The sequence below is a fragment of the Pyrus communis genome, chromosome 1 (assembly GCF_963583255.1).
Source record: "Pyrus communis chromosome 1, drPyrComm1.1, whole genome shotgun sequence".
NCBI lineage: Eukaryota > Viridiplantae > Streptophyta > Magnoliopsida > Rosales > Rosaceae > Pyrus > Pyrus communis.
Window position 1 is genome coordinate 41,529,070 of NC_084803.1, and position 72,089 is coordinate 41,601,158.

Sequence of the window (72,089 nt, forward strand, 5' to 3'; positions counted from 1 at the left end):
TCGTCCTGGGTTCTAACTTGATCACATGGTGTTATAAGAAACAACGAACAGCCTCTTGGTTAAGTACTGAAGCAAAGTATCGTGCCCTTGTTTATGGATGTGCAGATTCGATTTGGATATTTGGTCTTTTAAGTGAGCTGTGGGTTCCTATTCCTCGTCCAATTTTTTTCTAATGTGATAACTGGCAGCGATATATATAGTTGTTTGAATTGTACTCCATTCATGATTTGAATTGTACTAGCGTGATATGTTCTTGTTGATGTTGGACTATCAGAAACTTCACATGATGCACTTTTTTGGAAGAGATTTTGTAACAACAATTGTGGTAGTTTTCACGTATTCTTCATCTTTTAATTATAAGGAATGTATGTCATCTATTCTCATGACAAAGTGGGCAAATTATATAACTAAAGGTTGCAAGAGGAAACCAAATTTCATTAAAGTTGGTAATTATAACAACAATTGTGTTACTTCATTATAGTTGGTAATTTATATTGCATAATAAAGGTTGCAAGAGGAAACCATATTTCATTAAAGCAGTTACAAGAGCAGTAACATATTACTATATTTATATAATATATAGTATTATATAGGTAATCGATCATATTAGAAGTTGTTGCCAACTAAGTTTCGACAACTCTTATTTCAAGGAATTATCTAGCTCATATTGACTCAATTTTGACGGATAATTGGTGCGGGTGGTCGCAAATTGTTCAAACTTGGTGGTGGTGGTGGAGGAGGATTGTTTCGACTTGGGGATGGTGGTGGGGGAGGATTGTTTCGACTTACTAAAGGTGGTGGTGGTGGAGGAGGATTGTTTCGACTTGGGGATGGTGGTGGGGGAGGATTGTTTCGACTTGGGGATGGTGGTGGGGGAGGATTGTTTCGACTTACTAAGGGTGGTGGTGGTGGAGGAGGATTGTTTCGACTTGGGGATGGTGGTGGGGGAGGATTGTTTCGACTTACTAAGGGTGGTGGTGGTGGGGGAGGATTGTTTCGACTTACTAAGGGTGGTGGTGGTGGAGGAGGATTGTTTCGACTTGGGGATGGTGGTGGGGGAGGATTGTTTCGACTTGGGGATGGTGGTGGGGGAGGATTGTTTCGACTTACTAAGGGTGGTGGTGGTGGAGGAGGATTGTTTCGACTTGGGGATGGTGGTGGGGGAGGATTGTTTCGACTTACTAAAGGTGGTGGTGGTGGAGGAGGATTGTTTCGACTTGGGGATGGTGGTGGGGGAGGATTGTTTCGACTTACTAAAGGTGGTGGTGGAGGATTATTCAGATTTGGTGGAGGTGGTGGTGGAGGACTATTTTGACTAGGTAAAGGCGGTGGTGGTGGATTGTTCCGACTTGGTGATGGTGGTGGCGGTGGATTATTCTGAGGTGGTGGTGCTCGTTGAGGATTGTTTCGACCTGGTGAAGGTGCTGGAGCAGGGTTGCTTTGACTTGCTGATGGTGATGGTGGTAGATTGTTCAAAGGTGGTGGTGCTCGTGAAGGACTATTTCGTCCTGGTGATGGGACTAATGATGGGGTTGGTGTTTGTGTTTGTGTTGGTGTTGGTGTTGGTGTTGGCGTTGAAATTGGTGTTAGAGTTGGTGTTGGCATTGGCATTGGTGTTGGTGTTGGCGTTGGCGTTGGTGTTGGCGTTGACGTTGACGTTGGCGTTGGCGCTCGTGTTGGCGTTGGCGCTCGTGTTGGTGTTGGTGTTGGCGTTAGGGTTGACGTTGGCGTTGGCGCTCGTGTTGGCGTTGGTGTTAGTGTTGATGTTGGTGTTGGTGTTCGCATTGATGTTGGTGTTGGCGTTGGCGTTGGTATTGGCGTTGGTGTTGGCGCTAGCACTGGTGTTTGAGTTGGTGTTAATGCTGGTGTTGGTGTAGGTGTTGGTGTTGGCGTTGATGTTGGCGTTGGTGTTGATGTTGGCGTTGGCATTGGCGTTGACGTTTGTGTTTGTGTTGGTGTTGGCGTTGGTGTTGGTGTTGGCGTTTGTGTTTGTGTTTGTGTTGGTGTTGGCGTTGGTGTTGGCATTGACATTGGTGTTGGAGTTGGTGTTGGTGTTGGTGTTGGCGCTGGTGTTGGCGTTGGCGTTGGCGTTGGCGCTAGCATTGGTGTTTTAGTTGGTGTTGATGTTGGAGTTAGCGTTGGCGTTGGCGTTGGTGTTGGTGTTAGCGTTGGTGTTGGCATTGACGTTGGAGTTAGCGTTGGCGTTGGTGTTGGTGCTAGTGTTGGCGCTAGCACTGGTGTTCCAGTTGGTGTTGGTGTTGGTGTTAGCGTTGGTGTTGGTGTTGGTATTAGCGTTGGTGTTGGCGTTGGTGTTGGTGCTAGTATTAGCGTTGGGGATGGCGTTGGCGTTGGTGTTGGTGTTGGTGTTGGTGCTGGTGTTGGTGTTGGTGCTAGTGTTGGTGTTGGTGTTGGTGCTGGTGTTGGCGTTGATGTTGGTATTGGCATTGGCACTGGCGTTCGAGTTGGTGTTAATGTTGGTGTTGGTGTTGGTGTTGGTGTTGGTGTTGGTGTTGGTGTTAGTGTTGGTGGTGGTGTTGATGTTGGCGTTGATGTTGGTGTTGGCATTGGCGTTGGCGTTGGTGTTGGTGCTGGCACTGACGTTGATGTTGGCGTTGGTGTTGATGTTGGCGTTGGCGTTGGTGTTGGCGCTGGCACTGGTGTTCGAGTTGGTGTTAATGTTGGTGTTGGGGTTGGTGTTGGTGTTGGTGTTGGATTTGGTGTTGGTGTTGGTGGTGGTGTTGATGTTGGCGTTGATGTTGGTGTTGGCGTTGGTGTTGGCACTAACACTGGTGTTGATGTTGGTGTTGGTGTTGGTGCTGGTGTTGGTGTTAGTGTTGGCGCTAGCACTGGTGTTCCAGTTGGTGTTGGTGTTGGTGTTAGTGTTGGTGTTGGTGTTGGTGTTAGCGTTGGTGTTGGCGTTGACGCTTGAGTTGGCGTTGGTGTTGGTGCTAGTATTGGCGTTGGGGATGGCGTTGGCGTTGGTGCTGGTGCTGGTGTTGGTGTTGGCGTTGATGTTGGCGTGGGAGTTGGTGCTGGTGTTGGCGTTGATGTTGGTGTTGGCGTTGGTGTTGGCGCTGGCACTGGTGTTCGAGTTGGTGTTAATGTTGGTGTTGGGGTTGGTGTTGGTGTTGGTATTGGTGTTGGTGTTGGTGTTGGTGGTGGTGTTGATGTTGGCGTTGATGTTAGTGTTGGCATTGGCGTTGGCGTTGGTGTTGGCGCTGGCACTGGTGTTGGTGATGGTGTTGGTGTTGGTGCTGGTGTTGGTGTTGATGTTGGTGTGGGAGTTGGTGTTGGTGTTGGTGCTGGCACTGGTGTTGGTGTTGGTGTTGGCGTTGGAGTTGGAGTTGGTGTTGGCGGTTGATTTTTTGGAGTTGGAGCTGGTGTTGGTGTTGGTGGTTGATTTTTTTGAGGTGGTGGTGGTGGCGGTGGATTCTTTTGAGGTGGTGATGGTGGCGGATTCTTTTGAGGTGGGGGTGGTGGCGGTGGATTTTTTTGAGGTGGGGGTGGTGGCGGTGGATTTTTTTGAGGTGGTGGTGGTGGAGGATTTTTTTGAGGTGGTGGTGGTGGCGGATTCTTTTGAGGTGGGGGTGGTGGCGGTGGATTTTTTTGAGGTGGCGGTGGTGGAGGATTTTTCTGAGGTGGCGGTGGTGGCGGATTCTTTTGAGGTAGGGGTGGTGGTGGAGAATTTTTCTGAGGTGGTGGTGGTGGCGGATTCTTGTGAGGTGGGGGTGGTGGTGGATTCTTCGGAGGTGGAGGTGGTGGTCCTCTCACTACAATAGGAGGAAGAAATGGTGGCTTGTAAAATGGTGGGGGTGGTGGCGGATTCTTCGGAGGTGGAGGTGGTGGTCCTCTCACTACAATAGGAGGAAGAAATGGTGGCTTGTAAAATGGTGTGGGTGGTGGCAGATTCTTCGGAGGTGAAGGTGGTGGTCCTCTTAGTACAATAGGAGGAAGAAATGGTGGCTTGTAAAATGGTGGGGGTGGTGGCGGATTCTTCGGAGGTGGAGGTGGAGGTGGTGGTCCTCTCACTACAATAGGAGGAAGAAATGGCGGCTTGTAAAATGGTGGTATAAACGTTGATGGCTTGTAAATTTCGTGTCTTATGGGAGTGACTTGTAGCTTGTCATCCTCATGGTATTGGGCATTGGATGAAGTTGTGATAAGAATAACCACTACAAGAAATAGCACAAACAACTTTAAGTAAGTCATCTATGCTCTTCTTGTGTTACAAAATGGGAAGAGGCATCATTTTATAGGGGAAGGAATGATGGGTTTTGTGTTAATAATTTTGGTCAATAGGCAATTGGTAATTCATAGGCTCCAATTGGGGTAGTATCTGCCCAACTGGTCTAATAACATTGCTTTTATGGTAGGGGAGGCTCAAAATTTTTGGCATGCTTTATAAATCGTATTCCTTATTCCTAAATTGTTCAAAATATATATATATATATATATATATATATATATATGTTTAAAAATTTAGTTAAAAATGGGTGAGTCTAGCAATCTTGCATTCATTTTAGTGGTAGCCTCAGGAATTTTATTCCAGGAATTTTTTATCCATTACCAATTACCATTTCGAGTTTCAAATCCCCAAACTAAAACGGTATAATCCAGCAATCATGTTCAAGTGTTTGGAAAAACCCTAGAAAAGATAATAAAATGAACGAGTTTTTAATTGTCTTTATTATTTAGGGAGATGATATACCCACCCATCAACATTATTTCTCCACTCCCTTTTTAATGATACTTTTAATGACAACTCTAACCTTTTCCAAAATGACTTATAAGGCCATCTTTAACTATTTTATTCTTTTGTTTTTGTATTAAATTATGAAAATAGAAGGAACGAAAACATGAGCCTAGCAAGTTGAAACCACCGCACACAACACCAAGCAAGTTGAATCCCCCATTTTCCTCATCTATTATGTCAATTCCTTCCCATCCATTTGAAATCTTCATCAAACACCATAGACCCATTACAATTACCTTAAGAAATCTTGATAATTGGATTCTCTCATACCCATTTGACGTGGTTTTGATACCCCTCTTCTATGATTAGTCCTCTACTTGAGTTGTAATTGCAGAGAGCAACTACGAGGTCGACCGAGGATGTTGCTCATCTTCATAGTCTCGATTCAATTAGAGACAGAGTTGGATGACGGTGAGAAGGGGGTTGCTTGCCGTCGAGTGGGTGGATATGTGGCGGTGACTAATTTTCTTTGTAAGGGATAGTTTAGTAATATCAGTGGGTAGGAAAAAAGTGTTTTTCATTTTTACCTTTTGAGTGGGGTGGGAAAATAAGGTAGGGTGGAGAAATAGGATTGTGGGGTGGGTCTACTAGCTCTCATTATTTAATACCAAGGTTATCTAACTTATATTGACATTCGATACTCCATCATTCCATCCTTAGGCGGATCCGACTTACAAAAACGGCATTCCATCATGATCCATACCGCGTGTGAGTGAAAGCACATAAGCTCTGTTTGTTTGGAAAGTCTATGAATGTTAATTTAAAAAAAAAAAAAAAAAAAAAAGAACTTCTGTTATAATTCGAGCAGCATTTTGTTTGAATCGGATTTCCAACATTTGCCTTTTGTATTTAAATCCAATCAATTTTCTTTTCTTCTTAAATGTTAAATGTTTGGCCTTAAACTGTCATTAAATGGCAAGAGTTTGGCCAGTGGGTAATTGGGGTATAGCCATTGACGCTTGGACATTTAAACTCTGAGCTTAGCATATATGGATGGGGTTAAGCATCCTATTCTCCATCCCCTTGCTAAATATGTAGGCAGGATATGTAAAGACTAAGAAGCGTTTGGTGCTAAGGAATGGATCGAGATGCATAAAACATTTCAAGGTATGTTGAAAGAAAAATTGAAAATATTGTGGCCAACTTGGAAGTAGGAATCAATAAGAAAACTTAAGGCTAGTTTGGGATTGTGGTGCTTTTAAAAAAAAAAAAAAATCAACATGTTAAAAAATTTGGAACATTAAATGTGTTTGGTAAAACAAAAAATAAAATAAAATAAAAATAAAAAACTGATGTCAATAATAGTAGAAAAGCAGAAGTAGAGCCTACCATGCTTATAAATTTTTTATTTTTTTTATTTTAACATAGTGATCAGTGCCAATTTAATGAAATTTTCAAATGACAAATACCCCCCAAATTTTACAAAATTACAATCTTTACCTTTATATTATTCTCTTTGGTAATTATTATATCACATTAAATGCCATATCTTTTTTTATTCATTTAGCATATTCACAATAATTTTATATAAAAGTTTATCAAACACTGAAGATATTTTTTTAAATTTTATTTTTTATAAGCAATTTTACAAAAAAAATAAAAAAATTTACCAAACACTCAACAATTTTACTTTACAGCTGTTTACTCTCACATCACAGTAGAAGTAGTTTTTTTTTTTTTTTTTTTTTTTTAAAGCACAACAATACCAAACTAGCCATTATTCATTACAATCATTCCTAAAATGGTAGGATGAAAGGAGAAATTTCATCCATGTTTAGTCCCCTTTAATCCAATCCTCTATATGAAACGAGACCTAAATTCAAGAATGTCATAAATAAAATAGGTTCCGAAAAACTATACAAATATAATCACTCGGATATATATATATATATATATATATATATATATATATATAAACCATACAAATATAACCACTATATATATATATATATCCGTGGAGCACTTCAATTCAAATATTTCCAAGGATGATATTTCCATGATAGGGCTTTAGGATCGTCAACCCATGGATGATATTTCGCTCAAACTCGCAGATCCATGTTCGATCCTCCAGTTCCAGAGCAAAACATTGATCCAGTTCCCAGATACACAAGAAGCAAAGGTAAAGACTCGGTTTGTGCCTCAAAAAATATACTCTCTTCTCTGTTGTGTGCTTGAATGCCTTGGATCTGTGACCCTGGATTGCTGAAAATTAATTTCTTTGCACCCCAACTATGAATTTTAGCATTTTTTTTTTTTTCGGATTAAATCAATCACAATATTATTTTATTGATTTATTTACCATTTGTTGTTGAATTTATTTCTGTAGGAAGGGTACTAATTACCGAAGTGTAAAGGATAAGATTTTATTGTACTACGTGCGCTCAGCAGCTCAGTCTTTCCCCTCCTACTCCAGTTATCTTACGTTTTCTGTTATGCATTTCACATTTCTTGGAATGGATAATAGATAACTACATATTCGAAGTTGGGGATAATTAGGTTTTTATTTATTTGCTTTTTGTCATGGTTACTCATAATTTTGCTTTACTTTGGTTTTTGATTGGATAATATTTTGATTTGCTTTAAGAGTTCTGATCTTCCACTATAATTGTAATTTGACATTGCTACTATTTTTAATATAGATTTATGAACTGATATTCACACATTTGAAACTGGTGTGCAGACCATCATGAGGATCACCACACCCATGATCATGTTCATGATCCTGGTGTTTCTTCTGTCAGCATAGTTTGTGAAGGGAACTTAGAACTTGAAAAAGTAGGATCTCTGTTTTGTCTTATTTTGCAATATATTTGATAATTTCTTCTGTGTCTTCCGTGTGGACCTGTTGCCTTTGAATGAGACAAGTACACATTTGAGGGCCAGTTGCATCCAGAGTCTTTGTCCAGGCATGTATGAAAGAAAACCTGACAAAGACTACTGATTTCGTTTTTATTTTTTCAGGCTAACATATGGCTTGGTACACTGTTGTTGAAATGAAGTGAGGACATATATCGTATGAAAGGTCTTCTATCAGTTCAAGGAAGGAAAAAGAGATTTGTCTTCCAGGTGAGAAACTTGCTGCTAATGGACATTGACATCTTTTTTATGTTAATGGATTTTTGGATCGTGTCTTTACTTTCTGATAGAGAAGTTCGATTTTAGCTTATTTGTTTCTACGGATTAATGCAATCAAAATATTATTTTGTTGATTTTTTACATATGTTTGTGGATGAAGGGTTTAGGTGCTCTGAAAATGCCCACCCTTATTTTTTATTTACACCAAGTGTATATGGCAACCCAGGCATTCCAACTTGCTCAGGTACTTCAATCTTTTCAGTTTTTGGTAATTTTTGCCCCTGTTTGGTTGCTGGGAAGGAGAGGGAAAATAAGGGAAATCATCAAAGTTGATACATATCATTTGTTTTTAGTCACATTGATTTTTATTGTGAGAAATTATGTGATTATTTTTTTATAATTACCTGTGGAATTGAATAGTATTAGCTAAAACTCTCTCACTGCTCAGTTGTATCTATATTAAGAAATTGCTGAGTAGATGGACTACAAAACTCAAATTCCCTCCGTCTGTATATTTGCAGTTGCTTTTCCGTATAAATCTTCTCTTGCAAAGAAATTCAAAGGCCTCTAATTGTATTCATGGACTATAACTGTAATTATACAATGTACATTATTATTCAAATATAAAAAGGTATAATTTATATATAGTCAATTTAAACTCATTAAAATATACAATCCTTAAATACAAAAGTAAATTTAAAAGAAGTTGAAGTAATATATGAATGCTATATGTTTTATTATGTTCAAAATTGAAATTGGAATCATGCTGTTCTTTGATATGAATGAAGTGTGGTGTTCTCCTTCAAAAAGTTGAAATTAGGTCCCTCCATCCCCTTAATTTCATTTTCTATTAGCAAAGAACTGGGATACCAATGTACTTATGTGTATTGTTTCAATTTCTATGTTTGCTAATCTTTTCCCAGGGAAATACTTCATTTAAGGAAAAGCCTGAAATAATGTTGTCAAGTGCTATACTGAAGCTATCAGATTGAACATGATGTATGCAACTTAGATTGCAACCATGCAATTGCTTACTTGGAAGTAATAGTTATTCTATTGCATGCATATCTTTGGAATCTTGCATATCTGTAGAATCTTTGTTTTTTATAACTATTGGTGAAAGCACTGCAGACCAAATCATGTTATATATGCTTATTGTAAACAGTTATGTTTGTAAATTTGAAACCCAAATTAACATAATTTTCTCCCCTGTTTGACCACGCATTTATGAATGTTGGATTAAAATGTGTTTATTTTTGGGAAGAAATGAGACGGTTGGTTTGAGTGTTAGAAGCCTTTGTTTTTCTGCCTTTTATGGCAATGAAAAAAAAGGGGGAAAACATTGGTCTTAATTGTAATTTCCAATTCTTTACGCTGTTAGTAGTTAAAATTAGGGGAATGGCTATTAATATAATATTTGGTATATTTCAAGCTTCTAATTCACAAACTGAGTGAAGGTCACAATAAGTATTAGTGACTACGAGAGTGTTGGACTATCCTCATTCTGGAACCAGGTTTAAGAGGCCCCTGACAATGACATTGAAACGGGTATATAACCCTCTTCTTTTCGTCTTTTAGTCTTTCCCTTACTCGAGCATATGCTGTCATTTAAAATTAGTGGTCTGGTTAATGTACCTGCAGTATCAGTAGTTCCTCTCTTTTTAATGTAGTGATTCCCTTTCTTGGGCATGTAAAACCTTGGTGTTTGTAAATGCACACATCACATGACTTTTAACACAAGTCTTGCTTCTATCATTTGATGTTGCAGTGGGTAAGCTCTGAATTTAATGAATTGTGCAACTTTGAATTTAATGAATTGTGGTGTTTTATCTTCTGAATTTCTAACCTATTAATATTGGAAGACCTAAAAGATTATTCCAATGTATTGTTTCTGGATTTATTCAAATTAGTAGTGAAATGATGGTATTTATAAATTTTAATTTTTTTTTCTTCTATGATTTACATGTTGATGCAGATTTATTCTCTACGATTCTCTGGTTAGGGTAAGCATTCTGGTGAGCTTTGATTTTGTGAGGGTAAGCTCTTAATCTTTCCTCTATCGTTTTGTAGTTCATCCTATTGTTTTAATTTAGAGCTATTTTACTGCTTTTATGTTTGTCGTTCCGTGCTGGGAAATTGGAAAGCTCTGGAAACAGTATAGTTCTTGAGCTAATGTGAAGATTTTGGGTTGAACATTGTGCTGTGAAGATTTTGGGTTTAATATTTGATTCCGTTTTTCTTTTTGCACTTACAAAAACAAAGGATTGTGGTTAATTATTGTGCTGTGAAGCTTCTATTTGATGTCGACTTAATAGAGTAGCAATGTAAATTAAACTACGTATTTTATGGATCAATTCACATATCTCTTGCTTTTTCTTTCATTTGGAGACAATTGTGTAAATGTGTGGTTTTGTGAGCGTTACTCATGTAAAACATGCGTTCTCTAAATTGTTACATTTAAGAATGCGATTATAACGTTTTAGCATTTTCAGTGAATTTTTCTATGAATATTATTCATGGTTTGAAAACCCGCAGCAAAGCGCGGGCAGTGTGCTAAGCCTCACTATAGACTAGCAATAATGTAGTTCGAATTCGCCTTTGGCGAGAGTCGCATGCATATCTAGAGAAGACCTATTCGACCTTCAATGCCACTAATATTGTCCTACAACAACAATATAGGGTACCAAATTTTCAAATTTGATCTCTATTTTACTTCTCGCTGAATAGCAAAATCAACTTTTGATGAAAAATCATCAAGCTCAACCCATTGGCTCGAATGCTGCGCTTGAAGCGCATGCGACTAATTCTAGCAACCACAAACGACAGAAGAACCATCGTAGCCGTGGAAATGGGCGGCAACTTCAGCCATAGGCCCAAGGTCAACAAAGCAAAGGCCTTGCCAAGGGAGGCCCCTAGCTTCAAGAACAAGAGAAAAGCTACCATTTAATCGAATTCCATTACATTGGACATGTGGTACCGTTGTGGATCAATGGACCATTGGTCACGCATATATCGAGCTACCCCTGAGGCTATTGCCAAGTATCATTCCTGTCATGAGTCTAACCTTGCACATGTGGAACATCCCGACGATACTACCACACCTATAGAGGTTTCAAATTTTCAGGTGGCATCCACTCCTATGGAAGAATGAAGTTTATTTTTCTAGACATGTTCGGGTGGTTTTTACCCCAAATTGTTGAACCCAATATGGAATAACTTGTTTGGTTTGGTTTGTTTTGAATTATGGATAATTATGTCATGGGTACTATTTCTCAATTGATTAATTGAATGAATAAAATTATATATATGCATGTGATCGATTCAATTAATTTATTTCTAGGTCTGACTAGTGGGGAAGTTAGTTGTCTGGCTGATGGTGCTACCACACACACCATCTTGCGTGAGCAACACTATCTTACTAACTTCGTACCTAAAAATGCACTTTTGACAACCCTTTCAAGTTCATCTAACTTGATGGAACAATATAGAAAGGCCTGTATAATGTTGTCTAATGGTATTGAATTAACCATTAAAAAGACCCTCTATTTTCCTCGTTCCGGAAGAACATTGCTGAGTTTTAAAGATATCCGAGATAATAAATATCATATTGAAACCACTGAAGAAAATGATTCTGATCATTTCTTACGAATATGGCCAGAAGTGTATTTACAAGAAGTTGGAATGTCTCTCGAGTGGGTTGTACATCACAACCATTCGAGCCATAGAGACCTATCATGTGGACGACCTTGAGCCCGAGTTCCAAACCACTTTCCTGTCTTGGCATGACCGGATGAGACAACCTAAACGGGATATGATGCGCCATATAACCTCTTATACCGGATACTCGACTTGCAAAGCATGCGACTTGGGGAAGTTGAACACTCAACCTTTATCTACAAAGATTAATCAGAATCCTCCAAAGTTTCTTTAGAGGATTCAAGGGGATATTTCTAGACCTATCCAACCAACATGTGGACCATTTAGATACTTCATGGTGTTGGTTGATGCATCGACACGTAGGTCATATGTTCGCTTAATGTCCACATGCAACACTGTTTTTTGCAAAACTCTTAGCTCAAATCATTAACTTTAGGGCTCACAACCCTGATTATCCGATTTAGTAAATTTGACTAGATTATGCTAGAAAGTTTACGTCACAGTCCTCTGATGATGATTACATGTCAATTGGGATTGAAGTTGAGCATCTTGTACCCCATGTTCATACCGAAAACGGTCTAGTAGAAGCTTTCATAAAGCACATTCAATCGATAACTCAGACTTTGGTTATGCGAACCAAATTGCCGGTATTTGCTTAGGGCTATGCAATTCTGCATGCATCTATGTTGGTTTGCTTGAAGCCCACCACTACCCAATCTCTTTCACCGTTATGGTTGGTCACTAACGAAAGAGATTGTTTTGCGTGTTCTAAACAACGGTACAATTTTTTTTTCCCAGCATCGACATACTTTAGCATGATCCTTATCTTTGGCAACTGGAGTACATGTACAGTACATTTGCATTTCTTTCCAGAACGGTTATATGTTTTTAAAAAAATTCTCTTGTTAGCTTGATTATTGAGTAGGAAACACATACATGTATAGAAATTATCCTGAGGTTAATAATAAGTAAACACTATGAATATTGCTTGCTGTGTAAATTTGATTCATGTTCCGATAGTATAATGCAGTAGTAGTAAATCATTGATTGTTTCTTATAAAAAATTTAAGTTGCGGGGGTGTTAGTGGAAACCCAGTTCAAACCTGTAGAAGAGCCAAAGGGAGCATTGGTTTGACAATAATGCTGCTTGAAAAGAGTCACATGTTATGCACACGATGAACTTTTACAGCAATCATAACAGATTGGACAACAAGGATCACATTGATGTCAGAGACTATTTGTAATAAAAACCAAAAATTAAATAGTTCATTTTAAGACATTCTACTTCTGCATGCTTAGAATTACGAAATTTAAATGTTATTTTTTTAAGAAACACCGTCTATGGAAGTAATAAAGAAAAAGGTCGATAGCCTTTTAAAAAAATCCGATACTTCCGTTATCATCAAGAAAATAAACTTGAAGCATGACTTTAATTCATTATTCTAAGAAAAGAGTTTATGATGCTGATTGCATACAAACACAATTCGTTAAGAACCTTAAGATAGCAGGTCATCAACACGTTAACCCATTTGTATGACCAAATGAATGAAACTCGAGGACATGTCATGTAGATTTTTTTAGGTCCAATAAAATTATAAAAACACAACACTAAGGGCATAGTGAATAGATCATATAAGGGTATAGTCCACATATATATGGGTTAGGATCGGGGGACACCCAACATGGCCTCAATATTGAGAAGTTGAATTTCTGATTATTGGTACTTGGTGTTAGGTTCCTCCTGCATTTGATATGGTCTTTTCACATGAACATAGTTCTATTGATTTTCCATCCAGATGTAATAGTTCGTTCAAATGTATTCTGGTTTATTTCAGGAGTGCGTGATGAAAGTGACCATTCGTATAGCCCCAAAATTGTGCGGATTGGTCTTAAGGAACATCATTCTGTCCGTGCAGTCTCCATGAATGTATTTGGCGGTAAATGAGGCAACATTGAGTTTCACTCTATAATTATTATCATCCTTGAACTAAGAGTACATGTAAATATTACTCATAATGTGTACAAGGTAAACCAAACCAAAAGGTGATTAATTTTAGTATACATCATTAACAGGCCTTTTAAAGGTTTATTTACTAAAATGGTTAAAATCAAAGGGTAATTAAATCGCAGATACTAGGGGCAGTTCCCCAGTTTTCTAGAAGAACCTAAGATTATGGTGAATAGTCTGTTAAGGAACACTGGGCTTTATGAGTCCCAAAACCTGCCCGGTTGTGAAGCTCATTCAAAAAAATAACAGACGGAGCCTTATGTAGAGGCTTTATCAATACCAAAACCTGCCCAGTGGATGATTATTTGTCAAAGCACGGAGTTACACACTCCAAGCTCTTTTATAGTAAGTAGAGTTAGTTTTTTCCTTACTCTTAACGGATTAACAAGTAAACTACCTTCCCATCAAATTTATTCTGGAAACCACCCCTTGCTCATCCTTGAAAGCCTAAGCCCTCTCTGTGCACTATACGGGAAGTCAGCATTTGTCCTGCTATTTAGATCCTTGATTCCAGACGATACCGCTTTCCATCCACTAGATGGGTTCCCCTGATGCAGGTCTTTTCAATTACTCTGGAAAGAAGTTTACTCAAAGCCCATAGGCCAATTGATAAAAGATATATAATACACACACACACACAAACACACACACACACACACACATACATATACATATACATATATATATATATATATATATATATATATATATATATATATTTGTCAATTTACTTACGACTTCTGATAACAAAACATAGTAGAAGCTGAAGTCGAATTTTTATTAATTCCCTACATTATAGTTGGTTGTGTTGTGTTGCTTGAACTTGATAAGAAAAGGTCTAACGTAATATGTGTTTCTTGAAGTTGACCGAAAGATTCTTGTTGCAGGTAGAACGGAAGAAAGGAAGTATAGGAGGTGGGAAAGGCAGAGATGGAGGTGCTGAAAGGTTTCGAGCAGAAATTTTGGAGGAGTCTGTAATTGTATGCTACTTTGCATTTTGTTATAACTCAAGATTTAGACGTTTAGTTTCGCTTGTAATGTATGTATACATGGCAGGTGTTTTCTACCCTTAGCTTTAGTGGTTCAAGTCTTTTCAGCAAATGGAATCGAGATTTTGATGTTGTTATAATAGATGAAGCTGCACAAGCTGTAAGTTCATGTAATCCGTTATTTTATCTTTTTATAGTTCCTCGTTTGTACCTTTACTCCTTTCCCTCTCTCCTTTCTTGAAGACATTCTAAATGCGGAAGTGTAACTGTATATATTAATTAATGAATTCATCATCCATTAGGATTACTAATTTCATAAATCTTATTTGTTTTTCATTACTTATGTCTAGGCAGTCTATGTCCATGACCCATCTAGAGTATATAAATTGAGGGGCTCGCCCCTTGAGTAGTGCCCTTATGGGCAGCTGCTCCATGGTGGACACGACTGCAGCCTCCACTCTTTATTTCTGAAAGTCTTTGTTTTTTAGTTGATTTGAAGTTTGAGTTTTCAACTCTTAAAACTTGGAGACGCCATGTTTTCAAAGTGTTGGCCATTGAGCACTGTTTATATGGTGTATATTTATTTTTGGGATGAATGAGGTTTTTTTTTCTGTAATTGAAAAACTGTGATGGCTGTGCTTGATGGCATTATCTGTAAGGAGGAGATAAACAAATGTTTCGACAATCTAGAGTATAATCAGAAGTGTTCAAGAGTAAACCGTAGTATGGCTAATGAAAGATTTATGTGTAAGCAACTGTTCTGGTATCGTAGCAAAAGAAAAAAAAATTAACTACCCTGATTGAATGGCTGGTCAAATAAGGTTACTGTTAAGGAAAGTAAAATCAGTTGATTCTCTATTATGGTGATTTCCTCGTATCATGGAAAGTCAATTAATATTGATTCACCTTCCATTATGTACAAATGCGTAAACTAGGAAACAATTTGTATAGGCTTTAATTTAGGATCGTGCTTAGTCTTTGTATTGTATAAAACTTCTCTGTAACTATTCAATGTATATTCATTTTTTCAGCTAATATCAAAATTTACATGGCATCAGAGCCTAAGCGCTCCTGATACCCAAAACCCTAAACACCATCCTTTGCATCGCCAAAAACCATGGCACCCACTGAAACCCCAGCCAAGTCTGCGGTTAACAAATATGAAGATCCCAAGGATCCTCTTTATCTCCATCACTCCGATTAACCTGGAGCAGTACTTGTTACTCACTAATTGGATGAAGAAAATTATAGCACCTGGAGTCGTGCCATGACCATGGCTCTCAGCGCCAAAAATAAGGAAGGTTTCATTAACGGCACTATTTGGAAGCCGTCGGCAACATCCACCACAGAACTCCAACAATAGACCCGCTGCAACAACCTTGTAAAATCATGGCTTCTCAATTCGATTCCAAAAGACATTGGTGCAAATGTGATTTATAATGAGGGTGCCTATGAAATTTGGACAAAATTGAAGGAGCGGTTTTCACAAGGGAATAGCGTTTATCTCTTCTAAATTGAACAAGAAATCCATGCTTGTATGCAGAGTAGCATGACCATTGGTGCTTACTATACGAAGTTGAAAGGTCTTTGGGATGAGCGAGATATAATATGCTCTATCGCCACTTGTACTTGTGGTACAGTGAAAGAGGTGCTGCAATTCCACCAAAACCAAAAGACCATGAAATTTCTCATGGGACTTAATGAGGCCTACACTGCAGTTTGAGGGAAAATCTTGCTCATGGACCCTCTTCCCGTCGTCAACAAAGCCTATCCGCTCATTCTTCAAGATGAAAAACAACGAGCTATCTCAACCATTAAGGCACCAATTACTGATGCTACAACCTTTGCTGTTTGAGACGACTCGCATAATTCTGGGAGAAATTTTGCACCAAAGAACTCTCACTTGAAGTGCGAGCGTTGAGACAAAATTGGGCACACTTCAGACACTTGCCGAGCACATCTCCAATGTGATTATTGCGGCTGGAAAGGCCACACCATAGATATGTGTCGAAAGTTAAAGAAAGCAATCTCCACCGGTGCCGGTGGGAAGGCCAATCACCAGGACCGCAAAAACCATGCTCCCTGGGCCAATCACGTTGAAGTCAATTCAACAGCAGCACCCCCTTATTCCTACAGTCTTACAGCGGCACAATACCAAAATCTCATGACTTTACTCGAGAATACTAACTCAGCTCCATGGCTAATCATTTTGGTACTTCATCTGCTATGAGCAACCTCTCAGGTAAATCCTTTTGTGCATCTGCTTTCAATAAAGGCAAGAGCTGGATATTTGATACTGGAGCCACAGATCACATGGTTTGCTCACCGAGCTTGCTAACAACGAGTACTCCAGTTGTCAACAAACAAGTGCATCTTCCCAACAATGCACTTGCTGCTGTCACACATATTGGCAGCATTCGTTTTTCAGAGGATCTTGTGTTACATGATGTGCTTTATGTTCCATCTTTCAGATTGAATCTCATATCTGTTAGTCAGCTTGCAAAAAGATATCATTATTTTCCTACATTCACTGATAAGTTTTGTATGCTTCAGGACCAACGATCAGGGAAGATGATTGGGATGGGAACTGAACGAGACGGACTATACTACCTTGATACTACGAGGAAAACCGAGTGCAACTCTGTTACAACGTCTATCACCACTTCACCTCACCTTTGGCATCAACGTCTTGGTCACATTTCTAATAAAAGTCTTCGTGCTATATCTCATTTTGTTAAAGATTTGAACTTTTGTGATATCAATGACTGTTCAATTTGCCCATTAGCTAAACAGACTCGTTCTCAGTTTCCTGTAAGTGTTATTAAAACTCACACACCTTTTGAATTAATTCATGTTGATATTTGGGGAGGCTACCGTGTCTCTACTATGGACGGGGCACGTTACTTCCTTACGATTGTCGATGATTATACCCGTTGTACATGGGTTTATTTATTGCATCATAAATCTGACACACAACAATATCTCACCATGTTGATTAATCTCGTCGAAACACAATTCTTTTCCAGGGTTAAAACAATCCGTAGTGATAATGGTCCTGAATTCACAATGGGAAAATATTATTTTGACAAAGGGATCATTCATCAAACCAGTTGTGTCTCCACTCCACAAGTAGCAGAGAGGAAGCATCGACATCTCCTCAATGTTGCATAAGCTTTACTCTTTCAAGCCAACCTTTCAAAGAAATTTTGGGGGGATGCCATCTTAACTGCCACCTACCTCATCAATCAAACTCCTACGCCTCGACTTAATGGTAAAGCACCGTATGAATTACTTTTTCGCAAACAGCCCACTTATAATCATTTGCGAGTTTTTGGGTGCCTATGTTATGCCTCCACACATCATCATCGCCCTACAAAATTTGACGCTCGACCCACACGTTGCCTCTTCCTTGGGTATCCATATGGTAAAAAGAATTATCGGGTTTATGATCTCTCAACAGGTAAAATATTTGTCTCTCGTGATGTACTATTTCATGAAAATATTTTTCCTTTTCCATCTTCCGCTGCTGATTCCTCCCTCGTGCTTCCTCACACTTAAGCATCATTTTCTGACGATACCTTTCTTCCACCTTCTCCCATTGATTCCCCATCGTCCGGGACTCATGATACTTCTGAGGCACCTCCATCTCCGCCTTCTTCTATTACCCCTTTTTCTCCCACATCTTCTTCTTTGCCACCAACAACGCCATCTTCACCTAATGCACCAAATCCTTGCTCCCGCCCAACACGTGGTACACAGGTACCTGGTTATCTTCGTGAGTATCATGTTGGTATATCTCTCCCTTCACGGACTCCTTCCTCATCTAACTTGGCGTTGGCTGGAACTACAGGTATTACTTATCCATTATCTAATGTGCTTTCATATGATCGGTTATCACCCAAGCATCGTGCTTTCACTACTGCCATTTTAGTTGAAAATGAGCCTTATTCGTACTCACAAGCAGCATGTGATCCTAAATGGCGTGCTGCCATGCAACAAGAGTTGGTTGCCCTTGCAGCAAATGGAACATGGTCTCTTCAAACGTTAGCTCCAGGAAAGAAACTAGTTAGATGCAAATGGGTGTACAAGATCAAATTCAATCCTAACGGGACCATTGAACGTTATAAAGCCCGCTTGGTTGCCAAGGGTTATAGCCAAATTGAAGGCTTGGATTATCGTGAAACTTTTGCCCCAGTTGCAAAACATGTTACTGTTTGTCTTATTCTGGCCATCGCCTCTACTCAACATTGGCATCTTCATCAACTTGATGTAAACAATGCCTTCATGCATGGTGACCCTGAAGAAGATGTGTACATGTCTCTCCCCCTCCGGATTCGGACAAAAGGGGGAGTCAAGAGTGTGTAAACTTCACAAATCATTGTACGGACTCAAGCAAGCTTCTCGTCAATGGTTCATTAAGCTTTCTCAGTCTATCAACAATCCAAAGCGGATTATTCATTGTTCGTCCGATCCAGAGGTGATAGATTCACTGCTCTTCTTGTTTATGTAGATGATGTTATTTTGGCAGGTAATAATCTACAAGATATTGAAGACACTAAGGTGTTTCTAAAGAAACAATTTAAGTTGAAGGATCTTGGCCAACTAAAGTACTTCCTCGGCATTGAGGTGGCTCGATCTAAGGAGGGCATTGCACTCTCTCAATAGAAATATGCTCTTGAAATCCTTGAGGATGCTGGATATTTGGGTGCAAAGCCACCTCACTTCCCTATGGAACAAAATTTGTCTCTTAGTAAAACTGATGGTGATTATATTAGTGATCCTTCTTTATATCGAAGGCTCGTTGGGCGACTCATTTACTTGACCATCACACGTCCTGATCTGGTATATGCAGTCCATATCCTAAGCCAATTCATGGACAAGCCACGAGTTCCACACATGGAAGTAGTTTATCGTGTCTTGCGCTATATTAAACATGCGCCAGGCCAAGGAATTTTTCTTTCTGCTGCTAGTCCAATCCAACTGAATGCCTTTTGTGACACGGATTGGGCTCAATGTCGTGACACTCGAAGATCTATTGCTGGATATTGCATCTTCCTTGGCCAATCATTAGCTTCATGGAAAACTAAGAAGCAAACCACAGTAGCACGATCAAGTGCGGGAGCTGAATATCGATCCATGCCTGCTAGTTGTTGTGAAATTAGTTGCTTCAAATAAATTTTGCGGGACTTGGGCATCAAACATCCTCAACCTGTCAAGTTATATTGTGATAATCAAGCGGCTCTGCACATTGCTTCAGACCTAGTCTTTCCCGAGCGAACAAAGCATATAGAGATTGACTGTCATCTTGTGCGAGAAAAGATTCAAAACGGAATGATCAAGACAGCTCTCATATCTACATCACAGCAGCCAGTCGACATCTTCACAAAGTCATTAAGCTCTGGGCAATTCACTACTTTACTTGGCAAGTTGGGAATCGTTGACATACATTCCAACTTAAGGGGAGTGTTAAGGAACGTAAAATCAATTGATTCTCTATTATGGTGATTTCCTTGTATCATGGAAAGTCAACTAATATTGATTCACCTTCCATTCTGTAAAATGCGTAAACTAGGAAACAATTTGTATAGGCATTGATTTAGGATCGTGCTTAGTCTTTGTATTGTATAAAACTCCTCTGTAACTGTTCAATGTATATTCATTTTTTCAGCTAATATCCAAATTTACAGTTACCACTACTTGTCTTATTTATTTGTTTTCAGTTGAAGACAATGCAATACTAAATATAAACTAGGAATTTATGGCTCTTGATAATTCTTGGGAGTGTTTATTCTTGTGTATGATTCTCTAAAGTTTCATCAACTGGAATAAAGTCTAACCGACTTCATGTTATGTATGATATAGGTGGAACCAGCGACTCTTGTTCCATTGACAAATGGATGCAAACAAGTATTTCTGGTATATTATAATGCTATTACAGGGCTTTCTCATAATTTACTTTGTGTTATCAATTTACTTTATACTGTGCACCAATACTTGTGCATAATATTTAGGCTTCAAGCCAGTCTTAATTCTGAATTTTTAACGTTTAGATCGGTGACCCGGTTCAACTGCCAGCTCCTGTAATTTCAACCGTTGCTAATAAACTCGGGTAAACTACGATATTGTGATGTATTTTCTCTGTCATTTTATTGATTAATAGGTTAAATATCTGATTCTCTCACACTTGTTTTCCTGATTGAAGGTATGGAACGAGTTTGTTTGAGAGATTTCAGAGAGCTGGCTATCCAGTGACCATGCTGAAGATGCAGTATCGAATGCATCCAGAGGTTAGATCAGAAACATCCAACAAAGTTTATTGAAAAATATTTTATGTTGATGACCCATATTCTAATAACTTAGCTTCTGATAAACGTGGTGCACTCTTTCCTTCTATCTCGATGTTGCATTAGCTCAATGTCGCTTCGATCTCTCCTCTGCAATATACTCCACGTCTCTTCTCTTCATGAGTGATTCTCACCGTTGAGATCTGTAACTTTTCTCGGGGGACAAATCTCCCCTCACTTCTGCCGGGCAACCCTCTATTCCATCTAGCAGTATTTTCTTGTTGTAGATACCAATTGAACTTCGGTGACAACTTCCCATGGTCGGTGCCCGGGATTATGCTTGCCGAGGTTGTTGGTGCGGTTGTCAGTTCTGGCAACAAACCAGTCAGAACCGTGCCTGACAACCGGCAGCATAATGGGCTGGAACCGTGCCCAGCTCTAAGTTAGAGTACATGTTCCATTGAAAATGAATGTGAAAGTAATAACTATTATTGAATGAATATGACATAACAATGTGAGCTTCGTCTGGGCCTCAAATAAGAAGCATAGTAATTAATTTATATCTGTGATCCTGTATTCAGTTTTATTTGATATTAGACTCTCTGTGTGTGTATCTCTCTATTTCATATTTCATAATTGGTAGGTTTAAATTTCTATGTCTTTTATTTAGATACTTGATTTTTGTCCATTTTTAAAAGTGGAATTATGGCTCTTCTGTGGATATTGCAAAACCTTATGTATGAAATAAAAAATTCCTGTGCAGATTAGGAGCTTTCCTTCTGCAGAGTTTTACTCGGAGTCATTGGAGGATGATCCTAATATTATAGAGCAGACACAACGTTCTTGGCATGATTATCGGTGCTTTGGACCCTTCTGCTTTTTTGACATGCATCGAGGGAAGGAATCCAAGCCCGAAGGAAGTGGTAGATCTGTTCTGAATGTTGCTGAGGTTGATTTTATCATGCTCTTGTATCATAATTTAGTGGATAAATATCCAGAGCTTAAATCAAGTCAGCGGTTCGTATCGTGGACAAGTAACTCTCTTGAAAGAACGTTTCAGAAGTACTTTCGGAGTGGAGTCTGACACATTGATGGTTGCCAGGTATCGTGACTCATTCTTTTATGGATTCCTTTGGAATTCTTCTCATTGCTAATAGACTTTGTTTTCTATTCAAAAGGTGATCAGACGTTTTTATTTTTAATACTTTGGAAGTTTTCAAGATCAGTTTTTTTGGTTGATGTAATACCGTGTTATGTAGAGCCGTCTAGATGTCGGTGTATCTCATTTTATGTTGCATAGATTTGTCAAGTTGCACGATATCTCATAATTTTCGTCGAATTATACCACAAAATATGATATAAACGATGACGAGGAGGAAAAAGGGGTGGGAGGAGCTGATGTGACTGTTGGGGTATTTGTTAAACCGAAACATCAAATATTTTAACATTGGCGGTTATTATTGACACTGCACTCCTCAAGGTGCAATTTCTCTCTTATGGTTTAATAAGATACGGGTGCACAATGACCTTTTTGAAGTGCGAATAACTTCTCCCTGAACTTTTAGAGACAATTTTTTCCTATTATTCAACTTGCGAAAATTGAAATGTTTGAATAAATGATCTTTTAATGTTTTTCTCAGGGACGTGAAAAGGATGTTGCAATATTTTCATGTGTCAGGACAAACGAACATGGAAAAATTGGGTTTCTGTCTGATTTTCGGCGAATGAATGTTGCGATCACTAGAGCAAAATCTTCTGTCTTGGTCTGTTATCGTTCGAAGTTAAGAATGAAGTGTCAAGTACTGTCTTACTTCATGTAATATGCATTTACATATTGACCACACATCTGCTGTGATTGATTCATTTGTTTGGTTTTATCCAACCGCTTATGACGGTTCATGTTGCTAATATAGAATCGTAGGTTGAGCATTTGAAACTTCACACCAGGTTCTTAAATTTCTAGGTCCCACAACTTTTATGTTTTAGGACGATTTTCCGTAACTTGTGGTCCTTTGAGTAAGCAAGAGGAATAAATTGGTCCATGTATCATTTAGTATCAACTGCAACGAGCGCTACGTCAAAAGAACTTAACTACAACTCGCTTCATGTTATTGTTCTTTTGTTTCTCTCAGACATCGAATTTTCTACATCTCTCTCCATTTTATTGTTCTTTTATTTCTCTCAGACATCAAATCTGTCATCTCTTTCCAGCCCAATACTTATCATTTATATGTATTCACAAACTTCTGATTCAATCGTATGACGTGTTCTGGCGATTTCTGTATCTGTAATGCAGGTCTCACAGCCATACGCTTCATTTTTCAGTGATGAGAATCTGGAAACCATGGCCATCAAGAAAGAATTCTCATTGGAGGAGGTTGAGAATGATGAGGTGGATAACTATGCAGGTTCATACAAGTTTGGGGGTGCCGACCCGGCGGAGGGAGAGGAGAACGATTATGGAGACGGGGGTATGGACATGGATGACGGAGGCAACGGCGATGACTGAGTATCGATATGATAATGTTGCTTAGGTCATATGGAACCGTGTGAGATGAAAGTCTCATGCACCCCTTTGAATGAGAAAGGAGTGAGGAATCCTCTTTTCGACTCTGACCCCCACTTCAGTTGTTGCTTTTCTTTCTATTAGTTCAAAAGTAGCTGCTTCAGCTTCAATCATCCGAATTTTTTATATTTGTTTGGGTGGGAGAATTTTTTATATTCGTTTGGGTGGGAGACTTGTGTGAGTTAAACGGGCTATTTATATGTGTCAAGCGCGCCCCCCCGTTACCATTGCTGTTTAGCAGTAATTATTTTATATCTTACAAGCTGAAAGCCTTGAGATGACTCTTAAACACTTGTTGCTGTTTGGTAGAAAACTTTTGTAGGAGTTGTATTTTGTCTTATACGTAGAAGTAACGTTTCTGATCAGAAACGTTAAGTTACCAAAGTTTAGCGACAACTGTTACTGTTTCTTATGAGAATAGAAAATTAAGGATGTGTTTGTTTGCCTTCACTAAATCTCCTTGGACTGGATTGGACTAGCTATTAGTCCAATACCGTGTTTGTTACACATAGGAATAGATTTAATGAGATTAGAGCCGACTCGTCCCGACTAAGTCCTTCGTTAGAAGGTCTTAGCGAGACCTCCCAATAAGCACAGGATTGCTAGGACCATTCGCGTCCTCGTCCAATTGTTCTCCTTGCTTCTTTGTTCTGGTCTAGTCAACCGACCTCGCCAAACCACCCCACCGACAGTGATGGCAACGATCGTCGACGAGATGTACTTGTTTTTGGCTCCGCATTTCTTCGACTTCATAAAGGACGAGAGCGAAGTTGAGTCTACCATAGAAAGCTCTTCACTGCCCGCGGCATGGCCATTCACGTCGATTGGAGGAGGGGATGAAGGTGGGTCATCGGAGAAGAGAGGTTGGATGAGGAGACGATGGTGGGCTTGCAGCTGGAGGTTTGATTCGGAGATGGAGGATCTCAATTACGCAGAGGTCTGATAGACTGATTCACTTCTTTCCAGTTTTTCTCCCTATTTTTAATCTTTTCCCCATTTTTTATTTTTTATTTATTTTTTATCTTTTTGATTTAGGGGAAATTTATTGACAATGTGGATTTATTGTTTGGTTTGATTTGAATTGGGCAAGTAAATATTTGGTTTTTTTTTCTTTTCATATAGAAAATGAACTTTTGGAGTGGATTATGAGTTAATTTGCAATTTCTCCTCCTGCGTATTTTTCAATTTAGGATTTGATTGTAGGTTAATTAGAATATGATGTTGTTGTATGAAATTTTGTTGTTATGATTGTATATGGTCCATTTTTCATTCTTTTTGTTATCCCATTTCTTAATCCACACATCACCAAACGCTTCATTAAGTTTGTTCAACTTAGTCTATTCTAAGTCAGTCCAGCTTAGTCCCAAAAGTTAATCCAGTCTGAGATAATCCAGTACAACAAATGCACCCTAAGTGTGACGCATCGTGCTATAATGAATAGGGAAATCGAATGACTATTTTGCCTTGTTATTAAGGCTTTGGAGGCAATCTCCTTGGTTGATGTTAGAAGGCGCTTTATCGAGGCATTAGCTCTGCAGTTTGGAAGACCAGTGGAAGCTGATTCGGTAGGCATCCTAGGCATGTAATGCTCTCTGCAAAGTTCTTGAAACGTTAAGACTAATTGTTCATAAATAATTCATAAAGCTTATTAAGTCTTGCATGTTTATATTTAATTTAAACATCATTGACGGATTTATTACATGTTAAGTGTACGTAATTACTTGAACATTACGAAGAGAATATGCATGAAGAAAACTTAATCTTTAAAGTTGTATGTTTGAACTCATAAGTAATTTGTAGAACTGCATATGATTGTTAATGGTGACAGCTAAACCCTAGTGCTTTTCACATTTGATTTCTCTCCAAAACTTTTTTTTATTTTCTCTCTCATTGCCGATTTTCGTTAGTCAAATTTAATTATTTTATTTTCTGTTCTTTTACTTTAATTCACAATTTCAAATATTTTCCAAAACTTATGTTATATACTTGACTAAGAATTGGTTTCAAATACAAATTATTCATATTGATCGGATAGAGAACGACCTTACTTGAGCTGTTTATACTATAATAACCTTGTTCTTTTGTAAGTATTCTTATGTGTTTTAATTCCTACTTTTGCAAGTGGTAAAAATCCTACCACCCTCAACATCAGCATGTTTGAATCTGAATTAGTTTGTCAGCCAGAATCAGTTGGCCAGCCAGTTCGATCTAGTTCGCTAGTCTAGTCTAATCCATTCCTATCTAGTCTAGTCTAGTTCGCTATAATTGCTCTTTTTCTTGAAAGCTCGCTTGAATTGTCTTGCCTTATCAGCCTAATAAAGCTTGCATCCGCATCTACTTGTTGGCAACTCATGTCGTGTACCGCCATGAATTTGACACGGGGTGTTGGAATATTAGTTATTATTTGATTGTCTAGGTTTGGGTCACACCTATCTGATTAGGATTCTTTAGATTCTGCATTCTATAAATACAGCTTGTAGTTTAGTATGAGAATTAAGTTAGTCAAGATGTAGGCCTTAGTTTGTAGCCGTCTCTGCATTCTTATTATTGTTTTCCCGTTAATAATATTCATAATTTATAAATTGTTTGTTCTTACGTTAGATGCTCTGATTTTTAGCTGCATGCACATTCTCTAACTGCATGCACATAAGGCCCTTTATGGCCTAAAGCAGGCCTCTCGTGCCTAGTTTCAGAGGTTTAGTTCCTTTATTATCAATTTTGGTTTCCATCAAAGCCGGGCTGATAATTCTGTGGTCGTTGTTATGGGTAGTGATCCCTCTGCTTTTCTTTCTAATTAAAAAAAAATTAGGTGTTGAACTTGATTTTAAAGACTTGGGCAAGCTGCTAATTTCTTCGGATAAATGTCTTTGGGTAAAGTTGACACGCCCTGACCCCGAGGTCCTAGGGACATCGAGATGGTCACGTGCTGGCCAACACCTGAAGGGTGACGAAAGCCATTTAATTTAAACAAAAACTGAGAAATAAACTAAAGTATGCAATAAAGGCTAAAAACACAAATAAAAGTTCAACTTCTAAGTATTGAAATTAGGTAAAACACAACACGTCCAAAGCATAAGTCTAACACAGAGTACAAGCAGAACTAAGATAGAGAAGTGCTATTATAATAGATGGCGAAACAGAGCGAATATAACACAATATCATTGGTAGGGGAACGCCTCGTAGCTCATGTCGTATTCCTCGTTCATAGGTCCTGAAGGGGGCGCAAAACAAACATGAGTGGACCAAGTTGATATATATATGATAAAACAGTTATCAACATACTAACCCCCAGGTTTTATGAAAACACAAATATAATGAGAAACATAGGTTTTCCGAAATCTAGCATGTCGTGCAATGTCTCAAATCATAATTCACATAAAATCATAATCACTAGTGAATGTCCGATTTAACTCTTCAGGCCCCATACCGGCTCCCCGTCTCTGAGGAGACAGTAAGAGAAAAATACACTTCAGGCCCCTTGCCGGCTCCTCGTCTCTGAGTAGACAGTAAGAGGAAAATACACTTCAGGCCCCTTGCCGACTCCCCGTCTCTGAGCAGACAGTCAGAGGAAAACACACTCCAGGCCCTATGCCAACACCAAACCGTCGCCCGGGACGGAGCGGATCTATCCCTACGTCCCGTAGTGGAAAGGACCACTAGGTAAGTACAAAACCAGTGAACATACATATATTGAAAATCAACTTTATAGTATAAAGTCATCCATCATCTATACTATAAAGAGGTGTTCTAAACATGTTCTAAATATCATATTGTCATCCATCAGATATTATATAAGAACATGGGTTATAGGAAAAATAGTAATAATTTGAACTAGCCTCAGTAAGCATGTTATCTCAAAGCGTTTCGTAAAACATAATTGTGAAGTCATGCTTTTCTATGTATGCAATTCTACCATTAAAACATGCATTTTTAGAAGGGGTCCACTCACCGTACACCGATGGTGCAAGCGTACCAAACAGGAATAACGGAATCACTGCTAAGAATCGCACCTAAACACACAATTGATACTTTCAGTCAAACTCTACTCAAACGATTGAATTTGAGAAAACGGACATCGGAAACGGGTTTAGAACGTTGAAATTAGCCTAGGAGGGTCCCCGCACGAAAACTCAAAAAGTCAACGGTCAACGGGTCAAAGTCAACGGGTCACGAGTTTGGGCTTTAGGGTTTGGGTTAGGATAAATGGGTTTAGGTTTTAGGTGGGCTGGGTTGGAGTTTGAAACCATACGGCCCAAAGGCCCACAACAAAAGGGTATTGGGTTTGCTAACAGGCCCTAAGGCTTTTGGGTTTTTAAAGAAACAAAAATAAAAATAAAAATGGAAAGGGTTAGGGTTTTGGGCCAAAGACCAAAACAAGCCTAAGGCCCGTGGGGGAGGGCGGTGGAGAATGGCCCGAAGGCCTGGGTGCACCGGAGAAGGACACCGGAGCTTTCACAGCTCCGGCCAATGCCAAACATGCAACCTAGACCTCGATCTAGGTACCAAAATGAAGCACTAGACGAGAGGAGTAGTTTTATACCTTTGGTTCGCCGTAAAACGGCCTGTGGTGGCCGGAAAATCCCTCGGAAACCACACAACTCGCCGAAAATTTGGGTGAGCCTTTACCCGTGCCAAAAACACTCCAAAACCTTGAAAATAATGAACCCAAACTCAATAAACACATCTAGGCAAAGTCTAACATAAGAAAAAGGAAGAAATAAGGCTTACCCAACCGGAAAAACAACAAAACTCGCCGGAAGTGTTCGTGTCCTCCCGGCGACGCGAGCAGGGGAGAGAGAGAGAGAGATGCAGTTGAATGGCGACGATGGTGACTCTCTCTGAGCTAGTGCAACTGTGGGTGTGTGTGTGCACTTTCACGGTGAAGAAGAAGGAGAGAAATGGGAGAGTTTCGAAGGAGAGAAGAAAGGTGCAGACAAAACAAAACAAAAGAAAGGAAAAGAAGAAAAAGAAAAAGAAGAAGAAAGAAAGGGTGTCACGGCAGGTGGGGGGGGGGGACAAAAGAGAAAAAGGGAAGGGAGTTGGGGTGTTGCCACGTGGCAGCCTAGGGATAGGATAATAATTTAAATTTTCAGATCTTGATTGGGTGACAAATTGAGGACTAAAGTGATAATTCTATAAATTTGTTTTTTTTTTTAGGGAGAATTATAGAATGATCCTTATAAGCAGGGGTGGGTGTAACAAAAGTACAAACGACACTTTCATACCTTATCTTTTAAAATTGACAATGTCATACCTCATCTTTAAAATTTGGTCCAATGTTATACCTTTCGTTACTTGGCTGTTTACTTTTCAGTTAAATGCTGACGTGGCTTGATGCGGGACCCACTTTCTATTAAAAAACATTAAAAACTAAAAAATATTTATTTAATATTTTTTAAATATTAAAATAATAATAAAAAGTTAAAACAAAAACCCCTCATTTAGTCCATCCCCTCCCGCTCCCCCCTCCTCTCTCTTCTCCCCATCTTCATCTTCCTCCTCCTTTTTTTCCTCTTATTCTTTGTCTTCCTCCCTCTCATTCTCCTTCTTCCGTAGGGGGGTTGATGGGTATTCAAATAATTTTTTTTTTTTTTTTTTTTTTTTGGGGTTTGCAGGTGAGGGGAAGAAGATGAAGATGGGAAGAAGAGAGAGGAGGCAGGGGAGGGACAAACTGAGGGTTATTTTTTTTTATTTTTTATTTTTTATTACTTTTTATTATTATTTTAATATTCAAAAAATATTAAATAATTTTTTTTAGTTTTTAATAATATTTTAATGATTTTTTAATAGAAAGTGGGCTCCGAATCAAACCACGTCAACATTTAACTAAAAAGTAAATGGCCAAGTAACGGAACGTATAACATTGGACCAAATTCTAAAGATGAGGTTTGACATTGTCAATTTTAAAAGATGAGGTATGAAAGTGTCGTGACACCAATATTGAGGTAGGTTTTTGTATTTTACCCAAAGTCTTTTTTATGTGGCCGGATATTCATCTCACCCAGACAAGGTACACATTGAACATTCTCAAGAAGGGAGACATGCTTGATTGTTTTGACACGAACATGTGGTACTGAGTTGGCTGGTCCATGTTTCTATCGCTATTGTGGTGGATGTCTTCAATATCTCACCATGACATGCCCCGACGTCTCCTTTGCCGTGCATAACGTTGCTCAAATCATGGGTCGTCCTACTTCTTTGCATTTGGAGGCAGTTAAACATATTTTGTGTTACTTAAAACGTACTTATGGTCGTGGTTTGCCAACATGATGTTGTGATGCTTCTTCTTGTCTTTCAGTTTACTCTAACGCAGATTGGGCAGCTTGTTCGGACACCCGTCATTTTGTCACAGGTTTTTGTATCGTCCTGGGTTCTAACTTGATCACATGGTGTTATAAGAAACAACGAACAGCCTATTGGTTAAGTACTGAAGCAAAGTATCGTGCCCTTGTTTATGGATGTGCAGATTCGATTTGGATATTTGGTCTTTTAAGTGAGCTGTGGGTTCCTATTCCTCGTCCAATTTTTTTCTAATGTGATAACTGGCGGCGATATATATAGTTGTTTGAATTGTACTCCATTCATGATTTGAATTGTACTAGCGTGATATATTCTTGTTGATGTTGGACTATCAGAAACTTCACATGATGCACTTTTTTGAAAGAGATTTTGTAACAACAATTGTGGTAGTTTTCACGTATTCTTCATCTTTTAATTATAAGGAATGTATGTCATCTATTCTCATGACAAAGTGGGCAAATTATATAACTAAAGGTTGCAAGAGGAAACCAAATTTCATTAAAGTTGGTAATTATAACAACAATTGTGTTACTTCATTATAGTTGGCAATTTATATTGCATAATAAAGGTTGCAAGAGGAAACCAAATTTCATTAAAGCAGTTACAAGAGCAGTAATATATTACTATATTTATATAATATATAGTATTATATAGGTAATCGATCATATTAGAAGTTGTTGACAACTAAATTTCGACAACTCTTATTTCAAGGAATTATCTAACTCATATTGACTCAATTTTGACGGATAATTGGTGCTGGTGTTGGTGTTGGTGTTGGTGTTGGCGTTGATGTTGGTGTTGGCGTTGGCGTTGGCGTTGGTGTTGGTGTTGGCGTTGGCGTTGGCGTTGGTGTTGGCACTGGTGCTGGTGTTGGAGTTGGTGTTAATGTTGGTGTTGGTGTTGGTGTTGGTGTTGGAGTTGGTGTTGGTGTTGGTGTTGGTGCTAGTGTTGGCGTTGATGTTGGTGTTGGCATTGGTGTTGGTGCTGGCACTGGTGTTGGTGCTGGCACTGGTGTTGGTGCTAGCACTGGTGTTGGTGTTGGTGCTGGTGTTGGCGTGGGAGTTGGCGTTGATATTGGCGTTGCCGCTGGCACTGGTGTTGGTGGTGGTGTTGGTGTTGGTGTTGGTGTTGGAGTTGGCGTTGGTGTTGGTGTTGGAGTTGGAGTTGGTGTTGGTGGTTGATTTTTTGGAGTTGGAGCTGGTGTTGGTGTTGGTGTTGGTGGTTGATTTTTTTGAGGTGGTGGTGGTGGCAGATTCTGAGGTGGGGGTGGTGGCGGTGGATTTTTTTGAGGTGGTGGTGGTGGAGGATTTTTCTGAGGTGGTGGTGGTGGTGGAGGATTTTTCTGAGGTGGTGGTGGTGGTGGATTCTTTTGAGGTGGGGGTGGTGGCGGTGGATTTTTTTGAGGTGGCGGTGGTGGAGGATTTTTCTGAGGTGGCGGTGGTGGCGGATTCTTTTGAGGTGGGGGTGGTGGTCCTCTCACTACAATAGGAGGAAGAAATGGTGGCTTGTAAAATGGTGGGGGTGGTGGCGGATTCTTCGGAGGTGGAGGTGGTGGTCCTCTCACTACAATAGGAGGAAGAAATGGCGGCTTGTAAAATGGTGGTATAAATGTTGATGGCTTGTAAATTTCGTGTCTCATGGGAGTGACTTGTAGCTTGTCATCCTCATGGTATTGGGCATTGGATGAAGTTGTGATAAGAATAACCACTACAAGAAATAGCACAAACAACTTTAAGTAAGTCATCTCTGCTCTTCTTGTGTTACAAAATGGGAAGGGGCATCATTTTATAGGGGAAGGAATGATGGGTTTTGTGTTAATAATTTTGGTCAATAGGCAATTGGTAATTCATAGGCTCCAATTGGGGTAGTATCTGCCCAACTGGTCTAATAACATTGCTTTTATGGTAGGGGAGGCTCAAAATTTTTGGCATTCTTTATAAATCGTATTCCTTATTCCTAAATTGTTCAACAAAAAAAAAAAAAAAAAAATATATATATATATATATATATATATATTTGTTTAAAAATTTTGCTAAAAATGGGTGAGTCTGGCAATCTTGCATTCGTTTTAGTGGTAGCCTCAGGAATTTTATTCCAGGAATTTTTTTATCCATTACCAGTTACCATTTCGAGTTTCAAATCCCCAAACTGAAGCGGTATAATCTAGCAATCTTGTTCAAATGTTTGGAAAAACACTAGAAAAGATAGAAAAATGAACGAGTTTTTAATTGTCTTTATTATTTAGGGAGATGATATACCCACCCATCAACATTATTTCTCCACTCCCTTTTTAATGATACTTTTAATGACAATTGTAACCTTTTGCAAAATGACTTATAAGGCCATCTTTAACTATTTTATTCTTTTGTTTTTGAATTAAATTATGAAAATAGAAGGAACGAGAACACGAGCCTAGCAAGTTGAAACCACCGTACACAACACCAACCAAGTTGAATCCATCATTTTCCTCATCTCTTATGTCAATTCCTTCCCATCCATTTGAAATCTTCATCAAACACCATAGACCTATTACAACTACCTTAAGAAATCTTGATAATTGGATTCTCTCATACCCATTTGACGTGGTTTTGATACCCCTCTTCTACGATTACTCATCTACTTGAGTTGTAATTGCAGAGAGCGACTACGAGGTCGATCGAGGATGTTGCTCATCCTCATAGTCTTGATTAAATTAGAGACAGAGTTAGCTAACGGTGAGAAGGGGGTTGCTTGCTGTCGAGTGGGTGGATATGCGGCGGTGACTAATTTTCTTTGTAAGGGATAGTTTAGGAATATCAGTGGGTGGGAAAAGAGTGTTTTTCATTTTTACCTTTAGAGTGGGGTGGGAAAATAAGATGGGGTGGGTCTAGTGGCTCTCATTATTTGATACCAAGGTTATCTAACTTATATTGACATTCGATACCCCATCATTCCATGCTTAGGCGGATCCGACGTACAAAAAGGGCATTCCATCATGATCCATACCGCATGCGAGTGAAGCATAAGCTCTGTTTGTTTGGAAAGTCTATGAATGTTAATATAAAAAAATAAAATAAAATAAAAAAACTTCTGTTATAATTCGAGCAGCATTTTGTTTGAATCGGATTTCCAACGTTTGCCTTTTGTATTTAAATCCAATCAATTTTCTTTTCTTCTTAATTGTTTGGCCTTAAATCGTCATTAAATGGGCAAGAGTTTGGTCACTGGGTAGTTGGGGTATAGCCATTGACATTTAAACTCTAAGCTTAGCATGTATGGATGGGGTTAAGCATCCTATTCTCCATCCCCTTGCTAAATATGTAGGCAGGATATGTAAAGGCTAAGAAGCATTTGGTGCTGAGGATTGGATTGAAATGCATAAAACATTTCAAGGTATGTTGAAAGAAAATTGAAAACATTGTGGCCAACTTGGAAGTAGGAATCAATAAGAAAACTTAAGGCTAGTTTGGGATTGTGGTGCTTTAAAAAAAAAAAAAAAAAAAAGCAACATGTTAAAAAATCTGGAACATCAAATGTGTTTGGTAAAACAAAAAATAAAATAAAATAAAAATAAAAAACTGATGTCAATAATAGTAGAAAAGCAAAAGTAGAGCCTACCATGCTTATAAAAAAAACTTTTTTTTTTTTTTTTTTTAACATAGTGATCAGTGCCAATTTAATGAAATTTTGAAATGGAAAATAGCCCCCAAATTTTACAAAATTACAATCTTTACCCTTACATTATTCTATTTGGCAATTATTATATCACATTAAATACCATATCTTTTTTTAGTCATTTAGCATATTCACAACAATTTTATATAAAAGTTTACCAAACATTGAAGAAATTTTTTTTAAATTTTTTTATAACCAATTTTACAAAAAAAAAAAAAAAAAAAAAAAAAATTTACCAAACACTCAACATTTTTATTTTACAGCTGTTTATTCTCACATCACAGTAGAAGTAGGTTTTTTTTTTTAATTTTTAATTTTTTTTTAATTTTTTATTTTTTAAAAGCACAGCAATACCAAACTAGCAATTATTCACTACAATGATGCCTAAAATGGTAGTATGAAAGGAGAAATTTCATTCATGTTTAGTCCCCTTTAATCCAATCCTCTATATGAAACGAGACCTAAATTCAAGAATGTCATAAATAAAATAGGTTCCAAAAGACTATACAAGTATAACCACTCGGATATATATATATATATATATATATATATATATATATATATCTGTGGTGCACTTCAATTCAAATATTTTAAACTAAATTTGTGGTGTCAGTTAATATTACGATTTAGAGGTATTTTTCTTCACTTGTAAGTGAGAGATCCTTGTTTTTTTTTTTTTTTTTTTTTTTTTGAACAAACAATATTATCTACACTAAGGAGGTGGGGGAGTGTGCTAGGCCTCATAATAGGCTAGCAATAATGTAGTTCAAATTCGCCTTTGGCGAGAATCGCATGCATATCTAGAGAAGACCTATTCGACCTTCAATGCCACTAATATTGTCCTACAACAACAATATAGGGCACCAAATTTTCAAATTTGATCTCTGTTTTACTTCTCGCTAAAAAGCAGAATCAACTTTTGATGAAAAATCATCAAGCTCAACCCATTGGCTCGAATGTTACGCTTGAAGCGCATGCGACAAATTCTAGCAACCACAAACGACAGAAAAACCATCGTAGCCGTGGAAATGGGCGGCAACTCCAGTCATGGGCCCAAGGTCAACAAAGCAAAGGCCTTGCCAAGGGAGGCCCCTAGCTTCAAGAACAAGGGAAAAGCTACCATTTAATCGAATTCCATTACATTGGACATGTGGTACCGTTGTGGATCAATGGACCATTGGTCACGCATATATCAAGCTACACCTGAGGCTATTGCAAGTATCATTCCTGTCATGAGTCTAACCTTGCACATGTAGATCATCCCGACGATAGTACCACAACTATAGAGGTTTCAAAATTTCAGGTGACATCCACTCCTATGGAAGAATGAAGTTTATTTTTCTAGACATGTTCGGGTGGTTTTTACCCCTAGTTGTTGAACCCAATATGGAATAACTTGTTTGGTTTGGTTTGTTTTGAATTATGGATAATTATGTCATGGATATTATTTCTCAATTGATTAATTGAATGAATAAAATTATATATATGCATGTGATCGATTCAATTAATTTATTTCTAGGTCTGACTAGTGGGGAAGTTAGTTGTCTGGCTGATAGTGCTACCACACACACCATCTTGCGTGAGCAACACTATCTTACTAACTTTGTACCTAAAAATGCACTTTTGACAACCCTTTCAAGTTCATCTAACTTGATGGAATAATATAGAAGGGCCCGTATAATGTTGTCTAATGGTATTGAATTAACCATTAAAAAGACCCTCTATTTTCCTCATTCCGGAAGAACATTGCTGAGTTTTAGTGATATCTGAGATAATAAATATCATATTGAAACCACTGAAGAAAATGATTCTGATCATTTCTTACGAATATGGCCAGAAGTGTATTCACAAGAAGTTGGAATGTCTCTCGAGTGGGTTGTACACACTCAACCTACTCAGTGTGACAAACGTGATCCTTGGGCTGTTAAGTTTGTGTTCATGGGTTATTCATCTACACAAAAGGGGTATAAGTATAATCCAGTCACTAAGAAACTTGTAGTGTCTAGAGATGTTAGGTTCGATGAGTCATCTCCCTACGTTACACAGGAAGTGATTGATACAAATCAAGGGGAGCTTCTGCATGCTTTATTTCCATTACCTAACATACCTTCTTGTCAAGAAAAAGGCGCAAGGAATGACTCTCCAGACCCTCACACAGAGCCCTTATCTCAAATCTCTGAGTTACTAGTGCCAACACAAGTTCTAACTCGGAGAAATCCCACAAGAGATTGCCATCCTCCATCTAGACTTGTTGATTATGTAATTTATACTACAAGATATCCCCATGCAGATTTTGTCACTTCAAAAAATTGTTCATCCTCTCATGCTGCTTTTCTCAGTGCCCTAGATAATACTCATGATCCACAGAGCTTTCAAGAGGCAAACGATCATGATGTTTGGAAAACTGCTATGAAGAATGAACTTCAAGCTCTCCATGACAATGGAACTTGGAGTGTTATTAGGCTTCCTCAAGGAAAAAAGGTAGTAGGAAGTCGTTAGGTGTATAAGACAAAGTTCAACTCTGATGGAACTGTTGAGAGACATAAAGCTCATTTGGTAGCTCGTGGCTTTACCGAAACCTATGGAGTGGATTATAAAGAGACTTTTGCCCCAGTTGCCAAGATGAACACAGTAAGAGTGTTGCTGTCTATTGCAGTTAATCAATCTTGGCCTTTATATCAAATGGACGTGAAGAACGCATTTCTGCATGGTGAGATGGAAGAGGAAGTGTACATGAAGTTGCCCCCCAGTCATCCTCAATTTCATGATATTGACATGGTTTGCAAACTTCATAAATCTATCTATGGTTTAAAGCAGTCTCTATGGGCTTGGTATTCAAAACTTAGCTCAGTACTTGAAGAATTTGGCTTTCATAGAAGCAATGTTGATTCCTTTCTTTTTGTTCGAATCGGTTCAGTAGGCAAGTTGGTTGTTTTAATTTATATTGATGACCTTATAGTGACAGGTGATAATATTGAGGAAATTAATTCTCTCAAGCATTCCCTTCAAGTCAAATTTGCTCTCAAGGATTTAGGAACACTCAAGTATTTTCTTGGCATTGAAATGGCCATATCTCAGAAAGGACTTTTTCTAAATCAAAGAAAGTATGTTCTTGATCTTCTAAAAGAGGTTAATATGGTGGATTGTAAACCTGCTCAAAATCCTCTTGACAATAAACTTCAGCTCGATATACAAAATGATGATCCCACAAATATCACCGACTATCAAAAATTAGTTGGGAAATTGATTTATCTTACAATCACACGTCCTGACATTTCCTATGCCGTGAGCCTTGCCAGTCAGTTCATGCATGCTCCTACAATTGCTCATTTACGCATTGTTAAAAGAATCCTTCGTTATCTTAAAGGCTCTTTTGGTCGGGGCATATTGATGAAAAGGAATGGTGACACTGCTATCATGGGGTACACAGGTACAGATTGGGCTGGAAATTCCCTTGATCGTAAGTAAACCACTGGTTTCTGCACATTTGTGGGTGGAAATTTAGTCACATGGAGAAGCAAAAAACAATGTGTCATAGCTCGATCAAGTGCAAAGGCTGAGTATCGAGCAATGGCATCCACTGCTTGTGAGCTCATTTGGATTAAAGGTCTTCTCTTAGATTTAGGGTTTCCAAGTAGTCAGCCTATGTCTTTGCTCTGTGACAATCAAGCTGTTATGCACACTGCTTCTAACCCAGTCTTCCACGAGAGGACTAAACATATCGAAGTTGATTGTCATTACATTCGAGCACAAGTTCAATCGAAAGTTATTAACACCCATTACACACGCAGGCATGATCAGTTGGTTGATATTTTTACAAAATACCTCCCTACTCCTAAATTTCAGCGTTTATTGTTCAAGCTTGGCTCAACGAACCCCCTTGATCCAGCTTGAGGGGGAGTATTGGAAGAAGCGGTTAAGGTAAGGTATGGAAGTCCAAATGGAGCAAATCAATCAAGTCCTACCTTCCTTTTGGCTAAGGCATGGGTGCCTTACTCTCGGCTAGGGCATGGGTCTTATGACATTGTGGCATGGGTCTTATGACATTGTTTCTCGCTTGTCTTAGTCTAGAATTAAGGAATTGTGTTCCCTTGTTTTTTATAATTAGTTGGTAGCCCTTATAGGAGTGATTTAAGGAGATTGGTTGGAGGTTACTTGTAAACTCTCCTTCTGTTTTCTTCTCTTATATATGCTTCTTCCTTGTAAATGATACATACAAGAAATATACGTCCAAAATTCAACACAAACCAAAAGGTGATTAATTTTAGTATACATCATTAACAGGCCTTTTAAAGGTTTATTAACTAAAATGGTTAAAATCAAAAGGTAATTAAATCGCAGATTCTAGGGGCAGTTCCCCAGTTTTCTAGAAGAACCTAAGATTATGGTGAATAGTCTGTTAAGGAACACGGGGCTTTATGAGTCCCAAAACCTGCCCGGTTGTGAAGCTCATTCAAAAAAATAAAAGACGGAGCCTTATGTAGAGGCTTTATCAATCCCAAAACCTGCCCAGTGGATGATTATTTGTCAAAGCACGGAGTTACACACTCCAAGCTCTTTTATAGTACGTAGAGTTAGTTTTTTCCTTACTCTTAACAGATTAACAAGTAAACTACCTTTCCATCAAATTTATTCTGGAAACCACCCCTTGCTCATCCTTGAAAGCCTAAGCCCTCTCTGTGCCTTATACGGGAAGTCAGCATTTGTCCTGCTATTTAGATCCTTGATTCCATCATCCAGGTCTCTGGAGGAGACGATACCGCTTTCCATCCACTAGATGGGTTCCCCTGATGAAGGTCTTTTCAATTACTCTGGAAAGAAGTTTACTCAAAGCCCATAGGCCAATTGATAAAAAGATATATAACACACACACACACACACACACACACACACACACACACATATATATATACATATATATATATATATATATATATTTGTCAATTTACTTACGACTTCTGATAACAAAACACAGTAGAAGTTGATGTCGAATTTTTGTTAATTCCCTACATTATAGTTGGTTGTGTCGTGTTGCTTGAACTTGATAAGAAAAGGTCTAACGTAATATGTGTTTCTTGAAGTTGACCGAAAGATTCGTGTTGCAGGTAGAACGGAAGCAAGGAAGTATAGGGGGTGGTAAAGGCAGAGATGGAGGTGCTGGAAGGTTTCGAGCAGAAATTTTGGAGGAGTCTGTAATTGTATGATACTTTGCATTTTGTTATAACTCAAGATTTAGACGTTTAGTTTCGCTTGTAATGTATGTATACATGGCAGGTGTTTTCTACCCTTAGCTTTAGTGGTTCAAGTCTTTTCAGCAAATGGGAATCGAGATTTTGATGTTGTTATAATAGATGAAGCTGCACAAGCTGTAAGTTCATGTAATCCGTTATTTTATCCTTTTATAGTTCCTCGTTTGTACCTTGACTCCTTTCCCTCTCTCCTTTCTTGAAGACATTCTAAATGCGGAAGTGTAACTGTATATATTAATATAATGAATTCATCATCCAGTAGGATTACTAATTTCATAAATCTTATTTGTTTTTCAGTACTTATGTTTAGGCAGTCTATGTCCATGACCAATCTAGAGTATATAAATTGAGGGGCTCGCCCCTTGAGTAGTGCCCTTATGGGCAGCTGCTCCATGGTGGACACGACTGCAGCCTCCACTCTTTATTTCTGAAAGTCTTTGTTTTTTAGTTGATTTGAAGTTTGAGTTTTCAACTCTTAAAACTTGGAGACGCCATGTTTTCGAAGTGTTGGCCATTGAGCACTGTTTATATGGTGTATATTTCTTTTTGGGATGAATGAGGTTCTTTTTTCTGTAATTGAAAAACTGTGATGGCTGTGCTTAATGGCATTATCTGTAAGGTGGAGATAAACAAATGCTTCGACAATCTAGAGTATAATCAGAAGTGTTCAAGAGTAAACCGTAGTATGGCTAATGAAAGATTTATGTGTAAGCAACTGTTCTGGTATCGTAGCAAAAGAAAAAAAAATTAACTACCCTTATTGAATGGCTGGTCAAATAAGGTTACTGTTAAGGAAAGTAAAATCAGTTGATTCTCTATTATGGTGATTTCCTTGTGTCATGGAAAGTCAATTAATATTGATTCACCTTCCATTATGTACAAATGCGTAAACTAGGAAACAATTTGTATGGGCTTTAATTTAGGATCGTGCTTAGTCTTTGTATTGTATAAAACTTCTCTATAACTATTCAATATATATTCATTTTTTCAGCTAATATCAAAATTTACATGGCATCAGAGCCTAAGCGCTCCTGATACCCAAAACCCTAAACACCATCCTTTGCATCGCCAAAAACCATGGCACCCACTGAAACCCCAGCCAAGTCTGCGGTTAACAAATATGAAGATCCCAACGATCCTCTCTATCTCCATCACTCCGATCAACCTGGAGCAGTACTTGTTACTCACCAATTGGATGAAGAAAATTATAGCACCTGGAGTCGTGCCTGTTGGAAATTCAAATCAAAAAAAGGGTGCTACTAGCTATTGTTGAAAATCAATGTCAAAGTTAGGCATGGAAAGTTAGGCAATGTTAGGTATGGTTGAATAAAAATTATTAGGTGCATTTAATGTGTTTTGTGTGGTAATAAATAATCTTAGTTTAATCATTTGGTTTGCTATAAATACCCAAGTTCTCAAGCATTGTAAATCATCCCATCCAAATCCCACTTCCAATTGTGAAGAAGCTTGTAAGCTTTCTTATTCCAATAGTTTGTAAACCTTTTTCATATATCAAAGTCCAAGTGTTTTGCCAAAGCTTGTTGCTTCCCTCCTTTCTCTATTTCTTTCTTTGTCCAATTTTATTTGAGAGTGCAAAGTGAAAGAGGTGTGATAGAGTTTGTAAACTTATCACCCACATATTTTGGTATTGAGTTAGTAAACTGTCAAATACCAACAATTGGTATCAGAGCCAGAATACCATTCTGGCAGGTGCAGCAGTTATGGCGTCCAACTTAGTGCAACTCCAAGTTCCCACATTGAAGAAAGAAAATTATGAAAGATGGTGCATCCAATTCAAAGCATTGTTTGGATCACAGGAGCTATGGGAAGTTGTCAGTAGTGGGTATGTTGTACCCACTGCCGAGCAAGAAGCCGTATATACTGCGGATCAAAGGAACACTCTCAAGGACTTACGAAAGAAGGACCAAAAGGCGCTGTATCTTCTATACCAGGGTTTGGAAGATTCAACGTTCGAGAAGGTTGCAGAAGCAACAACGAGCAAGCAAGTATGGGATACACTCAGTACAATCTACAAAGGAGTAGATCGAGTCAAGAAAGTGAGGTTACAATCACTTCGAGCAGATTTTGAAACTGCTCATATGAATGAAGGGGAGAGCATCTCCGACTATCACTCAAGGCTCATTGTGATAGTAAATCAGATGAGGAGAAATGGCGAGAGACTCGATGAAGTACGAGTTGTGGAGAAGATACTCCGGTCACTCACATCTAAGTTTGAGCATGTGGTGACTGCCATTGAGGAATCCAAGGATTTGGAGGTGATGAGCGCAGAAGAGCTACTAGGATCCCTCCTAGTTCACGAGCAACGCATTCAGAAGAATGCAAGCCCCACAACGCTAGAGCAAGCTTTGGAGTCAAAGTTGAATATTGACAAACCAAATAAAGGTCGTGGGCAGTGGAACTCACGTCGTGGGAGCTCATCCAACCGTAGCCGAGGACGAGCCCGAGGAAGAGGTCGAGGCTATGCACAAAATCAAGGTCAGTCTCAGGAGTGGAGATCTACTCGAGGGAAGGCGCATATCCAGTGTCACAACTGTAAGCAATATGGACATTATGCCAATGAATGTTCACATAAAAATGGTGAGCATGTCAACATGGCAGAATCAAGTGGAAATACTGATGAAGAACTTACAGTCTTACTAGCACACCATGATTCCAGTAGCCAACAAGATGTTTGGTATTTGGACTCTGGTGCAAGCAATCACATGTGTGGAAAGAAGGAGTTTTTTGCCGAACTCAAAAAAGGGGCCTATGGATCTGTAAGTCTTGGTGACTCCTCAAAGTTGCCAGTTGAAGGCAAAGGGAAGATCAAGATCATCCAGAAGGATGGAAGAGAAGAATACATCTCCGATACCTACTACATACCAGGTATGAAAAGCAACATTCTGAGCATTGGTCAACTGCTCCAGAAAGGGTACATTATACATATGGAGAACATGCTTCTCACTCTCAGGAATGCAAGGAGAAAGCTTATTGCACGTGTTCGAATGTCAAAGAACCGGATGTTTCCGTTGAATTTGAACACAAAGATTGGAAGCTGCAACATCGGTGTAATGGAAGATGAGTCATGGAAATGGCATCTTCGATTTGGCCATCTTAATTTCAATGGCCTAAAGTTGCTGTCAAGTGGAGGAATGGTTCGTGGTCTACCCCAGATTGAAGCCACACGCCAAGTATGTGAAGGTTGTGTGCTTGGCAAGCAAGCACGACTATCGTTCCCTGTTGGTGATACATGGAGAGCAAAGGCACCACTGCAGTTGGTGCACACAGATATATGTGGTCCATTGGATCCCATGTCTTATGGAGGTAATAGGTATTTTATTACCTTCATTGATGATTTCAGTAGAAAGACTTGGGTCTATTTTCTCAAGGAGAAGTCAGCTGCCCTAAAAATTTTCAAGGAGTTCAAGGCATTCACAGAGGCAGAAAGTAACCACAAACTTGTGGCTGTGAGATCAGATAGAGGTGGAGAGTACACCTCCAATGCTTTCCAAGCATACTGCAAGGAGCAAGGAATTAGGCATCAACTTACTGCTGCCTATACCCCACAGCAAAATGGGATAGCCGAAAGAAAGAATCGAACCATCCTTGACATGACAAGGTCCATGCTTAAGGAGAAGAATTTGCCAAAAGAGTTATGGGCAGAAGCTGTAGCTTGTTCGATTTATTTGTTGAATCGATGTCCAACAAAGAGTGTCAAGAGGATGACACCACAAGAGGCTTGGAGTGGATACAAGCCGAATGTTACACACCTAAGAATTTTTGGGTGTGTTGCATATGCTCAAGTTCCAGAAGCCAAGAGGAGGAAACTTGATGATAGAGGTGAGAAGTGTGTGTTTGTGGGCTATAGTGAAGAGTCCAAGGCATACAAGCTCTACAACCCACTAACTGGCAAACTAGTGGTTAGTAGAGATGTCATCTTCAGTGAGGAAGAGACATGGAAGTGGAACAACAAAGAAGTCAGTAAAGAGAAGATCGTCTCCACTGATTTTGAAGAACCAGAAGTTGTACCACCGATTGAGCAACAGCCTGCTCAAACAATCACAACAACTCCAGTGCACAGAATTGCAAGGAGTGGTCATACATCTAGTGAGGAAAGCAGCTCCTCAACTCCAGTGAGGTTAAGGAGTCTCACAGAGATTTATGGACAAGAAGAAGAAGAAGAAACCAACTTTTTCTGCTTGTATGCAGACCACGAGCCTTTCTCATTCAATGAAGCTGTGGAAGAAGATTGTTGGAAGAAAGCCATGGAAGAAGAGATCCATGCCATCGAGAAGAATGACACTTGGGAGCTGACAAAGCTCCCACCAAATCAGAAGGCTATTGGTGTCAAGTGGGTTTACAAGATCAAACGCACTGCAGATGGGAGTGTGGATCGATACAAATCAAGGCTTGTAGCAAAGGGCTACAAACAGAAGTATGGAGTAGACTATGATGAAGTCTATGCTCCAGTTGCGAGACTTGACACGGTAAGATTGCTAATCTCTCTTGCCGCACATCATAAATGGAAAATTTATCAACTAGATGTCAAGTCAGCCTTCCTTAATGGAGTACTTGAGGAAGAAGTGTACGTGGAACAACCGGAAGGCTTCCAAGTACAAGGAGAAGAAGATAAGGTGTATCGTTTGAAGAAGGCTTTGTACGGCCTCAAGCAAGCACCACGAGCTTGGAACTCAAGGATCGACAACTACCTTCACCAAAATGGATTTCAGAAATGTCCATACGAGCATTCAGTTTACATGAAGAATGGTGAAAAAGGGGAGTTCTTAATTATTTGTCTCTATGTAGATGATTTATTGTTTACAGGAAACAATGAGGCAATGTTCCATGAGTTCAAGCAATCCATGTTCAGTGAATTCGAGATGACTGACAATGGATTAATGTCATACTTTCTTGGCATAAAAGTGAAGCAAGAAAGTGATGGTATCTACATCTCTCAACAAAGGTACATGAGAGACATATTGAAGAAGTTCAATATGGACAAGTGCAACACTGTCAATACCCCAGTCGCAACTGGATTGAAGCTGTCCAAAGGAGGAGAGGGTGAGTTTGTAAACTCAACAGTGTACAAAAGCCTCGTTGGAAGCCTAAGGTACCTTACAATCACAAGACCTGATATAGTTTATGGTGTTGGACTCGTGAGTCGATACATGGAAACACCAAGGGAGTCTCATTGGCTGGCCGCCAAGAGAATTTTGAGGTACATAAGAGGTACTCTAAACTATGGTCTATTTTATAATTTTGGTGAAGATGCAAAATTATTTGGTTATTCAGATAGTGATTGGGGAGGTGACCAAGATGAAAGGAAAAGCACAACTGGCTATGTGTTTTTTCTAGGATCAACAGCTTTCTCATGGACTTCAAAGAAGCAATCAATTGTTGCTTTGTCATCATGTGAAGCCGAGTATGTTGCTGTAGCCTCAACCGTGTGTGAGGCAATTTGGTTAAGAAATCTGTTGAAGTCAGTGTGTCATCCACAAGTGGAATCGACTGTGATTCACGTAGATAACGTGTCTGCAATCAAACTTGCAAAGAATCCTGTTCAACATGGAAGGAGCAAGCACATTGATACCAGGTTCCATTTTCTAAGGGACCATGTGAAGCAAAAGACAATTGAACTTGTCTACTGTCACACCAAGGAACAAGTGGCAGACATCTTCACAAAGCCATTGCCAATTGAAACATTCCGGCTACTGCGTGAAATGCTAGGAATGAAGGCGTTTTGATTTGAGGAGGTGTGTTGGAAATTCAAATAAAAAAAAGGGTGCTACTAGCTATTGTTGAAAATCAATGTCAAAGTTAGGCATGGAAAGTTAGGCAATGTTAGGTATGGTTGAATAAAAATTATTAGGTGCATTTAATGTGTTTTGTGTGGTAATAAATAATCTTAGTTTAATCATTTGGTTTGCTATAAATACCCAAGTTCTCAAGCATTGTAAATCATCCCATCCAAATCCCACTTCCAATTGTGAAGAAGCTTGTAAGCTTTCTTATTCCAATAGTTTGTAAACCTTTTTCATATATCAAAGTCCAAGTGTTTTGCCAAAGCTTGTTGCTTCCCTCCTTTCTCTATTTCTTTCTTTGTCCAATTTTATTTGAGAGTGCAAAGTGAAAGAGGTGTGATAGAGTTTGTAAACTTATCACCCACATATTTTGGTATTGAGTTAGTAAACTGTCAAATACCAACAGTGCCATGACCATGGCTCTCAGCGCCAAAAATAAGGAAGGTTTCATCAACGACACTATTCGGAAGCCGTCGGCAACATCCACTAGAGAACTCCAACAATGGAGCCGCTGCAACAACCTTGTAAAATCATGGCTTCTCAATTCGATTCCAAAAGACATTGGTGCAAGTGTGATTTATAATGAGGGTGCCTATGAAATTTGGACAGAATTGAAGGAGCGGTTTTCACAAGGGAATAACGTTCATCTCTTCCAAATTGAACAAGAAATCCATGCTTGTATGCAGAGTAGCATGACCATTGGTGCTTACTATACGAAGTTTAAAGGTCTTTGGGATGAGCAAAATATAATATGCTCCATCGCCACTTGTACTTGTGGTACAGTGAAAGAGGTGCTGCAATTCCACCAAAACCAAAAGACCATGAAATTTCTCATGGGACTTAATGAGGCCTACGCTGCAGTTCGAGGGCAAATCTTGCTCATGGACCCTCTTCCCGTCGTCAACAAAGCCTATCCGCTCATTCTTCAAGATGAAAAACAGTAAGCTATCTCAACCATTAAGGCACCAATTACTGATGCTACAGCCTTTGCTGTTCGAGACGACTCGCGTAATTCTAGGAGAAGTTTTGCACCAAGAACTCTCACTTGAAGTGCGAGCATTGCGACAAAATTGGGCACACTTCAGACACATGCCGAGCACATCTTCAATGTGATTATTGCGGCTGGAAAGGCCACACCATAGATATGTGTCGAAAGTTAAAGAAAGAAAACTCCACCGGTGCCTGTGGGAAGGCCAATCACCAGGACCGCAAAAACCATGCTCCCAGAGCCAATCACGCTGAAGTCAATTCAACAGCAACACCCCTTCATTCCTACAGTCTTACGGCGACACAATACCAAAATCTCATGACTTTACTCGAGAATAATAAACTCAGCTCCATGGCCAATCATGTTGGTACTACCTCTGCTATGAGCAACCTCTCAGGTAAATCCTTTTGTGCATCTGCTTTCAATAAAGGCAGGAGCTGGATATTTGATACTGGAGCCACATATCACATGGTTTGCTCACCAAGATTGCTAACAATGAGTACTCCAGTTGTCAACCGACAAGTGCATCTTCCCAACAATGCACTTGCTGCTGTCACAAATATTAGCAGCATTTGTTTTTCAGAGGATCTTGTGTTACATGATGTGCTTTGTGTTCCATCTTTCAAATTGAATCTCATATATGTTAGTCAGCTTGCAAAAAGATCTCATTATTTTCCTACATTCACTGATAAGTTTTGTATGCTTCAGGACCAACGATCGGGGAAGATGATTGGGACGGGAACTGAACGAGACAGACTATACTAAGTTGATACTACGAGGAAAACCGAGTGCAACTCTGTTACAGCATTTATCACCACTTCACCTTACCTTTGGCATCAACATCTAGGTCACATTTCTAATAAAAGTTTTCGTGCTATATCTCATTTTGTTAAAGATTTGAACTTTTGTGATATCAATGACTGTTCAATTTGTCCATCAGCTAAATAGACTCGTACTCAGTTTCCTGTAAGTGTTATTAAAACTCACACACCTTTTGAATTAATTCATGTTGATATTTGGGGAGGCTACCATGTCTCTACTATCAACGGGGCACGTTACTTCCTTACGATTGTCGATGATTATACCCGTTGTACATAGGTTTATTTATTGCATCATAAATCTGACACACAACAATATCTCACCATGTTCATTAATCTCGTCGAAGCACAATTCTCTTCCAGGGTTAAAACAATCCGTAGTGATAATGGTGTTAAATTCACAATGGCAAAATATTATTTTGACAAAGGGACTATCATCAAACCAGTTGTGTCTCCACTCCACAAAAAAATGGAGTAGCAGAGAGGAAGCATCGACATCTCCTCAATGTGGCACGAGCCTTACTCTTTCAAGCTAACCTTTCAAAGAAATTTTGGGTGGATGCCATCTTAACTACCACCTACCTCATCAATCGAACTCCTACACCTCGACTTAATGGTAAAACACCATATGAATTACTTTTTCGCAAACGGCCCACTTATAATCATTTGCGAGTTTTTGGGTGCCTATGTTATGCCTCCACACATCATCATCCCCCTACAAAATTCGACACTCGAGCCACACGTTGCCTCTTCCTTGGGTATCCTTATGGTAAAAAGGGTTATCGTGTTTATGATCTCTCAACAAGTAAAATATTTGTCTCTCGTGATGTACTATTTCATGAAAATATTTTTCCTTTTCCATCTTCCGCTGCTGATTCCTCCCTCGTGCTTCCTCACACTCAAGCATCATTTTTTGACGATACCTTTCTTCCACCTTTTCCCATTGATTCCCCATCGTTCGAGACTCATGACACTTCTGAGGCACCTCCATCTCCGCCTTCTTGTATTACCCCTTCTTCTTCCACGTCTTCTTCTTTGCCACCAACAACACCATCTTCACCTAATGCACCAAATCCTTGCTCCCGCCCAACACGTGGTACACAGGTACCTGGTTATCTTCGTGAGTATCATGTTGGTATGTCTCTCCCTTCATGGACTCCTCCCTCATCTAACTTGGCGTTGGCTGGAACTACAGGTATTACTTATCATTATCTAATGTGCTTTCATATAATCGGTTATCACCCAAGCATCATGTTTTCACTACTGCCATTTCAGTTGAAAAGAAGCCTTATTCGTACTTAGAAACAACATGTGATCCTAAATGGCGTGCTGCCATGCAACAAGAGTTGATTGCCCTTGCAGCAAATGGAACATGGTCTCTTCAAACGTTACCTCCAGGAAAGAAACCAGTTGGATGCAAATAGGTGTACAAGATCAAATTCAATCCTAACGGGACCATTGAACGTTATAAAGCCCGCTTGGTTGCCAAGGGTTATAGCCAAATTGAAGGCTTGGATTATCGTGAAACTTTTGCCGTAGTTGCAAAACATGTTACTGTTCGTCTTCTTCTGGCCATCGCCTCTACTCAACATTGGCATCTTCATCATCTTGATGTAAACAATGCCTCTTGCATGGTGACCTTGAAGAAGATGTGTACATGTCTCTCCCCCTGGATTCGGATGAAAGGGGGAGTGTGTAAACTTCACAAATCATTGTACGGACTCAAGCAAGCTTCTCGTCAATGGTTCATTAAGATTTCTCAATCCCATAAACAAGCTGGCTATCAACAATCCAAAGCGGATTATTCATTGTTCGTCCGATCCAAATGTGATAGATTCCCTGCTCTTCTTGTTTATGTAGATGATGTTATTTTGGCAAGTAATAATCTACAAGATATTGAAGACACTAAGTTGTTTCTAAAGAAACAATTTAAGTTGAAGGATCTTGGCCAACTAAAGTACTTCCTCAGCATAGAGGTGGCTCGATCTAAGGAGGGCATTGCACTCTCTCAACGGAAATATGCTCTTGAAATCCTTGAGGATGCTGGATATTTGGGTGCAAAGCCAGCTCACTTCCCTATGGAACAAAATTTGTCTCTTAGTAAGTTGGGAATCATTGACACACATTCCAAATTGAGAGGGAGTGTTAAGGAAAGTAAAATCAGTTAGATTCTCTATTATGGTGATTTCCTTGTATCATGGAAAGTCAACTAATATTGATTCACCTTCCATTCTGTACAAATGCGTAAACTAGAAAACAATTTGTACAAGCTTTAATTTAGGATCATGCTTAGTCTTTGTATTGTATAAAACTCCTCTGTAACTATTCAATGTATATTCATTTTTTCAGCTAATATCAAAATTTACAGTTACCACTACTTGTCTTATTTATTTGTTTTCAGCTGAAGACAATGCAATACTAAATATAAACTAGGAATTTATGGCTCTTGATAATTCTTGGGAGTGTTTATTCTTGTGTATGATTCTCTAAAGTTTCATCAACTGGAATAAAGTCTAACCGACTTCATGTTATGTATGATATAGGTGGAACCAGCGACTCTTGTTCCATTGACAAATGGATGCAAACAAGTATTTCTGGTAAATTATAATGCTATTACAGGGCTTTCTCATAATTTACTTTGTGTTATCAATTTACTTTATACTGTGCGCCAATGCTCGTGCTTAATATTTAGGCTTCAAGCCATTCTTAATTCTGAAAATTTTAACGTTTAGATCGGTGACCCGGTTCAACTGCCAGCTACTGTAATTTCAACCGTTGCTAATAAACTCGGGTAAACTACGATATTGTGATGTATTTTCTCTGTCATTTTATTGATTTATAGGTTAAATATCTGATTCTCTCACACTTATTTTCCTGACTGAAGGTATGGAACGAGTTTGTTTGAGAGATTTCAGAAAGCTGGCTATCCAGTGACCATGCTGAAGATGCAGTATCGAATGCATCCAGAGGTTAGATCAGAAACATCCAACAAAGTTTATTGAAAAATATTTTATGTTGATGACCCATATTCTAATAACTTAGCTTCTGATAAACGTGGTGCCCTCTTTCCTTCTATCTCGATGTTGCATTAGCTCAATGTCGCCTTCGATCTCTCCTCTGCAATATACTCCACGTCTCTTCCCTTCATGAGTGATTCTCACCGTTGTGATCTGTAACTTTTTCTCGGGGGACAAATCTCCCATCACTTCTGCCGGGCAACCCTCTATTCCATCTAGCTGTATTTTCGTGTTGTAGATACCAATTGAACTTCGGTGACAACTTCCCATGGTCGGTGCCCGGGATTATGCTTGCCGAGGTTGTTGGTGCGGTTGTCAGTTCTGGCAACAAACCAGTCAGAACCGTTCCTGACAACCGGCAGCATAATGGGCAGGAACCGTGCCCAGCTCTAAGTTAGAATACATGTTCCATTGAAAATGAATGTGAAAGTAATAACTATTATTGAATGAATATGACATAACAATGTGAGCTTCGTCTGGGCCTCAAATAAGAAGCATAGTAATTAATTTTATATCTGTGATCCTGTATTCAGTTTTATTTGATATTAGACTCTCTGTGTGTCTCTCTCTCTATTTCATATTTCATAATTGGTAGGTTCAAATTTCTATGTCTTTTATTTAGATACTTGATTTTTGTCCACTTTTAAAAGTGGAATTATGGCTCTTCTGTGGATATTTCAAAACCTTATATATGAAATAAAAAATTCCTGTGCAGATTAGGAGCTTTCCTTCTGCAGAGTTTTACTCTGGAGTCATTGGAGGATGGTCCTAATATTATAGAGCAGACACAACGTTCTTGGCATGATTATCGGTGCTTTGGACCCTTCTGCTTTTTTGACATGCATCAAGGGAAGGAATCCAAGCCCGAAGGAAGTGGTAGATCTGTTGTGAATGTTGCTGAGGTTGATTTTATCATGCTCTTGTATCATAATTTAGTGGATAAATATCCAGAGCTTAAATCAAGTCAGCGGTTCGTATCGTGGACAAGTAACTCTCTTGAAAGAACGTTTCAGAAGTACCTTCGGAGTGGAGTCTGACATATTCGTGGATATTACTACCATTGATGGTTGCCAGGTATCGTGACTCATTCTTTTATGGATTCCTTTGGAATTCTTCTCATTGCTAATAGACTTTGTTTTCTATTCAAAAGGTGATCAGACGTTTTTATTTTTAATACTTTGGAAGTTTTCAAGATCAGTTTTTCCGGTTGATGTAATACCGTGTTATGTAGAGCCGTCTAGATGTCGGTGTATCTCATTTTATGTTGCATAGATTTGTCAAGTTGCACGATATCTCATAATTTTCATCGAATTATACCACAAAATATGATATAAACGATGACGAGGAGGAAAAAGGGGTGGGAGGAGCTGATGTGACTGTTGGGGTATTTGTTAAACAGAAACATCAAATATTTTAACATTGGGGGTTATTACTGACACTGCACTCCTCAAGGTGCAATTTCTCTCTTATGGTTTAATAAGATACGGGTGCACAATGACCTTTTTGAAGTGCGAATAACTTCTCCCTGAACTTTTAGAGACAATTTTTTCCTATTATTCAACTTGCGAAAATTGAAATGTTTGAATAAATGATCTTTTAATGTTTTTCTCAGGGACGTGAAAAGGATGTTGCAATATTTTCATGTGTCAGGACAAACGAACATGGAAAAATTGGGTTTCTGTCTGATTTTCGGCGAATGAATGTTGCGATCACTAGAGCAAAATCTTCTGTCTTGGTCTGTTATCGTTCGAAGTTAAGAATGAAGTTTCAAGTACTGTCTTACTTCATGTAATATGCATTTACATATTGACCTCTTTTTTAATCAGGTAGTGGGATCTGCATCAACATTAAGGAAGCGCGATGAGCATTGGAATAACCTTATCGAAAGCGCTGAAAAGAGGGATCGTTTGCTTAAGGTGAATATTCTTCCTGAGAATATGAATTCACACACTATTCATCACACCTCGTGCTCAATTTGGCCACACACCTGCTGTGATTGATTCATTTGTTTGGTTTTGTCCAACCGCATATGACGGTTCATGTTGCTAATATAGAATCGTAGGTTGAGCATTTGAAACTTCACACCAGGTTCTTAAATTTCTAGGTCCCACAACTTTTATGTTTTAGGACGATTTTCCGTAACTTGTGGTCCTTTGAGTAAGCAAGAGGAATAAATTGGTCCATGCATCATTTAGTATCAACTGCAACGAGCGCTACGTCAAAAGAACTTAACTACAACTCTCTTCATTTTATTCTTCTTTTGTTTCTCTCAAACATCGAATTTACTACATCTCTCTCCATTTTATTGTTCTTTTGTTTCTCTCAGACATCAAATCTGTCATCTCTTTCCATCCCAATACTTATCATTTATATGTATTCACAAACTTCTGATTCAATCGTATGACGTGTTCTGGCGATTTCTGTATCTGTAATGCAGGTCTCACAGCCATACGCTTCATTTTTCAGTGATGAGAATCTGGAAACCACGGCTATCAAGAAAGAATTCTCATTGGAGGAGGTTGAGAATGATGAGGTGGATAACTATGCAGGTTCATACAATTTTGGGGGTGCCTGCCCGGCGGAGGGAGAGGAGAACGATTATGGAGACGGGGGAACCGTGTGAGATGAAAGTCTCATGCACCCTTTTGAATGAGAAAGTAGTGAGGAATCCTCTTTTCGACTCTGACCCCGACTCCAGTTGTTGCTTTTCTTTCTATTACTTCAAAAGTAGCTGCTTCAACTTCAACCATCCGAATTTTTTATATTTGTTTGGGTGGGAGAATTTTTTATGTTCGTATGGGTGGGAGACTTGTGTAAGTTAAACGGGCTATTTATATGCGTCAAGCGCGCCCCCCACGTTACCATTGCTGTTTAGCAGTAATTATTTTATCACTTACAAGCTGAAAGCCTTGAGAGGACTCTTAAACACTGTTGCTGTTTAGTAGAAAACTTTTGTAGGAGTTGTATTTTGTCTTATACGTAGAAGTAACGTTTCTGATCAGAAAGGTTAAGTTACCAAAGTTTAGCGACAACCGTTACTGTTTCTTATAAGAATAGAAAATTAAGGATGTGTTTGTTTGCCTTCGCTAAATCTCCTTGGACTGGATTGCACTAGCTATTGGTCCAATACCGTGTTTGTTACACGTAGGAATAGATTTAATGAGATTAGAGCCGACTCGTCCCGACTAAGTCCTTCGTTAGAAGGTATTAGCGAGACCCCCCCAATAAGCACAGGATTGCTAGGACCATTCGCGTCCTCATCCAATTGTTCTCCTTGCTTCTTTGTTCTAGTCTAGTTAACCGACCTCGCCAAACCACCCTACCGACAGTGATGGCGACGATCGTCGACGAGATGTACTTGTTTTTGGCTCTGCATTTCTTCGACTTCATAAAGGACGAGAGCGAAGCCGAGTCTACCATAGAAAGCTCTTCACTGTCGGCGGCATGGCCATTCACGTCGATTGGAGGAGGGGATGAGGGTGGGTCATCGGAGAAGAGAGGTTGGATGAGGAGACGATGGTGGGCTTGCGGCTGGAGGTTTGATTCGGAGATGGAGGATCTCAATTACGCAGAGGTCTGATAGACTGATTCGCTTCTTTCCAATTTTTCTCCCAATTTTTAATCTTTTCCCCATTTTTTATTTTTTATTTTTATTATCTTTTTGATTTAGGGGAAATTTATTGACAGTGTGGATTTATTGTTTGGTTTGATTTGAATTGGGCAAGCAAATCTTTGGTTTTTTTTTTTATATAGAAAACGAACTTTTGGAGTGGATTATGAGTTAATTTGCAATTTCTCCTCCTGCGTATTTTTCAATTTAGGATTTGATTGTAGGTTAATTAGAATACGATGTTGTTGTATGAAATTTTGTTGTTATGATTGTATACGGTCCATTTTTCATTGTTTTTGTTATCCCATTTCTTAGTCCAACACATCACCAAACGCTTCACTAAGTTTGTTCAACTTAGTTTATTCTAAGTCAGTCCAGCTTAGTCCCAAAAATTAATCCAGTCTGAGATAATCCAGTACAACAAATGCACCCTAAGTGTGACGCATCGTGCTATAATGAATAGGGAAAACGAATGACAATTTTGCCTTGTTATTAAGGCTTTGGAGGCAATCTCCTTGGTTGATGTTAGAAGGCGCTTTATCGAGGCATTAGCTCTAAAGTTTGGAAGACCAGTGGAAGCTGATTCGGTAGGCATCCTAGGGATGTAATGCTCTCTGCAAAGCTCTTGAAACGTTAAGACTAATTGTTCATATCTAATTCATAAAGCTTATTAAGTCTTACATGTTTATGTTTAATTTAAACATCATTGACAGATTACATGTTAGGTGTACGTAATTATTTGAACATTACAAGGAGAATATGCATGAAGAAAACTTAATCTTTAAAGTTGTATGTTTTAACTCATAAGTAATTTGTAGAACTGCATAGAATTGTTAATGGTGACGGCTAAACCCTAATCCTTTTAACATTTGATTTCTCTCCAAAACTTTTTTTTATTTTCTCTCTCATTGCCGATTTTCGTTAGTCAAATTTAATTATTTTATTTTCTGTTCTTTTACTTTAATTCACAATTTCAAATCTTTTCCAAAACTTATGTTATATACTTGACTAAGAATTGGTTTCAAATACAAATTATTCATATTGATCGGATAGAGAACAATCTTACTTGAGCTGTTTATACTATAATAATCTTGTTCTTTTGTAAGTATTCTTATGTGTTTTAATTCCTATTTTTGCAAGTGGTAAAAATCCTACCACTCTCAACATCAGCATGTTTGAATCTGAATTAGTTTGTCAACCATAATCAGTTGGCCAGCCAAATCGATCTAGTTCGCTAGTCTAGTCTAATCCATTCCTATCCAGTCTAGTCTAGTTCGCTATAATTGCTCTTTTTCTTGAAAGCTCGCTTGAATTGTCTTGCCTTATCAGCCTAATAGAGCTTGCATCCGCATCTACTTGTTGGCAACTCATGTCGTGTACCGCCATGAATTTGACACGGGGTGTTGGAATATTAGTTATTATTTGATTGTCTAGGTTTGGGTCACACCTATCTGATTAGGATTCTTTAGATTCTGCATTCTATAAATATAGCTTGTAGTTTAGTATGAGAATTAAGTCAGTCAAGATGTAGGCCTTAGTTTGTAGCCGTCTCTGCATTCTTATTATTGTTTTCCTGTTAATAATATTCATAATTTATAAATTGTTTGTTCTTACGTTAGATGCTCTGATTTTTAACTGCATGCACATTCTCTAACTGCATGCACATAAGGCCTTTTATGGCCTAAAGCAGGCCTCTCGTGCCTAGTTTCAGAGGTTTAGTTCTTTTATTATCAATTTTGGTTTCCTTCAAAGCCGGGCTGATAATTATGTGTTCGTTGTTATGGGTAGTGATCCCTCTGCTTTTCTTTCTAATTAAAAAAAATTAGGTGTTGAACTTGATTTTAAAGACTTGGGCAAGCTGCTAATTTCTTTGGATAAATGTCTTTGGGTAAAGTACAAAAAACTACCTCAACTATTAGTGTTACGACACTTTCATACCTTATCTTTTAAAATTGACAATGTCATACCTCATCTTTAAAATTTGGTTCAATGTTATACATTTCGTTACTTGGCCGTTTACTTTTCAGTTAAATGCTGACGTGGCTTGATTCGGGATCCACTTTCTAGTAAAAAAATCAATAAAAACTAAAAAAAAAAATTATTTAATATTTTTTAAATATTAAAATAATAATAAAAAGTTAAAAAAAAACCCTCATTTCGTCCCTCCCCTTCCGCTCCCCCCTCCTCTCTCTTCTCCCCATCTTTATCTTCATCTTCTTCCCCCACTTGCAAACCAAAAAAAAAAAAAAAAAAAAAAAATTCCAATTTGTCTTCCTCCACACCCACAGTCAGTTTCCCCCTCCTCAACCCCTCTTCTCCCTCCTGCAACCTAGAAAAAAAAAAATAAATAAAACCCAAGTCCTGTCGGCGGGAAGATGGGTGCGCAAAGAAGGTGGAGGATGGATGAGAGTGGTGAATTTGAGGTTTGATGGGTTTTCAAAAAAAAAAAAAAATTTCTTTTTTTCTTCCTCCTTCTCCTTCTCTTTCTTCTTCTTGCACAGGGGGTGTTGATGGGTTTTCCAATTTTTTTTTTTTTTTTTTTTTTTTTACTTTTTATTATTATTTTAATATTTAAATAATATTAAATAATTTTTTTTTAGTTTTTAATAATATTTTAATGATTTTTTAATAGAAAGTGAGCTCCGAATCAAGCCACATCAGCATTTTACTGAAAAGTAAACGGCCAAGTAACGGAAGTTATAACATTGCACCAAATTCTAAAGATGAAGTATGACATTGTCAATTTTAAAAGGTGAGGTATGAAAGTGTTGTGACACCAATAATTAAGGTAGTTTTTTGTACTTTACCCAAAGTCATTTTTATGTGGCCGGATATTCATCTCACCCAGACAAGGTACACATTGAACATTCTCAAGAAGGGAGACATGCTTGATTGTTTTGACACGTACATGTGGTACTGAGTTGGCTGGTCCATGTTTCTATCGCTATTGTGGTGGAGGTCTTCAATATCTCACCATGACATGCCCCGACGTCTCCTTTGCCATTCATAACGTTGCTCAAATCATGGGTCGTCCTACTTCTTTGCATTTGGAGGCAGTTAAACATATTTTGTGTTACTTAAAACGTACTTATGGTCATGGTTTGCAAACATGATGTTGTGATGCTTCTTCTTCTCTTTCAGTTTACTCTAACGCAGATTGGGCAGCTTGTTCGGACACCCGTCATTTTGTCACAGGTTTTTGTATCGTCCTGGGTTCTAACTTGATCACATGGTGTTATAAGAAACAACGAACAGCCTCTTGGTTAAGTACTGAAGCAAAGTATCATGCCCTTGTTTATGGATGTGCAGATTCGATTTGGATATTTGGTCTTTTAAGTGAGCTGTGGGTTCCTATTCCTCGTCCAATTTTTTTCTAATGTGATAACTGGCAGCGATTTATATAGTTGTTTGAATTTTACTCCATTCATGATTTGAATTGTACTAGCGTGATATATTCTTGTTGATGTTGGACAGAAACTTCACATCATGCACTTTTTTGGAAGAGATTTTGTAACGACAATTGTGGTAGTTTTCACGTATTCTTCATCTTTTAATTATAAGGAATGTATGTCATCTATTCTCATGACAAAGTGGGCAAATTATATAACGAAAGGTTGCAAGAGGAAACCAAATTTCATTAAAGTTGGTAATTATAACAACAATTGTGTTACTTCATTATAGTTGGTAATTTATATTGCATAATAAAGGTTGCAAGAGGAAACCAAATTTCATTAAAGCAGTTACAAGACAGTAATATATTACTATATTTATATAATATATAGTATTATATAGGTAATCGATCATATTATAAGTTGTTGACAACTAAGTTTCGACAACTCTTATTTCAAGGAATTATCTAGCTCATATTGGCATTGGCGTTGGCGTTGGCGTTGGTGTTGGCGCTGGCACTGGTGTTGGTGTTGGTGTTGGTGTTGGTGTTGGTGTTGGTGTTGGTGTCGGTGTCGGTGTCGGTGTTGGTGTTGGTGCTGGTGCTGGTGTTGGTGTGGGAGTTGGCGTTGGTGTTGGCGCTGGATTCTTTTGAGGTGGCTGTGGTGGAGGATTTTTCTGAGGTGGCGGTGGTGGCGGATTCTTTTTAGGTGGGGGTGGTGGTCCTCTCACTACAATAGGAGGAAGAAATGGTGGCTTGTAAAATGGTGGGGGTGGTGGCGGATTCTTCGGAGGTGGAGGTGGTGGTCCTCTCAGTACAATAGCAGGAAGAAATGGCGGCTTGTAAAATGGTGGTATAAACGTTGATGGCTTGTAAATTTCGTGTCTTATGGGAGTGACTTGTAGCTTGTCATCCTCATGGTATTGGGCATTGGATGAAGTTGTGATAAGAATAACCACTACAAGAAATAGCACAAACAACTTTAAGTAAGTCATCTCTGCTCTTCTTGTGTTACAAAATGGGAAGGGGCATCATTTTATAGGGGAAGGAATGATGGGTTTTGTGTTAATAATTTTGGTCAATAGGCAATTGGTAATTCATAGGCTCCAATTGGGGTAGTATCTGCCCAACTGGTCTAATAACATTGCTTTTACGGTAGGGGAGGCTCAAAATTTTTGGCATGCTTTATAAATCGTATTCCTTATTCCTAAATTGTTCAACAAAAAAAAAAAAATATATATATATATATATATTTGTTTAAAAATTTAGTTAAAAATGGGTGAGCCTGGCAATCTTGCATTCGTTTTAGTGGTAGCCTCAGGAATTTTATTCCAGGAATTTTTTATCCGTTACCAATTACCATTTCAAGTTTCAAATCCCCAAATTGAAGCGGTATAATTTAGCAATCTTGTTCAAGTGTTTGGAAAAACACTAGAAAGGATAGAAAAATGAACGAGTTTTTAATTGTCTTTATTATTTAGGGAGATGATATACCCACCCATTAACAGTATTTCTCCACTCCCTTTTTAATGATACTTTTAATGACAACTCTAACCTTTTGCAAAATGACTTATAAGGCCATCTTTAACTATTTTATTCTTTTGTTTTTGTATTAAATTATGAAAATAGAAGGAACGAAAACATGAGCCTAGCAAGTTGAAACCACTGCACACAACACCAACCAAGTTGAATCCACCGTTTTCCTCATCTCTTATGTCAATTCCTTCCCATCCATTTGAAATCTTCACCAAACACCATAGACCCATTACAATTACCTTAAGAAATCTTGGTAATTGGATTCTCTCATACCCATTTGACGTGGTTTTCATACCCCTCTTCTACGATTAGTCATCTACTTGAGTTGTAATTGCAGAGAGCGACTACGAGGTCGACCGAGGATATTGCTCATCCTCATAGTCTTGATTAAATTAGAGACAGAGTTGGCTAACGGTGAGAAGGGGGTTGCTTGCCGTCGAGTGGGTGGATATGTGGCGGTGACTAATTTTCTTTGTAAGGGATAGTTTAGGAATATCAATGGGTGGAAAAAGAGTGTTTTTCATTTTTACCTTTAGAGTGGGGTGGGAAAATAAGGTGGGGTGGGTCTATTAGCTCTCATTATTTAATACCAAGGTTATCTAACTTATATTAACATTCGATACCCCATCATTCCATGCTTAGGCGGATCCGACGTACAAAAACGGCATTCCATCATGATCCATACCGCATGTGAGTGAAGCATAAGCTCTGTTTTTTTGGAAAGTCTATGAATGTTAATTTAAAAAAAATAAAATAAAATAAAATAAAAAAACTTCTGTTATAATTCGAGCAGCATTTTGTTTGAATCGGATTTCCAACATTTGCCTTTTGTATTTAAATCCAATCAATTTTCTTTTCTTCTTAAATGTTTGGCCTTAAATTGTCATTAAATGGGCAAGAGTTTGGCCACTGGGTAGTTGGGGTATAGCCATTGACATTTAAACTCTAAGCTTAGCATGTATGGATGGGGTTAAGCATCCTATTCTCCATCCCCTTGCTAAATATGTAGGCAGGATATGTAAAGGCTAAGAAGCGTTTGGTGCTGAGGATTGGATTGAAATGCATAAAACATTTCAAGGTATGTTGAAAGAAAATTGAAAACATTGTGGCCAACTTGGAAGTAGGAATCAATAAGAAAACTTAAGGCTAGTTTGGGATTGTGGTGCTTTTTAAAAAAAAAAAAAAAAAAAAAAAGGAAAAAAAAGCAACATGTTAAAAAATCTGGAACATCAAATGTGTTTGGTAAAACAAAAAATAAAATAAAATAAAAATAAAAAACTGATGTCAATAATAGTAGAAAAGCAAAAGTAGAGCCTACCATGCTTATAAAAAAAACTTTTTTTTTTTTTTTAACATAGTGATCAGTGCCAATTTTATGAAATTTTGAAATGGAAAATAGCCCCCAAATTTTACAAAATTACAATCTTTACCGTTACATTATTCTATTTGGCAATTATTATATCACATTAAATACCATATCTTTTTTTAGTCATTTAGCATATTCACAACAATTTTATATAAAAGTTTACCAAACATTGAAGATTTTTTTTTTAAATTTTTCTTTATAACCAATTTTACAAAAAAAAAAAAAAAAAAAAAAAAAAATTTACCAAACACTCAACAATTTTATTTTACAGCTGTTTATTCTCACATCACAGTAGAAGTAGGTTTTTTTTTTTTTTTTTTTTTTTTGAAAAGCACAGCAATACCAAACTAGCAATTATTCACTACAATGATTCCTAAAATGGTAGTATGAAAGGAGAAATTTCATTCATGTTTAGTCCCCTTTAATCCAATCCTCTATATATGAAACGAGACCTAAATTCAAGAATGTCATAAATAAAATAGGTTCCAAAAAACTATACAAGTATAACCACTCGGATATATATATCTGTGGTGCACTTCAATTCAAATATTTTAAACTAAATTTGTGGTGTCAGTTAATATTACGATTTAGAGATATTTTTCTTCACTTGTAAGTGAGAGATCCTTGTTTTTTTTTTTTTTTTTTCAACAAACAATATTATCTACACTAAGGAGGTGGGGGAGTGTGCTAGGCCTCATAATAGGCTAGCAATAATGTAGTTCAAATTCGCCTTTGGCGAGAATCGCATGCATATCTAGAGAAGACCTATTCGACCTTCAATGCCACTAATATTGTCCTACAACAACAATATAGGGCACCAAATTTTCAAATTTGATCTCCGTTTTACTTCTCGCTAAAAAGCAAAATCAACTTTTGATGAAAAATCATCAAGCTCAACCCATTGGCTCGAATGTTACGCTTGAAGCGCATGTGACAAATTCTAGCAACCACAAACGACAGAAAAACCATCGTAGCCGTGGAAATAGGCGGCAACTCCAGCCATGGGCCCAAGGTCAACAAAGCAAAGGCCTTGCCAAGGGAGGCCCCTAGCTTCAAGAACAAGGGAAAAGCTACCATTTAATCGAATTCCATTACATTGGACATGTGGTACCGTTGTGGATCAATGGACCATTGGTCACGCATATATCAAGCTACACCTGAGGCTATTGCAAGTATCATTCCTGTCATGAGTCTAACCTTGCACATGTGGAACATCCCGACGATACTACCACAACTATAGAGGTTTCAAAATTTCAGGTGACATCCACTCCTATGGAAGAATGAAGTTTATTTTTCTAGACATGTTCGGGTGGTTTTTACCCCTAGTTGTTGAACCCAATATGGAATAACTTGTTTGGTTTGGTTTGTTTTGAATTATGGATAATTATGTCATGGATATTATTTCTCAATTGATTAATTGAATGAATAAAATTATATATATGCATGTGATCGATTCAATTAATTTATTTCTAGGTCTGACTAGTGGGGAAGTTAGTTGTCTGGCTGATAGTGCTACCACACACACCATCTTGCGTGAGCAACACTATCTTACTAACTTTGTACCTAAAAATGCACTTTTGACAACCCTTTCAAGTTCATCTAACTTGATGGAATAATATAGAAGGGCCCGTATAATGTTGTCTAATGGTATTGAATTAACCATTAAAAAGACCCTCTATTTTCCTCATTCCGGAAGAACATTGCTGAGTTTTAGTGATATCTGAGATAATAAATATCATATTGAAACCACTGAAGAAAATGATTCTGATCATTTTTTACGAATATGGCCAGAAGTGTATTCACAAGAAGTTGGAATGTCTCTCGAGTGGGTTGTACACACTCAACCTACTCAGTGTGACAAACGTGATCCTTGGGCTGTTAAGTTTGTGTTCATGGGTTATTCATCTACACAAAAGGGGTATAAGTGTTATAATCCAGTCACTAAGAAACTTGTAGTGTCTAGAGATGTTAGGTTCGATGAGTCATCTCCCTACTTTACACAGGAAGTGATTGATACAAATCAAGGGAAGTTTTTGCATGATTTATTTCCATTACCTAACATACCTTCTTGTCAAGAAAAAGGCGCAGGGAATGACTCTCCAGACCCTCACACAGAGCCCTTATCTCAAATCTCTGAGTTACTAGTGCCAACACAAGTTCTAACTCGGAGAAATCCCACAAGAGATTGCCATCGTCCATCTAGACTTCTTGATTATGTTATTTATACTACAAGATATCCCCATGCAGATTTTGTCACTTCAAAAAATTGTTCATCCTCTCATGCTGCTTTTCTCAGTGCCCTAGATAATACTCATGATCCACAGAGCTTTCAAGAGGCAAACGATCATGATATTTGGAAAACTGCTATGAAGAATGAACTTCAAGCTCTCCATGACAATGGAACTTGGAGTGTTATTAAGCTTCCTCAAGGAAAAAAGGTAGTAGGAAGTCATTAGGTGTATAAGACAAAGTTCAACTCTGATGGAACTGTTGAGAGACATAAAGCTCATTTGGTAGCTCGTGGCTTTACCGAAACCAATGGAGTGGATTATAAAGAGACTTTTGCCCCAGTTGCCAAGATGAACACAGTAAGAGTGTTGCTATCTATTACAGTTAATCAATCTTGGCCTTTATATCAAATGGACGTGAAGAACGCATTTCTGCATGGTGAGCTGGAAGAGGAAGTGTACATGAAGTTGCCCCCCAGTCATCCTCAATTTCATGATATTGACATGGTTTGCAAACTTCATAAATCTATCTATGGTTTAAAGCAGTCTCCATGGGCTTGGTATTCAAAACTTAGCTCAGTACTTGAAGAATTTGGCTTTCATAGAAGCAGTGTTGATTCCTTTCTTTTTGTTCGAATCGATTCAGTAGGCAAGTTGGTTGTTTTAATTTATATTGATGACCTTATAGTGACAGGTGATAATATTGAGGAAATTAATTCTCTCAAGCATTCCCTTCAAGTCAAATTTGCTCTCAAGGATTTAGGAACACTCAAGTATTTTCTTGGCATTGAAATGGCCACATCTCAGAAAGGACTTTTTCTAAATCAAAGAAAGTATGTTCTTGATCTTCTAAAAGAGGTTAATATGGTGGATTGTAAACCTGCTCGAAATCCTCTTGACAATAAACTTCAGCTCGATATACAAAATGATGATCCCACAAATATCACCGACTATCAAAAATTAGTTGGGAAATTGATTTATCTTACAATCACACGTCCTGACATTTCCTATGCCGTGAGCCTTGCCAGTCAGTTCATGCATGCTCCTACCATTGCTCATTTACGCATTGTTAAAAGAATCCTTCGTTATCTCAAAGGCTCTTTTGGTTAGGGCATATTGATGAAAAGGAATGGTGACACTGCTATCATGGGGTACACAGGTACAAATTGGGCTGGAAATTCCCTTGATCGTAAGTAAACCACTGGTTTCTGCACATTTGTGGGTGGAAATTTAGTCACATGGAGAAGCAAAAAACAATGTGTCAAAGCTCAATCAAGTGCAAAGGCTGAGTATCGAGCAATGGCATCCACTGCTTGTGAGCTCATTTGTATTAAAGGTCTTCTCTTAGATTTAGGGTTTCCACGTAATCAACCTATGTCTTTGCTCTGTGACAATCAAGCTGCTATGCACACTGCTTCTAACCCAGTCTTCCACGAGAGGACTAAACATATCGAAGTTGATTGTCATTACATTCGAGCACAAGTTCAATCGAAAGTTATTAACACCCATTACACATGCAGTCATGATCAGTTGGTTGATATTTGTACAAAATACCTCCCTACTCCTAAATTTCAGCGTTTATTGTTCAAGCTTGGCTCAACGAACCCCCTTGATCCAGCTTGAGGGGGAGTATTGGAAGAAGCGGTTAAGGTAAGGTATGGAAGTCCAAATGGAGCAAATCAATCAAGTCCTACCTTCCTTTCGGCTAAGGCATGGGTGCCTTACTCTCGGCTAGGGCATGGGTCTTATGACATTGTGGCATGGGTCTTATGACATTGTTTCTAGCTTGTCTTAGTCTAGAATTAAGGAATTGTGTTCCCTTGTTTTTTATAATTAGTTGGTAGCCCTTATAGGAGTGATTTAAGGAGATTGGTTGGAGGTTACTTGTAAACTCTCCTTCTGTTCTCTTCTCTTATATATGCTTCTTCCTTGTAAATGATACATACAAGAAATATACATCCAAAATTCAACACAAACCAAAAGGTGATTAATTTTAGTATACATCATTAACTGGCCTTTTAAAGGTTTATTTACTAAAATGGTTAAAATCAAAAGGTAATTAAATCGCAGATACTAGGGGCAGTTCCCCAGTTTTCTAGAAGAACCTAAGATTATGGTGAATAGTCTGTTAAGGAACACGGGGCTTTATGAGTCCCAAAACCTGCCCGGTTGTGAAGCTCATTCAAAAAAATAAAAGACGGAGCCTTATGTAGAGGCTTTATCAATCCCAAAACCTGCCCAGTGGATGATTATTTGTCAAAGCACGGAGTTACACACTCCAAGCTCTTTTATAGTACGTAGAGTTAGTTTTTTCCTTACTCTCAACAGATTAACAAGTAAACTACCTTTCCATCAAATTTATTCTGGAAACCACCCCTTGCTCATCCTTGAAAGCCTAAGCCCTCTCTGTGCCTTATACGGGAAGTCAGCATTTGTCCTGCTATTTAGATCCTTGATTCCATCATCCAGGTCTCTGGAGGAGACGATACCGCTTTCCATCCACTAGATGGGTTCCCCTGATGAAGGTCTTTTCAATTACTCTGGAAAGAAGTTTACTCAAAGCCCATAGGCCAATTGATAAAAAGATATATAATACACACACACACACACACACACACACACACACACACACACATATACATACATACATACATATATATATATATATATATATATATATATATATATATATATTTGTCAATTTACTTACGACTTCTGATAACAAAACACAGTAGAAGTTGATGTCGAATTTTTGTTAATTCCCTACATTATAGTTGGTTGTGTCGTGTTGCTTGAACTTGATAAGAAAAGGTCTAACGTAATATGTGTTTCTTGAAGTTGACCGAAAGATTCGTGTTGCAGGTAGAACGGAAGCAAGGAAGTATAGGGGGTGGAAAAGGCAGAGATGGAGGTGCTGGAAGGTTTCGAGCAGAAATTTTGGAGGAGTCTGTAATTGTATGCTACTTTGCATTTTGTTATAACTCAAGATTTAGACGTTTAGTTTCGCTTGTAATGTATGTATACATGGCAGGTGTTTTCTACCCTTAGCTTTAGTGGTTCAAGTCTTTTCAGCAAATGGAATCGAGATTTTGATGTTGTTATAATAGATGAAGCTGCACAAGCTGTAAGTTCATGTAATCCGTTATTTTATCCTTGTATAGTTCCTCGTTTGTACCTTGACTCCTTTCCCTCTCTCCTTTCTTGAAGACATTCTAAATGCGGAAGTGTAACTGTATATATTAATTAATGAATTCATCATCCAGTAGGATTACTAATTTCATAAATCTTATTTGTTTTTCATTACTTATGTTTAGGCAGTCTATGTCCATGACCAATCTAGAGTATATAAATTGAGGGGTTCGCCCCTTGAGTAGTACCCTTATGGGCAGCTGCTCCATGGTGGACACGACTGCAGCCTCCACTCTTTATTTCTGAAAGTCTTTGTTTTTTAGTTGATTTGAAGTTTGAGTTTTCAACTCTTAAAACTTGGAGACGCCATGTTTTCAAAGTGTTGGCCATTGATTGAAAAACTGTGATGGCTGTGCTTGATGGCATTATCTGTAAGGAGGAGATAAACAAATGCTTCGACAATCTAGAGTATAATCAGAAGTGTTCAAGAGTAAACCGTAGTACGGCTAATGAAAGATTTATGTGTAAGCAACTGTTCTGGTATCGTAGCAAAAGAAAAAAAAATTAACTACCCTTATTGAATGGCTGGTCAAATAAGGTTACTGTTAAGGAAAGTAAAATCAGTTGATTCTCTATTATGGTGATTTCCTTGTATCATAGAAAGTCAATTAATATTGATTCACCTTCCATTATGTACAAATGCGTAAACTAGGAAACAATTTGTATAGGCTTTAATTTAGGATCGTGCTTAGTCTTTGTATTGTATAAAACTTCTCTGTAACTATTCAATGTATATTCATTTTTTCAGCTAATATCAAAATTTACATGGCATCAGAGCCTAAGCGCTCCGGATACCCGAAACCCTAAACACCATCCTTTGCATCGCCAAAAACCATGGCACCCACTGAAACCCCAGCCAAGTCTGCGGTTAACAAATATGAAGATCCCAACGATCCTCTCTATCTCCATCACTCCGATCAACCTGGAGCAGTACTTGTTACTCACCAATTGGATGAAGAAAATTATAGCACCTGGAGTCGTGCCATGACCATGGCTCTCAGCGCCAAAAATAAGGAAGGTTTCATCAACGGCACTATTCAGAAGCCGTCGGCAACATCCACCAGAGAACTCCAACAATGGAGCCGCTGCAACAACCTTGTAAAATCATGGCTTCTCAATTCGATTCCAAAAGACATTGGTGCAAGTGTGATTTATAATGAGGGTGCCTATGAAATTTGGACAGAATTGAAGGAGCGGTTTTCACAAGGGAATAACGTTCATCTCTTCTAAATTGAACAAGAAATCCATGCAGGTGCTTACTATACGAAGTTGAAAGGTCTTTGGGATGAGCGAGATATAATATGCTCTATCGCCACTTGTACTTGTGCAGTGAAAGAGGTGCTGCAATTCCACCAAAACCAAAAGACCATGAAATTTCTCAGGGGACTTAATGAGGCCTATGCTGCAGTTCGAGGGAAAATCTTGCTCATGGACCCTCTTCCCGTCGTCAACAAAGCCTATCCGCTCATTCTTCAAGATGAAAAACAGCGAGCAATCTCAACCATTAAGGCACCAATTACTGATGCTACAGTCTTTGCTGTTTGAGACGACTCGTATAATTCTGGGAGAAATTTTGCACCAAAGAACTCTCACTTGAAGTGCGAGCGTTGCGACAAAATTGGGCACACTTCAGACACTTGCCGAGCACATCTCCAATGTGATTATTGCGACTGGAAAGGCCACACCATAGATATGTGTCGAAAGTTAAAGAAAGCAAACTCCACCGGTGCCGGTGGGAAGGCCAATCACCAGGACCGCAAAAACCATGCTCCCAGGACCAATCACGTTGAAGTCAATTCAACAGCAGCACCCCCTCATTCCTACAGTCTTACGGCGGCACAATACCAAAATCTCATGACTTTACTCGAGAATACTAAACTCAGCTCCATGGCTAATCATTTTGGTACTACCTCTGTTATGAGCAACCTCTTAGGTAAATCCTTTTGTGCATCTGCTTTCAATAAAGGCAGGAGCTAGATATTTGATACTGGAGCCACAGATCACATGGTTTGCTCACCAAGCTTGCTAACAACGAGTACTCCGGTTGTCAACAAACAAGTGCATCTTCCCAACAATGCACTTGCTGCTGTCACACATATTGGCAGCATTCGTTTTTCAGAGGATCTTGTGTTACATAATGTGCTTTGTGTTCCATCTTTCAGATTGAATCTCATATTTGTTAGTCAGCTTCAGGACCAACGATCAGGGAAGATGATTGGGATGGGAACTGAACGAGACGGACTATACTACCTTGATACTACGAGGAAAACCGAGTGCAACTCTATTACAACGTTTATCACCACTTCACCTCACCTTTGGCATCAATGTCTTGGTCACATTTCTAATAAAAGTCTTCGTGCTATATCTCATTTTGTTAAAGATTTGAACTTTTGTGATATCAATGATTGTTCAATTTGCCCATTAGCTAAACAGACTCGTTCTCAGTTTCCTGTAAGTGTTATTAAAACTCACACACCTTTTGAATTAATTCATGTTGATATTTGGGGAGGCTACCATGTCTCTACTATCAACGGGGCACGTTACTTCCTTACGATTGTCGATGATTATACCCGTTGTACATGGGTTTATTTATTGCATCATAAATCTGACACACAACAATATCTCACCATGTTCATTAATCTCGTCGAAACACAATTCTTTTCCAGGGTTAAAATAATCCGTAGTGATAATGGTCCTGAATTCACAATGGCAAAATATTATTTTGACAAAGGGATCATTCATCAAACCAGTTGTGTCTCCACTCCACAAGTAGCAGAGAGGAAGCATCGACATCTCCTCAATGTTGCATAAGCCTTACTCTTTCAAGCCAACCTTTCAAAGAAATTTTTGGGGGATGCCATCTTAACTGCCACCTACCTCATCAATCTTACTCCTACGCCTCGACTTAATGGTAAAGCACCGTATGAATTACATTTTCGCAAACAGCCCACTTATAATCATTTGCAAGTTTTTGGGTGCCTATGTTATGCCTCCACACATCATCACCGCCCTACAAAATTTGACGCTCGACCCACACGTTGCCTCTTCCTTGGGTATCTATATGGTAAAAAGGGTTATCGGGTTTATGATCTCTCAACAGGTAAAATATTTGTCTCTCGTGATGTACTATTACATGAAAATATTTTTCTTTTTCCATCTTCCGCTGCTGATTCCTCCCTCGTGCTTCCTCACACTTAAGCATCATTTTCTGACGATATTGAAGACACTAAGTTGTTTCTAAAGAAACTATTTAAGTTGAAGGATCTTGGCCAACTAAAGTACTTCCTCGGCATTGAGGTGGCTCAATCTAAGGAGGGCATTGCACTCTCTCAACAAAAATATGCTCTTGAAATCCTTGAGGATGCTGGATATTTGGGTGCAAAGCCACCTCACTTCCCTATGGAACAAAATTTGTCTCTTAGTAAAACTGATGGTGATTATATTAGTGATCCTTCTTTATATCGAAGGCTCGTTGGGCGACTCATTTACTTGACCATCACACGTCCTGATCTGGTATATGCAGTCCATATCCTAAGCCAATTCATGGACAAGCCACGAGTTCCACACATGGAAGCAGTTTATCGTGTCTTGCGCTATATTAAACATGCGCCAGGCCAAGGAATTTTTCTTTCTGCTGCTAGTCCAATCCAACTGAATGCCTTTTGTGACGCGGATTGGGCTCAATGTCGTGACACTCGAAGATCTATTGCTGGATATTGCATCTTCCTTGGCCAATCATTAGCTTCATGGAAAACTAAGAAGCAAACCACAGTAGCACGACCAAGTGCGGGAGCCGAATATCGATCCATGCCTGCAAGTTGTTGTGAAATTAGTTGCTTCAAATATATTTTGCGGGACTTGGGCATCAAACATCCTCAACCTGTCAAGTTATATTGTGATAATCAAGCGGCTCTGCACATTGCTTCAGACCTAGTCTTTCACGAGCAAACAAAGCATATAGAGATTGACTGTCATCTTGTGCGAGAAAAGATTCAAAACGGAATGATCAAGACAGCTCTCATATCTACATCACAGCAGCCAGCCGGCATCTTCACAAAGTCATTAAGCTCTGGGCAATTTTACTTGGCAAGTTGGGAATCGTTGACATACATTCCAACTTGAGGGGAGTGTTAAGGAAAGTAAAATCAGTTGATTCTCTATTATGGTGATTTCCTTGTATCATGGAAAGTCAACTAATATTGATTCACCTTCCATTCGGTACAAATGCATAAACTAGGAAACAATTTGTATAGGCATTAATTTAGGATCGTGCTTAGTCTTTGTATTGTATAAAACTCCTCTGTAACTGTTCAATGTATATTCATTTTTTCAGCTAATATCCAAATTTACAGTTACCACTACTTGTCTTATTTATTTGTTTTCAGTTGAAGACAATGCAATACTAAATATAACATAGGAATTTATGGCTCTTGATAATTCTTGGGAGTGTTTATTCTTGTTTATGATTCTCTAAAGTTTCATCAACTGGAATAAAGTCTAACCGACTTCATGTTATGTATGATATAGGTGGAACCAGCGACTCTTGTTCCATTGACAAATGGATGCAAACAAGTATTTCTGGTATATTATAATGCTATTACAGGGCTTTCTCATAATTTACTTTGTGTTATCAATTTACTTTATACTGTGCACCAATACTTGTGCATAATATTTAGGCTTCAAGCCAGTCTTAATTCTGAATTTTTAACGTTTAGATCGGTGACCCGGTTCAACTGCCAGCTGCTGTAATTTCAACCGTTGCTAATAAACTCGGGTAAACTACGATATTGTGATGTATTTTCTCTGTCATTTTATTGATTAATAGGTTAAATATCTGATTCTCTCACACTTGTTTTCCTGATTGAAGGTATGGAACGAGTTTGTTTGAGAGATTTCAGAGAGCTGGCTATCCAGTGACCATGCTGAAGATGCAGTATCGAATGCATCCAGAGGTTAGATCAGAAACATCCAACAAAGTTTATTGAAAAATATTTTATGTTGATGACCCATATTCTAATAACTTAGCTTCTGATAAACGTGGTGCACTCTTTCCTTCTATCTCGATGTTGCATTAGCTCAATGTCGCCTTCGATCTCTCCTCTGCAATATACTCCACGTGCCTGACAACCGGCAGCATAATGGGCTGGAACCGTGCCCAGCTCTAAGTTAGAGTACATGCTCCATTGAAAATGAATGTGAAAGTAATAACTATTATTGAATGAATATGACATAACAATGTGAGCTACGTCTGGGCCTCAAATAAGAAGCATAGTAATTAATTTTATATCTGTGATCCTGTATTCAGTTTTATTTGATATTAGACTCTCTGTGTGTCTCTCTCTCTATTTCATATTTCATAATTGGTAGGTTTAAATTTCTATGTCTTTTATTTAGATACTTGATTTTTGTCCATTTTTAAAAGTGGAATTATGGCTCTTCTGTGGATATTTCAAAACCTTATATATGAAATAAAAAATTCCTGTGCAGATTAGGAGCTTTCCTTCTGCAGAGTTTTACTCGGAGTCATTGGAGGATGGTCCTAATATTATAGAGCAGACACAACGTTCTTGGCATGATTATCGGTGCTTTGGACCCTTCTGCGTTTTTGACATGCATCAAGGGAAGGAATCCAAGCCCGAAGGAAGTGGTAGATCTGTTGTGAATGTTGCTGAGGTTGATTTTATCATGCTCTTGTATCATAATTTAGTTGATAAATATCCAGAGCTTAAATCAAGTCAGCGGTTCGTATCGTGGACAAGTAACTCTCTTGAAAGAACGATTCAGAAGTACTTTCGGAGTGGAGTCTGACACATTCGTGGATATTACTACCATTGATGGTTGCCAGGTATCGTGACTCATTCTTTTATGGATTCCTTTGGAATTCTTCTCATAGCTAATAGACTTTGTTTTCTATTCAAAAGGTGATCAGACGTTTTTATTTTTAGTACTTTGGAAGTTTTCAAGATCAGTTTCTTTGATTGATGTAATACCATGTTATGTAGAGCTGTCTAGATGTCGGTGTATCTCATTTTATGTTGCATAGATTTGTCAAGTTGCACGATATCTCATAATTTTCATCGAATTATACCACAAAATATGATATAAACGATGACGAGGAGGAAAAAGGGGTGGGAGGAGCTGATGTGACTGTTGGGGTATTTGTTAAACAGAAACATCAAATATTTTAACATTGGGGGTTATTACTGACACTGCACTCCTCAAGGTGCAATTTCTATAAGATACGGGTGCACAATGACCTTTTTGAAGTGCGAATAACTTCTCCCTGAACTTTTAGAGACAATTTTTTCCTATTATTCAACTTGCGAAAATTGAAATGTTTGAATAAATGATCTTTTAATGTTTTTCTTAGGGACGTGAAAAGGATGTTGCAATATTTTCATGTGTCAGGACAAACGAACATGGAAAAATTGGGTTTCTGTCTGATTTTCGGCGAATGAATGTTGCGATCACTAGAGCAAAATCTTCTGTCTTGGTCTGTTATCGTTCGAAGTTAAGAATGAAGTTTCAAGTACTGTCTTACTTCATGTAATATGTATTTACATATTGACCTCTTTTTTAATCAGGTAGTGGGATCTGCATCAACATTAAGGAAGCGCGATGAGCATTGGAATAACCTTATCGAAAGCGCTGAAAAGAGGGATCGTTTGCTTAAGGTGAATATTCTTCCTGAGAATATGAATTCACACACTATTCATCACACCTCGTGCTCAATTTGGCCACACATCTGCTGTGATTGATTCATTTGTTTGGTTTTGTCCAACCGCATATGACGGTTCATGTTGCTAATATAGAATCGTAGGTTGAGCATTGAAACTTCACACCAGGTTCTTAAATTTCTAGGTCCCACAACTTTTATGTTTTAGGACGATTTTCCGTAACTTGTGGTCCTTTGAGTAAGCAAGAGGAATAAATTGGTCCATGCATCATTTAGTATCAACTGCAACGAGCGCTACGTCAAAAGAACTTAACTACAACTCTCGTCATTTTATTGTTCTTTTGTTTCTCTCAGACATCGAATTTACTACATCTCTCTCCATTTTATTGTTCTTTTGTTTCTCACAGACATCAAATCTGTCATCTCTTTCCAGCCCAATACTTATCATTTATATGTATTCACAAACTTCTGATTCAATTGTATGACGTGTTCTGGCGATTTCTGTATCTGTAATGCAGGTCTCACAGCCATACGCTATTTATATGCGTCAAGAGCGCACCCCCGCCCCCCCCCCCCCCCCCCCCCCACGGTTAAACGGGCTATTTATATGCGTCAAGCGCGTCCCCCCGTTACCATTGCTGTTTAGCAGTAATTATTTTATCACTTACAAGCTGAAAGCCTTGAGAGGACTCTTAAACACTTGTTGCTGTTTGGTAGAAAACTTTTGTAGGAGTTGTATTTTGTCTTATACGTAGAAGTAACGTTTCTGATCAGAAACGTTAAGTTACCAAAGTTTAGCGACAACCGTTACTGTTTCTTATAAGAATAGAAAATTAAGGATGTGTTTGTTTGCCTTCTGTTACACCCGTCCCTGCTTATAAGTGTAATTCTGTAATTCTTCCTAAAAATTTATAGAATTATCCACTTTAGTCCTTAA

At 38.5% G+C, this 72,089-nt stretch overlaps 2 protein-coding genes, 1 long non-coding RNA gene and 1 pseudogene across 3 annotated transcripts; all 4 read left to right on the plus strand.

The window, feature by feature from the left end:
• Positions 1-1,355: 1,355 nt before the first annotated feature.
• On the plus strand, positions 1,356-3,361 carry LOC137728077 (glycine-rich cell wall structural protein 1-like; annotated as a pseudogene).
• A 3,371-nt stretch (positions 3,362-6,732) lies between these two features.
• On the plus strand, positions 6,733-10,206 carry LOC137718660 (uncharacterized). The gene is made up of 5 exons (XR_011065908.1): positions 6,733-6,872; positions 7,434-7,528; positions 7,715-7,819; positions 7,989-8,072; positions 8,752-10,206. It is a non-coding gene; the product is annotated as an uncharacterized lncRNA (long non-coding RNA).
• A 1,123-nt stretch (positions 10,207-11,329) lies between these two features.
• On the plus strand, positions 11,330-51,782 carry LOC137728085 (probable helicase MAGATAMA 3). Its single transcript, XM_068466973.1, has 14 exons — positions 11,330-11,490; positions 12,187-12,263; positions 13,321-13,412; positions 14,381-14,473; positions 14,550-14,642; positions 20,345-20,398; positions 20,533-20,591; positions 20,685-20,769; positions 21,530-21,783; positions 34,036-34,047; positions 50,128-50,233; positions 50,772-50,894; positions 50,986-51,075; positions 51,597-51,782. The coding sequence occupies exons 1-14, from the start codon at positions 11,330-11,332 to the stop codon at positions 51,780-51,782; spliced, it is 1,485 nt and encodes a 494-aa protein (XP_068323074.1).
• Positions 51,783-52,490: 708 nt separating this feature from the next.
• LOC137728090 (uncharacterized) lies at positions 52,491-56,811 on the plus strand. The gene is made up of 5 exons (XM_068466979.1): positions 52,491-52,733; positions 53,267-53,356; positions 55,911-55,964; positions 56,477-56,519; positions 56,630-56,811. The coding sequence occupies exons 1-5, from the start codon at positions 52,491-52,493 to the stop codon at positions 56,809-56,811; spliced, it is 612 nt and encodes a 203-aa protein (XP_068323080.1).
• Positions 56,812-72,089: the final 15,278 nt, after the last annotated feature.

Bases quoted from the DNA above. Each gene is read 5' to 3' on its own strand.
- LOC137728085 (XM_068466973.1), top strand. From the start codon at position 11,330: ATGTTGTCTAATGGTATTGAATTAACCATTAAAAAGACCCTCTATTTT. The intron at 20,399-20,532 runs GTATATTATAAT...TTTAACGTTTAG, and splicing joins GATGCAAACAAGTATTTCTG to ATCGGTGACCCGGTTCAACT. The intron at 20,592-20,684 runs GTAAACTACGAT...TCCTGATTGAAG, and splicing joins ACCGTTGCTAATAAACTCGG to GTATGGAACGAGTTTGTTTG.
- LOC137728090 (XM_068466979.1), top strand. From the start codon at position 52,491: ATGGCGACGATCGTCGACGAGATGTACTTGTTTTTGGCTCTGCATTTC. The intron at 52,734-53,266 runs GTCTGATAGACT...CTTGTTATTAAG, and splicing joins AGGATCTCAATTACGCAGAG to GCTTTGGAGGCAATCTCCTT. The intron at 56,520-56,629 runs GTAATATATTAC...GGAATTATCTAG, and splicing joins ATTAAAGCAGTTACAAGACA to CTCATATTGGCATTGGCGTT.